Source organism: Tenrec ecaudatus, chromosome 17 (genome assembly GCF_050624435.1).
Source record: "Tenrec ecaudatus isolate mTenEca1 chromosome 17, mTenEca1.hap1, whole genome shotgun sequence".
Lineage (NCBI taxonomy): Eukaryota > Metazoa > Chordata > Mammalia > Afrosoricida > Tenrecidae > Tenrec > Tenrec ecaudatus.
In genome coordinates this window covers 78914017-78986105 of record NC_134546.1, presented here as the reverse complement: position 1 = coordinate 78986105, position 72089 = coordinate 78914017, and the positions used below count along the sequence as shown (strand labels likewise).

Genomic DNA, 72089 nt, shown 5'->3' with positions numbered 1-72089 from the left:
CAGAAAGGAGGAAAGGTAAAACTTGGATTCAAATGAAACAGACTTAAGCAGGACCATAGCCAAGATGTCCTAGGGGTCCTCTCGGCATTTGTTGCCTTCATTTCCCTCTTCGGACTCAGACGTGGCAAGGTTCAGAAACAAGCTTTACCAGAAAGAACAGCTGTGAACCCAGCCTGCTTCTAATTGAGAAAAAGCCCTTTACAAATGAGTTCCTGAGGTCAGCCCAGCCCTGTGTGCCCCCACCCCTCCCAGAGTCGTCTGCTCTCTGGCGAAGCATTAAAGCAAGTCACAATAGAGATTTGCTCAGAATAAAAAATCACTTTTCACAATAGCACGGCACATTCTGGATGGCAATCACGGCTGCACAAACCATATCCGTCCCCCAGCCATAATGTTGGCGCTTCCGTGACCACACACATACATTGTGTGTCGAGACTCAGAATCTATTCCATTTGTGATCAATTGTTTCCTCCCTTTCTATACTTTGCACTTACGAGACATGCTCTCTGGAGGTGGTTGATTCTTGTCTTGTCACCAAAAATCATCTCCAATGCCTTCCTTTCCAGACACTAATTTGATGTCTTCACTCAAAGAAATGCCAATAAGTTGAGGTTTCGGAGGAGAGCTCCTTGAGCTCCCCAGACAACAAGGAAGCCAAGTGTCACCATCATTATCCTGAGCTGGGAAGGAGCACTAGTGTTCCAGAGGCTGGGAATCCATCACTGCCTGCCCACCGCACAGACAGGGCAGGTGATGGTTATAATTGCTTCTAGACATCCTACCATGGCCAGTTGAAAGGCAAACCCTTAAACACTGCCCGACTACAATAAAACGGGAGTACACAGACATTTCTGGATCATTGCTGGGTGAAAATATACTGAGTGGAGTTGGATGAGATGGCAGCAAGTGCTTAAGGAGGGGGTGCTATGGGAATACCAACAAGATGAGTGTCAGTCTCCGTTTCCTTCTCTCGTCTGCTTTTCTTTTTCTTTTTCTTTCAGGACCAAAAGACATGACAAATATGTAAGGAAACAAATTTGTCCATTTCCAGAGGATTTTCCCACCCATCCACCCCCATCCACCCCCGGATTCCTTTGAGCAAGTCAGTAGAAGTTTTTTTTTTTTTTTTTAACCTGGCTTCTACTGTGGCAATTTCCAGAGCTGCTATGTGGCTGTGTTCAAAAATCTCCTTTGGGATCCAGAGTGCAATCCAAGTCACAGAGGCATCCGCCCAGTCCCAAATAGCATGAGACCTCATTTCAGAAGGTTGTTCTTGTTTCCATAGACGCAGAAAGGAGTTCAAGCTGTTGATCTTGACCATAGTTGTTCAGTCAGCCTCTCATGGGCACCTCATGGGCAGCGGAGAAAACTGTGGCTGTCTGTGCTACCACCAGGGCTAGGAGGGGAAGCCAACCGTGGTGGGCCATAGGTCGATGTGTGGATGGAGATGATCAGGTATTTCTTCCTTATTCTATTTCAGTCTGGAAACATCACTGAAGCCTGCTCGGTGTTGTAGCAACACACAAATCTTCACTGACAATCTGGGGCACTTAGGCTGCAAATCGAACCTGGGTCTTCCCGGTGAAAGACGATAAGAGATCTACCACTGAAGCACTGTGGCCCTCACCTCAAACCAGGGCAGTTATTTCCTACAGATCTTCCGGAGCTCAAACCAGACCACAATGCAGAATGACGGAGATTGCCACCAGAATCTGATACTGAAGCAAAAAAAAACCTAATTACCACTTTATTGACTCCAACTCATACTGACCCAATAGGACAAAGAACTGCCCCTTTGGGGTTTTGAGACTTTAAATCCTTACAGCAGCGGTTCTCTACCTGTGGGTCGCGACCCCTTTGGGGATCAAATAACCCTTTCACAGGGGTCACCCAATTCATAACAATAGCAAAATTACAGTTATGAATTAGCAATGAAAATGATTTTATGGTTGCAGGTGACTACAACATGAACTGTATTAAAGGGTGGTGGCATTCAGAAGGTTGAGAACCAGTGCCTTACAGAAATAGACAACCTCATATTTCTCCCACGGAAAGGCTAGTCAGTTCAAACGCCTGACCTTACGATTAGCAGCTGCTGCATAGTCCACAACATCACCTGGGCTCCTAATGATATAATAAGAGATACTGTTGTTAGATCTGTCGTGGGAGAGATATACCTCAGCCCTAGGCTTCGCGCGAGAAAGAATTCACTCTGAAGCCTGGATTGTGATCCAAGTGAGTTTTTTGAGACAAGTTTCAGATTTACACAGGCACCTCAGGGCCTCTCCCGCCCCACCCTAGCCTGCCTAGAAGCTCCTGGAGAGAAAGTCACTCAGTTGGCTCCGGGATCCTGCCTTTTCTTCTTTTTTTCTTTAGTCGTTTTTTTAGGGGCTCATACTACTCTTATCACAATCCATATATATATACATCAATTGTGTAAAGCACATTTGTACATTCATTGCCCTCATTATTCTCAAAACATTTGCTCTCCACTTAAGCCCCTGGCATCAAGTCCTCATTTTCTCCTCCCTCCCCGCTCCCCCATTCCACATGAACCCTTGATAATTTGTGAGTGGTGATACTGGGAGGGAAGAGGGAGGGTGGATTGGAAAGAGGGAACCAATTACAAGTATCTACATGTGACCTCCTCCCTGGGGGACAGACAACAGAAAAGTGGGTGAAGGGAGACATTGGAGAGGTCAAGATCCTGCCTTTTCAATTCCTCCATAGGGAGGCATGGTTGGCTGGATTGAATTAACCTGGCCCAGATGGGCCAATCCAGGTGTAATGCTCACCTAGGTGTACCACCCCTTCCTGGCTGGAAGTTTGAACCTGAGCATATGTAATGGATGACCCAGTCCCTATGCTAAGCTACCTAACAGTATTTGCAAGATGCCAAGCACTGTTCTAAGCTTTCTGTATATAATAATGCAATAATTCCACTCAACAAGCCTATGTGTGGAGTCTATTCTTGCCTCATTTTGCAGATGAGAAATCAGTGGCCCAGGATGATAAAGTCATGAGCCTATGACCAAACAGTGAGGAAGTGGAAAGGAGAGATTTGAACCCAGGCTGCAGAGCCCATGCCTTGAGTGCCTGCAGCTGCCACACAGGACACAGAAAAGCATGTAGCAGACTCGGCGTCAGACATTAGGGAGTTGGGAGGACGGTAGCATACATGCATGTGCTAGGACTGCATGAGAGTAGCTGCTGCTCAGATCTAGAAGAGAATACAAGCCTTTTGCAAACATTATTTTTGCCAAGAGAGGGTGGAAATCTGCATCTTGTGGGAAATCCCCCAACCTGCACATGTGCATAGCTACTTCAGAAGGTTCCAAACAATGTGTGCTGTGCGGCAAAGCAAACTGAGCTCAGGTGGAGCTGTTCTGTGGGTTATGTTAGCCAGAAGGTGAGCAGTTTGAACTCACCAGCCACCACTCCAAGGGAGAAAGAGGAGGCTTTCTGCTCCCATGGAATTACAGTGTTCAAAGTGCCAGGGAGCAGTTGCATGCGGCCTATGATTAGGATCTCGGAGGGTGTGGGTGGATGGAGTTGGTTGAGACCTGGCTTCAGGGCATTTCCCAGAAGGGCTTCCTCCAGTGGCTTTGCCTCCAGGAATGTCTGATGACCCCGAGGGCAGCAAAGTCCTAAGCATACTCGGGCAGTGGTTCTCAACCTTCCTAATACAGATTCTCTTGTGTTGACCCCCAACCATTAAATTATTTTCTTGCTACTTCATCACTGTAATTTTGCTACAGTTATGAATTGGGTGAGCCCTGTGAAAGGGTCATATGACTCCCAAAGGGATCGCAACCCACAGGTTGAGAACCACTGCACTAAGGGTTCCCCTTCCGGGAAGCTCTACCACTGTCTGGTGTGCATAGTTCTGTGAGGTGAAAGAAAAAGAGAGAAATGAACTTAGTGTCTGCTTCTGGTGACAGTTGATATGGGTGGGCTTTCTCCCTATGTCAAGTCCCTCTCAAGCCATTTGTCACCACAACAGAGAGAGTCATGCACATAAAGCAAAAAGAGGAGGCAGCACAGTAGGACAGTAAGCAAAACAAAGATTGAATATGCACAATTCACTTCAATCACGAATCAGGTCCCCTTGAGATTTGAGGAGGACCCCAGTCTAGTGACATTAGATCAGGTTTAGGGATTGAGTGAAGGGACCCTCTTGGCTCCCCTCAGCCACTCCCCAGGCCAGACTTAGCGACATACGGTAGTGTGCACATCCCAATGAAGGTTCCACTCATGCTCTCACAGGCCCTCCTGCAACTCCAGCTCCATGAATTGATCAGTCTTCAGTCACAGTTTTGTGACAAAGTTGTTTGTTTTCCATGTCGTATTTAAGCTTTCAGGAGCCCAGGTGCTAATGCTGGATAGTGTTGGACTATTAACAGCAAGGTTGAGTCAGAGTCACCAGGACAGTATGGGTGTCACCTTATTTAAGTAACTGTGGCTGTGGGTCCTTCTGACACCATTGGGGCCTCATGCGGATGCTCTCCTTCATCTAGAACATCGGTTTTTGCCTTTTTCTTGTGTAAAACTTAGCAAAGTAGGTCCTAATAAAATATAGTTGAATTGGGAGTCTTTTTCCCCTAAAAAATCAATACATAAATAGAAATGAGACAATGGTGCTAATAACCAGTTGGAGAGTTGAACTCTCAATCCTGATAGAAACCCATTGTGACTTTCAGCACCTGCTCAAGGTCATCCACAACCTATGAGGTTGAGTTGAGTCAGACACAAAAGAGACACAAATCTGGCTAGATCAGAGGATATACACTGGTACAGATAGAAACTGGAAACACAGGGAATCCAGGACTGATGACTCCTTCAGGACCAGTGGTGAGAGTGGTGATGGCTGGAGGGTAGAGAGAATGTGGGGTAGAAAGGGGGAACTGATTACAAGAATCTACGTATAGCCTCCTCCCTGGGGTATGGATAGCAGAGAAAAAGGCGGTGGGAGACATCAGACAGTGTAATATATGACAAAATAAGAATAATTTATGAATTATGAAGGGTTCATGAGGTAGGGGGCAGTGGGGAGGAAGGGGAAAAATGAGCAGCAGATATTAAGGGCTCAAATAGAAAGCAAATGTTTTGAGAATGATGATGACAACAAATGTACATATGTTCTTGACACAATGTATGTATGTATGGATGGATTGTGATAAGAATTGTATAAGCCCCTAATAAAATGATTAAATAAAAAAAGTTTTCAAAAGAAATAAAACGCTATATTTTTTGTTATCAGTCTACATATAGAAAACCCCAAAGTTCATGCAAGAAAATCATTGTATCTAATCGAAAGGTTAAGCAATTTCACAGGGTATAATGTCCATATAGAAAAATCAGTTTGGATCCTGTGTACCAACAGAGAAAGCTCTGAAAAGTAAATCAAGAAAGCAATACTATTTACCATAGCTACATATATGAGAAAATAAATTGGAATAAACTGAATCAGACAAACAAAAGTCTTGCATAAAGAAAACTATTTAAAAAAACTACTATGAGATAACAGAAGACACACATCAAAAGAAGGATAGGTCATACTGGTGAATAGGAAATTTTAAGTTTGTGAAAATATCAAACTACCCAAAGTGATCTATAATTAAAATGCAAATTCTGATCCACCTCACAGCATCTTTCTGTAATGGCAAGGGGAAAATTACTGACCAGATTTTAAAAGAAAGGAAAGAGACGGAGAATAAGAAAGACAGAAACTGCCACTCAGGAGAAGCTCTGTTGGTGTAATGGATTATACAATGGGCTACTAACTGTAAAGTCTGTAGTTCAAAATTACCAGGCACTTCTCTGGAGAAAGATGAAGCTTTCTGATCTTGGAGAACTTTACAGTCTCAGAACTCCAAAAAGATTGTTATGCTTTGTCCCAAAGGGTTTCTTTGAGTCTGAATTGACTCGACAGCAGTGAGTTGGGTGTTTGAGGTTCCAGCCCCTATAGCTGCACCTGAAATAGACCCAAGGAACAAAGACAATCACAATGAGCCATGTGTTCAAGTGAAGCATCTCCACACTTTCATGTCTCAATCCCTAAGACACTCTTTCTGGAAACATCCACCAGAAAAGAATCAGTGTGTTTCGCGTTTTCTAACTGTGAATCAACCAGTTTTTAGGGAAGAGACTGAACTGGATTTATTTATATATAAAGTCAATTGTCACACAACAGATTATGTTTCAGTGATCAAAGGCAGATGAACCACTCAAGAGAGAATTTAAAAAACAGTTCCTTTGCAAAATAATGGATTGAAACCCAAGGACACAGGCTTGTGTGACCATGAAACTATAGTGAAGGGAAGTCAATGTGAACCCCAATGGGGTTACCCCTACTTTCCGCACTGGGTCTTGCCATTTTTACACCTGACCACTTCTTTTTATCATTTATTTTGGTGAAATACATTTCTGTTTTCCTCTTGTGACAATTTTGTGTCTTAACCAAATATATCATTTCTAAATTTTTACAGCACTTTATTTTCTTCTTTTTTACATTAGAAGAAAATAGAGAAGTTCCTACTGGAAATACCTTTAAATCTGTTGCCGAACAGTTCAAACAAAATCAACTAAAAAGAGCAGTACACCTGTTGGTGCTCCCAACTGCACAGGCTCCTGGATCCTGGGCCTATGCTATTTGGGCCTGAGCTCCCTCTGCTGGTCCAAACTCTTCTCTGTCCAGCCCCTCCAGCTGTTCTGTGGGGAGGTTTGTGTGGTGACCTGTGCTGACTTCTCTTCAGAGTGTTTCTTGCACAGTAATACACAACAATGTTATCTGTACTCACAGAGCTCACCTGCAGGGAGAGCTGGTTCTTAGATGTGTCTGGGTTGATGACTAGATAATCTCTGAGAGATGGTGTATATCTGATAAACCAATCTTGACTGACCCAATCCATTCCTGGCCTCTCACTGGGTGCTGTCTGACTCAAACACATGGAGTATCTCTCTGACCTTGACCCCATGGGAAGGCAGGCACCATCAGGAGAAGGAGGAAGAGGAGGGAGGTAGCTATTGTTGTTCTAAGATCACCCTTGCACAGCAGGCTCTGGAGCTTCCTCATGGAATGGCCATATTTAAACAGGGAACTATGCCAAGAATGTTCCTTCCAGTGTCACTGGCTCATAAAGTAGCACCTTGTTAACAGAGTGCCCAAACTCCATCAGACTATTTCTTTACAATTGTTTTCAGGAGCATGTCAAATTTTTCAGGTGAACCAAGCCAGTCAGCTGGCAAGCAAGGAAAGACACAAACACACACACACACACACACAATACAACCCTAAGTCATTGATTCTATTCAGACTGAAAGCCACCCTATATTGCTCAATAGAATTGGTCCTTGGGGTTTCTGGAAATTTATGTACAAGAGAAATAATGTCATCTTTATTTTAATGACAGGTTGACCTTGTGGGTAGAAACCCAATCTTTAGCTTACACTATCCCAAGGCTCTTTATATTTCTGCCCATGGGGCCTTTATTTATTTATTTTTTTGGTTTTTAAATAATTTTTTTCTTTTTTTACATTTTATTAGGGACTCATACAACTCTTATCACAATCCATACATATACATACATCAATTGTGTAAAGCACATCCATACATTCCCTACCCCAATCATTCTCAAGGTATTTGCTATCCACTTAAGCCCCATGCATCGGGTCCTCTTTTTTTTTCCCCTCCCTCCCCTTTTCCCCCTCCCTCATGTGCCCTTGGTAATTTATACATCGTTAATTTGTCATATCTTGCCCTATCCGGAGTCTCCCTTCCCCACTTCTCTGCTGTCCCTCTCCCAGGGAAGAGGTCACATGTGGATCCTTGTAATCAGTTCCCCCTTTCCAACCCACTCATCCTCCACTCTCCCAGCATCGTCCCTCACACCCTTGGTCCTGAAGGTATCATCCACCCTGGATTCCCTGTACCTCCAGCCCTCATATGTACCAGTGTACAGCCTCTGTCCTATCCAGCCCTGCAAGGTAGAGTTCAGATCATGGTAGTTGGGGGGAGGAAGCATCCAGGATCTGGGGGAAAGTTGTGTTCTTCATCGGTACGACCTCGCACCCTAATTAACCCATCTCCTCTCCTAAACCCCTCTATGAGGGGATCTCCATTGGCCGACACTTGGGCCTTGGGTCTCCACTCTGCACTTCCCCCTTCATTTAATATGGTATATATATACATATATACATATACATATATACATATACTCACAAATACACATACATACACACACTTATATCTTTTTTTGTTGTTGCATGATGCCTTATACCTGGTACCTTGGCACCTCGTGATCGCACTGGCGGGTGTGCTTCTTCCATGTGGGCTTTGTTGCTTCTGAGCTAGATGGCCGCTTGTTTATCTTCAAGCCTTTAAGACCCCAGTCACTATCTATTTTGATAGCCGGGCACCATCAGCTTTCTTCACCACATTTACTTGTTCACCCACTTTGGCTCCAGCCGTTGTGTCGGGAGAGTGAGCATCATAGAGTTCCAATTTAATAAAAGAAGGTATTCATGCATTGAGGGAGTGTTTGAGTAGAGGCCCAAGTTCCTTCCGCCACCTTAATACTTGACCTATAAATATAGACACATAGATCTATTTCCCCATCCTCCTATATATATTTGCATGTACATGTCTTTGTCTAGACCTCCATGAATGCCCTTTGACTCCTAGCTCTTTCCTCCATCTCCCTTGACTTTCCTCCTGCCCTACTACCATGCTTCATTGCCACCTGGGCTAGAGTATACCTCTTCTCTAAGCAATCTTACCCTTGATAATTTCCCACCAGGCCGGCCACTCCCCCTTCTCTACCATTTGGGCTCCCTGTGGGGCCTTTATGACAGTTGTTGTGATGTTACATTCCTGTGGTCTTCAGCTTTGTTTATAGCACGTGCACTATATTTTCCATGTACTTTTACTTCTTCCTTGTTTTCAACAATAAAAAATTGGAGATTCCATTACACAATTTTGCAATACTACTCAAATTTTTGCAAATAGCCTTTTCAACAACATAACAGCAACCGTGGATTTTTCACATAGAATTTATAGAATATAATTGCCCGTATTCGTGGGAGGTATTGATGGAGAGGCTCATTACCAGGAACCCCCAAAAGGCAGATACTGACTATGGAATAGACCATAAATTGATCACATGCAAGTTCACATTGAAGTTGGAGAAAATTAAAACATATTCATGAGATCCAACTTATGACATTGAGAATAATTTACTTGAATTTGGAGAAAATGTCGAGAACAGATTTGACTCTTTGAACACTAATAACAGGACACCTATAGGTTGACATAAAGAATCTCATATTTTGGCAACATTGAAGCTTCAGCCCAGGGAGAGGGACATGTCTGATTGGAGCACACAGGAGCAAATGAAAGGAGAGGAAGAGAGAGTGAAACACATTCTGGCCCACCAAGCCCTGAGGACGATATTCCTGCTCAGAACAGCCAGTGCACAAAGAGGACCCTAGGGCTATCCCCACTACAAAACATGACATCTCTCACTGACCCATCCGCTGTGGGGGACAACATTGTAGACACAGTGTGGGAATTGCATCTGAATCTGGCCCCACCACACCGAGGCAAATCACTAAGGGCTTGCAAAAAAACAGCAAGGGGAGCAGAGCAAGGAAGTCCCAGGGAATATAAAAAATATATAGGCTTGTTTTTCTTTCATTTTTTGTTGTTGCTTTGTTTTCTTTGCTTTGTTTTGCTCTGTCTTATTTTTTGTGCATATTATTATCTCTGCAGATCTATGCAGATAAGGTAGGCGAGACATACAATCTGGAGGAGAAAACTACAGGACCGACAGTTCTTAGGTGGGGACATGTGAGAGGGAGAAGCATGGGAAAGGAAGTGGGTGTTAACAAACCCATGGACAAGTGAAAAACAAGTGATCCAAAATTGATGGCAAAGGAGGCTGTAGGATGCCTGGTAGGAATTGATAAAGGGCAACATAACCAAGAGGAATTACTGAAACCCAAATGAAGGCTGAACATGATAGTGGGACAAGAAGAAAGTAAAAGTATATAGAGGAAACAACTAGGAGGCGAAGGACATTTATACACCTGTAAATACAGGCATGAAATATGTAAATATATTTTTATATGATGTTGGGGAAATAGCTCTATGTGCATATATTTATAGGTCTAGTATTAAGTTAGCAGATGGACATTGGGCCCCTCCCCCAGTACTCCTTCAATGCAAGAACACTTTGTTCTATTAAACTGGCATTCCAGGATGCTCACCTTCCCGACACAATTGCTGAACACAAAGTGGGTGCATAAACAAATGTGGTGAATAAAGCTGATAGTACCCAGCTGTCAAAAGAGATAGTGTCTGGGGTTTTAAAGGCTTGAAGATAAACAAGTGGCCATATAGCTGATAAGCAACAAAGCCCACATGGAAGAAACACACCAATCTGTGTGATCATGAGGTTTTGATAGGACAAGGTATCAGGCATCAAACCCAGAACAAAAAAATCATATCATTGTGAATGAGGGGACCCAAAGTCCATCTGCAGACAACTGGGTTGGTGGGAGGAGATGAGGCAGGCAGAGTGCAGTATAGCACTGATGGAATGTACAACTTTCTTCTAGTTCTTTAATGCTTCCTCCTCACCACCCACCCCAACTATCATGATCCTAATTCTACCTTACAAATCTGACTACACCAGAGAATGTACACAGGTACAGATAAGAGCTGAAAACGCAGGGAATCCAGAACAGATAAACACCTCAGGACCAATAATGAGAGTAGCAATACCAGGAGGGGAAGGTGAAGGTGGGGTAGAATGGGGGAACCGACCACAATGATCTATTATAACCCTGACCCTGGGGGATAGACAACAGAAAATTGGGTGGAGGTAGATATAGGACCATGTAAGACATGAAAAAGAGTATAAATTAGCAAGAGTTCATGACCAAGGGAGGGTGGGGGAAGGAGGGGGAAATGAGCTGATACCATGGGCTCAAGTAGAAAGAAAATGTTTTGAGAATGATGATGACAACAAATATACAAATGTGCTTGACACACTGGATATATGTATATATTGTGATAAGAGTTGTATGAGCCCCTAATAAAATGATCAAAAATAAATCTCATATTTGTGGAAAATGTTATTAAAGAGATAGAAAAGATAGTAAATATCAAAGTGGACATTAGGAGAGACTCTAAAGTTTGCTCTTGATCATTTAATGGCAAAAGAAATTAGAGGAAATGATAATGTACAAAAGCTGAATAGAAAAAATAAGCACAAATATCAGCCAGCTAAAAAACCCCTGATGTTTTCCATCACTCTATGAGCAGAATTAAAGCTAGTAAAGATGATTTTATGGAATGAATTATAATTGGAATTCAGTCTAGAATTTTCCATTATAATGTAAAGCAAAAAAAAATCCAATAAAAGAGTGACTTTCAAGGGAATATTAAGTGAAAATTAAATTTAAGAAACACAGATCAGCTGAGAAGTTACCTTGATAGATATTCTGTAAGGATATAGAGTAATCATGGATACTTATTAGGAAGAATTTTTAAGAATATTGGAAATTACATTGTTGAGAAAAAGGCTAGAGAAGCAGGTTCTTACCCCCATTTCACTCCCTATTACAGCAACACACCTGCTCTTTCTCATAGGGTATCAAGGGCTGAATGATTAGTATTTCATTAAAAAACAAAACAAAAACAAAAAACTGTTTCCTCATATATCCTACAGCCCTGCTCTTTTTCAGAAAACACAGAGTGGGAATTGTGCCCAATATGACCCCAACACACCGAGGTGTAACACTAAGGATGTGCAAAAGAACAGAAAGGGGAGCAGAGCAACACAGGCCTAGGGAATACCAAATATAGACTTTGGGGTCAGGGCATGGCATCTCATCAGACTCCACCAAAAAACACTCCTAAAGTTCAACAGACAGACTTTGAACTATTTATGGCCTTTTCTTTCTTCTTTTTTATTCCTTTGGTTTTTGTGGTTGTTTTGTTGCCTTGTTTTCCTCTGTCTTGTTTTTGTGCATATTATTATCTCTGCAGGTCTATCTGGACAAGATCGGTGGGATAAACAATCTGGAGGAGAAAACAACAGGACGAATTGTTCCAGGGGAATATGGGAGAGGGGGATACAGGTGAAAGGAAGTGAGTGTTAACAAACCCAGGGAAAGGGAACAACAAGTGATCTAAAATCAATGGCAAGGAGGGTGTAGGAGGCCTGGTAGGGCCTGATCAAGGGCAATGTAACTGAGAGAAAGTACTGAAACCAAAATGAAGGCTGAACATGATGGTGGGACAAGAAGAAAGTAAAAGGAAATAGAAGAGAGAAGAAGGAGGTGGAGGGCATTTATAGAAGTCCAAGCACATGTATATACATATGGAAATATATTTATATATGACAATGAGGAAATAGATCTATGTACAAATATTTATAGGTTTAGTGTTAAGGTAGCTGATGGACATTAGGCCTCGAGATAGTTAAGGTTTATTCAGCCACCACTATTACTATAAACTCAATGCTCCTTTAGCAAAAACTCTTTGTCCTTCACCCAGAGGAACTATTGGTCAAATTGATTGTTTTCTTTTTAAAAGTAGTTTTTTTTATATAAAATTCACATATCATACCCTTTCATAGTTAAATCACTTTTAAAGATAGTTATATTTACGTCATCACAAATCAGTTCTAGTGCTCTCCGCCCCCTCCCTCATTCAGTTTTTACTCACCAATAACCACACATTCCCCACCCTCTGTCCCTGATAATCCATTTCATCAGCTATTGTCTGTACATGACCCCTTCTTCTAGAAACTAATAATTATATAAAGATAAACGTTAAATGTAAGAAATCCAAATCTTGCAACAATATTTTTAAAAAACAGAAAAGGATTTCCTCTCGTGGAAAATTTTAAAAAATATTTAAACCTAGAGAAAATTCAGGTTGGGTCAAGAGGGAGGTAAAGTGACCTCATATCATATTTTTCAATGATTCAATCAAGTATAGTCAAGTTTACAATAGTCTATGTGTGATACTAAAGCTGAAACTATTTCTTCAGGGATAAGAAATCAAATTAAGGAAATTTTAACATTATTCATTATTTTAATTGCCTTAAAGATAACTGATATTTAAAACAATAACAAATGTGTATACTTATCTATTATATTCAAGTGTTTTTATTTTAAAAGGGAGAGAAGATAGGGAAGGAAGTATTGGAAATATGTTATTGAAATATCCTTATGCTCAATGGAAAGAATGTATTATTGTCTAAATGTAAAATAAGATTACTAAAATTTCATGTTATAAAGCATATGATAGCTAGGTAAAAGTTCATGCAAGAAGAATTTAATGATTCAATTAATGTAAGTAATATTTCTAAAATACTAATTCAAGGCAAGAAGTAGAAGAAAAAACTAAATCCAATAAACAGAAAACTACTAGTAAAAATATAACTTCTACTAATGTATTCAGCTTTAATGCAAAAAAGTTCCATATGTTATTAATTTAAGTCTGAGTACTAATTTGAGTTGGAGACATTTCCTTTGAGGTAAATACCTGTTGCTCCCGCATGGGAACCATGTGAGATTGTCATAGGAGAGGGACACATGTGGGTAAAGTTCAATCCAGTGTGAGGGGAGAGAAAGTACATTTGACACACAGTATAAATTTTTTTTTTAAGAGATTCTCTCAATCACAGAGCTGATGAGAGCCCTCAGGTTTATCAGAGGAAAAGGTCGCATGTCATGTAGGTAAAAGGTCTAAGAACAGTCACTCTGAAACTCACTGATGGCATCCAGGCAATTCCAACTCACAGTGACCCAATAAGACAGAGTAGAACTACCCCACAGTGCTTTAGAGACAGTGAATATGTGTGGAAGCAGACAGCCTCATCACTCTCCTGCAAAGTGGCTGGTGGGTTTGAACCAACAATTTAGCCATTAGCATTGAACCACCATGGCTACTAAGAATGTTTTTAGTTAATGGAAAATTCTCATCTGTATACAGAAAATATCACTTCCTCCTTTTAAAACTGCACTAGTGATCAATGAAAGGCACAAAGAAAACACAAATTAAAAAGTGCCCTTGGGGACAACTGACAAAAAGGGGAACAGAAGAAAAATCAAGATAATATTTTTGCGCATATATCTGAATGTGCAAATTAAATAGGCAAAATTAAAAAGAAAAACAAGCTATCACTTCCTCACGTACAAGCATCAGAAAACCAAAAACTGAAACCAGATACCAAATATTACAGCAACATATTAGTGAGGATATGATAACATGTTACATGTCTTTGCCATTAGGGAATTGTAAAGTATTAACAGTGAGATACCATATTTTTGAAATGAATGAATCAAGGAAACAATAAAGGGCAACCTGATAATGCCTTATGTTGTTTAGAGTTTTGATAGTTGTATAAAATACATAAATTTATAAAGTTGTTCTCTAAAATCTGGTCAGGAATATGCATCAGCTATTCTAATTTTAGTTTTGTGTTTTAATGCACGATGGTCTTAATAAATGGTAATATTGGTTTGATGATTTCCAAAGTATCTGTTGAGGACTGTTATAGTTAGGTTTTGTGTCAACTTGGCTGGGATAGTGTTTTTAGTGGTTTGATAGTTGGCACCTAGTATTTCCTCATCATGTTAAATGAACACAATTTAGTCAATTCCATAATGGGATCTGCTGTGAGTAGCCAAGCAGTTGTATGATTAGGGTGGAGTGTAACTCCCTTACTCAAAACACAGGTCTGAAGCAACTGAAAGAAAAGACTCCGCGTGTGTTTGGCCTAATTCCTTTATAAATAGACTGGTAGGGAAACTTGTTAGTTTACTTCTGGGTTTGGATCCTGAATCTGGGCTCTTCAGACTCTAGTTATTCAAATTGACCAAGCACTTGAAATATCCCCCGCCTATTCTGAGAGTCCACACGTGATCTGACCTTGGAGTAATGTACCTCTTCAATAACAAGTATAACTTGCTGATTTTTATTCACCTGCCTTTGAAACTACCATCAAGTTACATTTTTTTAGGTTTATCAGCCCCTGAAACAAAATAAATCTGGAAAAACCTAAATGAGACTTAGGGACATAGAATTAGAATGAATGTACCCACTTCTACAACTGCATGAGCAATTCTCTTTATCTATCTATCTGAGAGAGTTAAGGTTTATTGTGCCAACCTGGCTGATAAACACATGTGGAATTAATTGAAGGGCGGAGAAATAAAAGGTTTGGTGAGCCTCACCGTTTTGGTTCTCCGGTCTCTTTTTCTCTGATGGTCGGACCAGTGTGAGGCTGCTTTATTTGGAAAGGCTCACTTCCTGCAAGACATCCCGGAGGAGAAGCCACATGGACTTACCCTGATGCAGCCCTGGGTGCTGGAGAAGCCACGTGGAGACCCTGCCAGCGCTGAGATGCTTATACCGCCACGGGATTCAAAGACTTTCTACCCACTGGCTTGTGATCCTCCTGCATTCGGCGTCATTGTGTGTGTTTTGTGATTTGAGGAGGACTTTGTAGATCGGTTTCAGAGGTATGGAATAAGTCAGAATTATGAGCTAGGACTGGACTAGGTTGAGATGCTTTCTGAATACAAACTTACACTATATATAAAACTGTCATATGTATGCATATATAAATGTGTATATATACACACATATATATGCATTTCTGTGCATTTGTTTCTCTAGTTAACTGAGACTAGCACACTATTTATCTATCTCTGGTTTTATTTTTCTAGTGCACTTATCCTTACTTAGATGTTTAATGTTATCGCATTGGATTTATCTTTCAGTTTTAGAGATGGCAAGATTTAGAATCACTGAGTTTTACAATAAATATCATGACATGCTCCTCCATTTATTTCAGTTATATTCCATTTACCTCAATAATATTTTTAATTTTTATATGGAATTTTAAATATTTATATTGTATCCTTTCTTATGCATTTCAATTTTTGAAAAATGCCATCTTGCTTTTTATTTTTTCAAAAACCATTTTTGAGGCACTAATGCAGATATAATATCATTCCATAGTTCAATCACATCAAGTGTTCATTTGCTACCACAATCAATTTCAAAACAACTTTCTTCCTTCCTAAACTCTTTGCTATCAGCTCCGCTGTACTATACCCCCACCACCACACTCCTGTACCCTTCAGGAACACTTTTTTTGTTGTTTTTAACTCTTATTATACTTGCTGTCTCTGTAGGGTTTCAATCCTGTGTTTCATATACTGACAAACAGAAAACTATATATCATGAATTCAGTAGGCTTACCACCAGTGACAAAATACATCTGAGCATACCCGATATGAAAGAGAGAGACAGACAGCGAGAGAGAGAGAGAGAGAGAGAGAGAGAGAGAGAATGTTGAAAACCAGATCAGGCCCAATCTGCATCAGCAGGGGTTAATTGAAAAAGTTTTAACCATTTAAATCAGGTTTTTCATTTTGATCTAGTAGTCATCTCTCTAATGCAATCTGAGTAGTAACCAGGTGATTCCCATTCCTCTATTATGGCCAGAGGGAAATCACCTGAGGTTTATTTCCTCTGTATTTCTCACAAATCTATCTTGCCTTTAGACATGTATCTTATATTCTTCCTAAAGTTTAGAATAATATTATTACTTATTTCCTTTGGATCATATGAACTTAGAAAGGGAAAATGCTATTTCTACTTTTTTCTTTTTTTACTTCTGTGAACACAATGATGTCCCATCAGAATAATGAGGGTTTTGTTGCTCCTTCCTCAGATATATTAATGTATTTCCTTACTACATTGAAACTTGACTTGTATTCATGCTAAAAGCTGCTATGGTCTCAGTTAAAAATGCTAAGGGAAGCTTTAAACATATGCCATGAAGTGTGATCATTTTATTTTATTGACCTTTCCTCAGATATACTATGATTTATTTCCTTAATATTCGAAAGCTGGTGTGGATTATTGCTAAAAGGTATTCTTGTCTTATTTATAATCACAAAGGTAAGCTTTAATCATTGTGTTAGTGTGAGTCAATGAGAGAAGCAAATTCATAGATGCCTACATGTGTATAAGAGAGAGATTTATATAAAGGGTAATTGTACATTAAGAATGCATCCCAACCCAATCCAGTCCAAGCCCATAAGTTTGATATTAGCCCATATGTCCAATACCAATCTATAACATCTGCATCAGACTCACAAAACACATGCAGTGACACCAAATGCAAGATGATCGGAGGCCAGTGGGTAGAAAGTCCTTGGATCCAATGCCATTGTAAACATCTCAGTGCTGCCAGAGGTCTCTGTGTGGCTTCTCCAATTCTGAGGACTGCATCAGGGTAAATCCATGTGGCTTCTCCTCAGGACTGTCTCACAGGAAGTGACCCTTGTCATTAGAGTGTCTCCAAGGAAGAAAACCCTGATTTCCCAGAATTCTCAGGAGAAACCCATGCCCACACAGAGGCCTTGTTGGCTATGATCTGATTGACAGACTTAACTCCACCCCTTCACTCTTAATCCTCTCAAGTCCCAAATTGACACCACATTATGTAACTACTACAATCATATCCCATGAATTGTGACTATTTTACTTGTATATAGTCTTTATTATTTATCTATTACACGTTTTCTGGTTATTAATAACTAGCTTTTATTTTAAAAGTGTGATTTGTGTTTATTGAATTTGTTGGGTAAGGAACTGATGAAATCCAACTTTAGTCATCAAAATGTTCTGATCCATCAGACACACACTAGGACAGTGGTTCTCAATCTTCCTAATGCTGTGACCCTTTAATACATTTCCCCAGGTTGTGGTGATCCCCAACTATAAAACTATTTTTTGTTGCTACTTCATAACTGTAATTTTGCTACTGTTATGAATTAGGTGACCCATTTGTGACCCACAGGTTGAGAACTGCTGTTCTAGCAAGTGACCCATTGAAAGGCTAGTGGCAGCTCCCAGATGTCCTTGAAGCAATGGGAGCCCAGAGATGCAAAATCTCACTGTCCTGCTGAGCAGAATCATGGACTTGGTGTCTGAGAGGAGTACTAAAGGCTGTCTGCTAAGAAATGATATCTCTGTCCACTTCCATAAGTGAATCCTCATTGCTGTTGACAGACAGCATGGAGTCTGCCATTCCCTGCTTTTGCTTAAGGATCCTCCAGATGCCCACCCAATAAATATTCCAGGTAGACTGTCAATCTCTTACTGAATCTCTTCTAGACCATGTGTTCCACGGGGTGAAAGCTCTTCTTAGTTTTTCCTTGTGATCTATTATATCAGGCACAGATAGCAAAACATCAACCCTGAAGGTGCCAATGTTAATTGGGAACAAGAAGGGGATCTATAATTAAAAAATATAAAATATTGGAAACAAGAATTGATTGTAAAACCTCATCCAGGAAGGAATAAAAAACATATCTCTCTTTATTTAAAAACAATGCAGGGAGAAAAGGTAAGCATCAGATATAACCAATAAGCGACATTGTTAAAAAGCAAGCAAAAACAGACAAGATGTATCACCAAAAAAGTCATACATATGGGGAGAAACATGTGATAAGATCCTCAGCATTACTTGTCGTTAGAGTGTAAGGTTAAACAATGAGATACCATCGCATACTGTTTGAAAATAATACACACACACACACACACACAAAACAACAACCCCATTCTAAAACAGGCAATTGAGAAGTAGATGCAAAAAAGACAGATCATAACTAATGTTACTTACTGCATTTATAGTTGTCTGAAGGCCATAAACACAATGTTGTACTTCAAATATTGTACAAAGTATATACATTAGCTATAGTTATTGTTTAATTTTAAATTTTATTTTATTGGGGGTTCTTACAGCTCTTATCACAATCCATCATAATGATCTATGTATGGCCCCATCCCAGGGGGATGGACAGCAGAAAAGTGGGTGTAATGAGACAGCAGTCAATGTAAGACATGAAAAAAAAAAGAATTTATAAATTATCAAGGGGGAAAGGGGAATGGAGGGCAGGAAATGAGGAGCTGATGCCAGGGGCTCAAGTAGAAAAAAAATGGGTTTTTTAATATGATAACATCATATATACAGATGTGTTTGCCAAAATGGATATGTATAGGGATTTTGATAAGAGATGTAAGAGCTCCCAATAAAATATTTTTTATCTAAAATCACCCCAACTAAATTGTAATATCATTCTGATTATTTCTGAAAATTTTTGTCACAAAATTGGTAATTGATTCAATTGTAACAAAAATTTAAAAGGTGAAATGTTTGCAAATATTTTTTCACTAATATCTAGAAAACAAATATGCTTATAACACTTGGATCAGTGATCTTAGCATAGTACGAATTTTGTGTCACTGTTTACTTAGTTTTTAATTTGAAAATTCAACGATATCTTACCAGGATCATAAGAGTTATATGTGTATTCCCCTAATGCAAATTCATTTGTTTTTACGTTACATGGGAATTTTTATTGGCTTCAATAAGGGATTCATTTATTATTTACCATTATTTATAGCAAACTCCCAACTCCCTGCCCTTGAGTCCATTCTGTCATCACAGTCCTGTAGGGTCCTGTGGGTTGTGAGGATTTAGTACTCTACTACCTGCTGAACCTGCAGTTAGCAACACGACCTGAAATTCACTGTGTCAACATGGCTCCTTGTTTTATTACAGTCATTATTATTTATTTCTTACACTTGTCCTCGGTTTTGTGTTATGCCTAAGGTTTTATAATAATTGGAAATAGCAGTTGTATTGAATTTTAAATCATTTTAACACTTCTAAATAAAATAAAAACAATATTCTCTAAGATAGTATATTGTTAATTTAGGAAATTACATTTACTTCCAAAGTTATTTCAGTTTTCTGCCCCTCACTCATTAGAGATGTTGGTAGGTGCTGTTGAGTCCGTGCTTACTCATGGAGACTCTGTATAAAACAGAACAATAACAATGATCCCCAGGTCCTGCACCTTCCTCACACTTCTCCCATGTGTGAGACCATTTTAGCACCACTGACTATTCACCTGATCGAGGGTGCTCCTCTTGTTGCTGACACTCCAGTGCAATGGGACATTCTTCCCTTGGGACTTGCCTCCCTGAGGACATGCTCAAACTAGAGGAGAAGTGTCATCATCTTCACTTCTAACCAGCATTCTGAGACACTCATTTGAAATGTCCTGCTCTTGTAACACACTTGCCATTTTAGAAGGATCAAATTGTCCTTCCAATGAGTGTTCCCTTCAATGAATGATCTCAGAAAGAAGTCCTCCAGTCACTCCAGGCCATTCCATTTGACCTTGTCTCACAAGTCAGGGCTCTCCCTATGTCCAGAACTCTTATTTCTGCACAGATGGAGACAATGGGGAGCATCATTATGGGCATGGCACAACGTCATGGCCAGAAGTCACAATTACTTTCTGAGACAGAGTTAATCAGTCACTCCTCACAGAGACAAGGAACAATGCAGAGAAACAGCTCAGAGGACCTGACCCTGCACTTTGAGATCAATGCACTGCCTGAGCTCAGGATATTTAAAACCATGCCCTGTACCCATGAGTGTGCACATGCCTTTTTTTCTATTTTAATATCAACAGTTTTCCAGTGACAATTAGGATGACAATGTCTATTGTGTTCTGTCTGTCAAGAAAGAAAAATATGTAATAAAAAAGATAGTAAAGTGTCATGTAATTTTTATATTTCGATTTCAAACAGAGAATATTAGATGCTCCTTTCAAGCCTGCATTGTGCTGGAGAAAATTTAGACAGAAAAAAATGAAAAGGCAAAATTGTCCTTGGTGATGCTGAGAGCTAAGAGGAAGTCTTAATTTCAACAGGACATCCTGACATTCATCTGTGCCTGTCTAGGGCTGGCTGGCTGTGCTCTGTGGGTCCTGCACAACCCTGCTGCCCACTCTTCCCTGCAGGGGAGGTTTGTGTCTGGGCTCACACTGACTTCCCCTCACTGTGCCCCTTGCACAGTAATACATGGCTGTGTCCTCAGCAGTCAGGGAGCTCAGCTGCAGGGAGAACTGATTCTTCGATGTGTATCTGGTGACAGAGAGTCGGCTTTGGAAGGACGGGTTATAATTTGTACCACCACCATTATTTATGTATCCCATCCACTGTAGCCCCTTCCCGGAAGTCTGTCGTATCCAGTTCCAATAGTATCCACTGCTTGTGATGGAGAAACCAGAGACAGTGCAGGTGAGGGCCAGCTTCTGGGAGGGTTTTACCAGTCCTGGACCTGACTCCTGAAGCTGCACCTGAGACAGGACCCCTGCAAATAAAGGTAATTGGTCTCTGTTAGTCACTCACAGTCACAACCACCCCCAGATTCCACTCTAATATCAGAGATCCTCACCTTGGGGAACTGTCACCAGGCACAGGAGAACACACAGCAATGGCATCTTTAGACCACAGCTGTGCTTTCCCAAGTGACCCACAATCCTGTCAGAAGAGAACTGATAGCCTTCAGTGCCCAAGGCTGGTATTTTAACCTAGTGCCTGAAGAATGATTTGCATAGGAGGGAGCCCTGTTCTTACAATAGAGGCTCCTTTGTTTCCTTTGAGGCCATGGTAGGGGAATTCTTCTTTTGAACTCATCTGTGTGTTAGTCTGCAGTGAGAAATCATTTTTCCTAGGATATCTGAGCCCAGTATTTTCTCCCTCCAGCTCTTATTGCTCCTGCCCTGACTGAGGCACCTGTATATCCTGTGTGTCAGAGACTGGGCAGTACAGAGTTCCTTAAAACCATCAGCTCCACCCCACAGTGTCTCCATTACCTCACACCCCCCAAAATACATTTCTTTTTTATACACTGAAGCCACTTAATCAACCTCCTCAAAGTCCTTGGTCATTTTCATTTGTGGGAAATATATGTTTTAGAAGAATTAATACCAGGCCGGTTCTAATGAGTTCGGGATTGCTGATGCCTCGAATATCCACCTCTTCCATGACGTAATTCAGTGCCCTTTTCACCCCCTCCTCCTTTGACTATATTTCCTCATGTTTCTGGGCTCTGTGAATTGTTGAATTGTCCAACAGAAACTCATGAGTGCTTGAGGAAATGGCTCACATGGTGGTGGGTGCACTTCAGACCATATTCCTCAGGTCAGACAGTGGTAAGCTGGGGCCGGAGGCTGTCCTTCAATTCTGTACCCATATTTTATTAATGCACAGATTCCCTGAGGCCTCTGGCAGGATGTCTGCAGTCGGCATTGACCTCCTACTAGTGTTCATCAACAGGTCTTTCCCCACCTTGGCCAACGTCCTCACAAACCCCACTGCTCTTACAAACAACACCATCACTGTATCCCAGTGCCTGATGGTAAGGAAAACCTCAGTGTAAGTCAAGTGATTCAAGTGCCATCGTCTTTCAGGGAAGAAGTTGCCAACTAGAAAAGTTGGGTCCCCAGACAAGGCAAGGCTTTATCTCTGTGGCCTCTAAGAAATGCAAGACTCTGAAGAGAGACCCTTTGTTTGGCAGAGAACATTCAGAAGAGTGCAGACCAGTCAGGTGTCATGACTTCACATGTAGAGATACAGTAGAACAGGGAGGGGGAAAGAGATGTTTAATAGACAGGGCAACGTAAAAGTAAGATCCCAAACAGTATTTCAGACCCTGAACCAAAATACACTCATTTGAGACACAAAGGCACTCTGGATTAAATGAGGTCCATTCAAGTCCTTAAATTTTAGGAAAGACTATAGAGTGTTTTAACTATTCTTTACCCAGAGGATTCTGGCTCACCTGGATTTTGAACATTTACAACCAAAGTCTTTCTGCCTCTCTGTTTGTGCTTTAGGTGTGACCCCTTGATAACTGCAGGGATCTCACCCTTGAATTTATTACGCAACTCACAGATTGTCCGATTTTGGAGTCCTTTGCATATTATTGACCATGAACTCAGTAGCACTATCTTTAAACATGCATTTTTAATGTTCAATTCCATTAAGATTTTTTCTCATTTATATTCATTTTCTCAAGTCTTACAGCATTTTCTCCAGTCTTGCAGTTGACACCACTCATTTACTGAATGATGAAACTCTCTGTATGTCTCTAAATTAATATTTCTTTTACCAATGTGGAAATCCAAGCACAAGGTGGTGGTCACCTGGGCTTTTCTAAGCCAGAATTTGCTGAGGAGAATAAGCAAATGCTTTGGAAAAAATTAATGTGGTTCACTAAAATTCAGGGTTTCAAGTAAATTATACGATGGTATTTTTCAGTTGAAGATTTTTGGAGTCCTTCTGTTTCCACATACAGACTAGTATGGCCTTACGTGATCCTGATCATTCCAGCACACACTCATCTCATAACATCTGTTGCGGCTGGTTGGCAGGACAAGTTAAGGATCACACTGTGATGTACCTGCACACTAGTCCAGGACACCTCCATCTCTGAATGTGAATCTCGTGATTGTGTAAGCTAATCCTATGACATGGATTAGTATGAACCTTCTTAAGTATAAATCTGATGAAATTATGTGCACATAAATTTCACACTAATTATGCTACCCATATGCTGAATGAGCTCATAAATTCTCTCTCAATCTTTACAGTATAAAACTTTGTAGCTTAAAAATTAACTACTTATTTTTGTTTTGTTTTTCTGATATTATGAGTGACAAATAGCATGAACGAGAACGTCTCATCCCTGAACCCATGTAGTTCCTGCTTGAAAAGCTTCATGGATGGATGGTGAACCTTCTTCCAAGAAGGCACTTTCATAGGTCTGACAACCTGCCTCTGGCTGGAAGTTTCGAATGCATCTAGGGCTGAGGGTCAAGCACTTGTTCCAGCACCTAGATCTCTCCTTCAACTCAGCTTCCTCCCAGCATGGTGCATAGGTGTCTCCTGAAAGCTGAAATAAAAATAAAGTTAAATTTAAATTATATTAATTATTGAAATACATTTGTATTCAAATTGAATAATTAAATTCAACTATTTAAATTAATATGCACCTATAAAATTCTGACACATGTACATTTTCAAATGTTAGTGAGGGGTGGGGACAATTTGCAATCAAAACACAAGGCAAACAGTAGACAAGAGGTTTGCTCAAGTGAAGCACCTCTCCTTACTCTACACAAGGTAGCACGATGCTCCAGGTCCTCAAATGTGTTCCTTGAAACCCATCACCTGTTTTATCCTGATTCCCAGCAGTGTCTGAGGATGTCAAAGGGATGAAGGCAATCCGGTTTTTGAGATACACAGTACAGCTCCTATGTACAACTATGGCTTGAGGACACTGTGATGTTCTTGCTGGTTCTTTCTGGACTGAGCTAACTTTAGGGAAACCCCAGCCATCCTCGCCTTCCAATACCCCTACTGAGGACAGATTTGCAATATGGCTGAGAGATATCTCATCTTTGCCTTGTCCCTCTGTGTGTATCAGACTCAATATGTGTCCTTCTGCTCTTTGGAAATGGGAGATTGTTTCCTCCCCTTACAATGCAAAGTTTCTAATTCAGTGATTGACACAAACCCTCACATCGAGAGAAGCTCCAATGGAAGCAATAAGATGGAGAGGAACCAAGACACTGACAGGAAGCCAGCTCTTAACTCCCCTCCACATTCTCTGCCAGAACTGAGCCCTGTGGCTCAGAGTCCTGAGCAATCCCTGAAGTCCATACCTCCCTTTAGCGAGGTTTGTGTACAGACTCTTACACATTCCCTTTTCCGTGTCTCCATTATTGAAATAGAAGGTTGTGTTATCAATATTGAGGCTGTCCATTTGAAGATGCAAAATGTTCTTGGTTTTATCTCTGGTGACTGTCAATCAGGTATTCAGAGTGCATAGGTAGGATATGGAATAACTATTACCCACTTCAGGCCCTTCGTGGAATTGGCTGATGACATCCATGCCATCACTGTTGATGATGGGTCCACAGGTTGATAGGAGAATCTCAGAGGTGCCCTAGTCTGCCTCAAGTCTCTCAGAACCCACCAACTGCATTGGAGGCATGCAAACACAAAGACATCCTGATCAGGTAAACCATCACACAGCTTCAATCTCTTGTTCAACATGTTTTCTTTTCCTTTGTAATATTGCCACAAGGGAATCTCAGGTCAGCAAAAATTTTACTGTGACTTATGTATAATCATACCTTTCCAGTGAATGGGGAGACCTCAGCATCCTATGGGGTGTGTCCTCTCTCCTAGAGTTGAAGGGCTGGCCTAGTCTGGTTTTCATCAGCAGAATAGCATGCCACTGTGTGTGTCATTTATTATAAAGATAGCTGAAGGGCAGATATGAGTGTCCTGGGGGAAGTAGCTGGTAACTTAAAATATAAAAAAATAATTTATTATTATGCCAGTTTACTGTATTGGTTAAACCACGTAGACACCAAGAGGAACAGAGGACACCATATGACTTTCCCCCCCGAAATATAACCCCTTTCATCCATAAGCTATAAATGCGTAGATGTATGAGCTAAAGGCTCCAAAACAGGAAGTTTTGGTCACATGTGATAAACTACAGCAACTGAGGGGCAAATGTATGAAGTAAAAAGAGAAGTTCTATCCTGTAAGGGGGTCAGGAATTTCCCCCGGTCCCATATTGCCCCTGAGGGAGAAATGCAGATGCTTGTAAGGCCACACTTCAGACCTAGGTTCACAATGTTTCCTTGGCCCACCAGGCCGTGAGGACGATGTTCCTGAGTAGAGCAGCCAGTCCACAGAGAGAACAACATGGCTGGCCCCACTATGAGAAATGATGCCCCTCAGTGACTAAGAGCGATACAGGGGACAGCACCGGAGACACAGTGTGGGAATTGCACCTGACTTGATGCCACCACACCGAGGCAAAGCACTGGGGGAGTGCAGCGGAACAGCAAGGGAATGGAGTGGCAAGGTCCCCAGGGAATGCTGAAAGTGGAGTTTAGGGCCAGGGTGTGGTGCCCCAACAGTCTGGACTGGAAAACGCTCCTAAGGGCCAGCAAACAATCCCTGAACTAACTACAAGCTTTTCTTCTGTGAAGTGTTTTTTGTTTTGTTCTTTGTCAGTGGTTTGTTTTTGTTATTTTGTTGTCTGGTTGTATACTGTTGCTTTGTTTGTCCCAGTGAACATATATGTACCACCCACCCGGGAATCCTGAGACCTGATGCTCAGGGCGACTCTGCTTGTTGTTCTGTGGACCACATGAGAGCAGAAGAGCAGTGCTTGCCCCCAAAACTAGGTATAGAAGGTAGACGGGGCAAGAATGAAGGGCAAATGGGAACAGGGCATGCAAAGAGGAAATGGAAAGATAAGGGTGAAGGTAAATCCAGAGGCCTCGCAGGACAGGCTCAGACAACTCCCAGGGTGTATGACTGCTCCATCATTGACTTGTCAACAAGAGAGAGAATGTGGACACTGGCTGGGTACTTCCATCGTATCAGTACAGATCACCGAAACTCTAGTAAGAGTGCCATAGACAAAATGGACAAACAACTGCAGTCTATGCCTCAGTTAAGGCTGTAAGCTATTGTCTAAATGTGTTGTGTTAATGAAAGGAAATCCACTGTGTACGAAGCTAGGGCTGCACTAGCTGATCTTGTCATGAAAAGCAGACCTTCCTTCAGAGACCTCTCTATGCTACTTCCTGTGCATTGCAAGAAGAGATTGAAAATGGTCTTGGTATCCAAAGCAGACTTTTACTCAATCCTGCTATCACCTGGGATTATGTATATATATTTCATTAAAGTGAGATCCTGTGAACAACAGGCACAGATGTCTCGGGTTACAAGGGATTACAGGAGAAGAATTGAAATCAAAGGATACAGTGATTGAGGAAGTAAATGAGATGAAGAGAATTCAACCTAGATGTAGGAATTATGAAAGAATATAGGAACTTTAGGAGATTAAAGATGAAAAAAATAGAAGCTAAATTCAAAATCATCCTTTCATTACAGGGAGGTTGGTCTGGGTGAAAAAATTCACCATTTCCCTGAGGGAGACTGAGATGGAGAAGAATCTCCAGACACCACAGGAAGCCAGTGGTGAAACTCCACCTGCACCTGCTCCTGGGTCTGAGTCCTGTGCTGTGTTGGGTCTGAGAGCCCCCTGAATCCCAGCCCCTCCAACTAGGGGACATTTGTGCCTGGGTTAACCTCCAGTTCCCCTCACTGTGCATCTTTTTCAGCCATACATGGCTGTGTCCTTGGTTTTCAGGTTGTCCATTTGATATCATATGTTCTTTCTGTTGTCTCTAGAGATGGTGAATTGACCCTTCACAGTCTGTGTGGGATGTCCCACCAACACTATAAATGTGTGAAACCCACTGCAGCCCCTCTCTGGATCTAGGCAGACCCAGTACATTTACAGCTACAGATAGTGAATGCAGAGACTGCAGAGGAGAGTCACAGAGAAGCCTCGGGCTGCCTCAAGTCTTCCTCAGATTCCACCAGCTACACCTCTCACTAGACACCTGCAAACAGACATCCTGGTTACCAAAACTGTAACACATATTCACTGTCTCTCACTCATGCCTACTTACACACACTTGCTATCTATCAGATCATCTTTTAAAATTCCAATAAGTAAAAGTCATCTCAATACAGACTCCACGGTGACTTAATGTGTCAAGGCTTAATGGGAACACCTCAAAATTCCAGCACCGTGGCGCCTCTGCAAGACTTTCAGAATTGGGTCTGGGTAGTTCTCATCAGCACAGAGGAGCCTTTATTTGCATACCCTCTGCCTATATATCCATAAACGAAGTTGAATGACTTCTAAGAGGGTCACTCCAAGAGGAGATAAGAATGTTCTAGGTATCTTGGAGAGCCCTGTGGGTTTGGTTCATTACTCAGTGGACTGCTAAAAGAAAGGTCTGTCAATCTAAATCATCAATTGCTCTGCAAGAAAGATATAATGCTCTCTATTCCTGTTAAGGTGTACAGACTCAGAGATCTACAAGGGCAGCCCTACTCTGTTCTAGAGGGTCCTTATGAGAAAGAATTGACTTAATGGAAATGTCAAACCCAGTTAGAGACCCTCCCTAAAAATGCAGGCCCCATCTTCATCCCTTTAAGTGTGGTCCTCGTTCTTTTATTGAACCAGTTACATAATCCTGGTAGAATTAGATATTTAATTTGACACAGCATTCCTTGTCTAATTCTGTTTTAAATTAACTTTTGGAAAAGGAAAATCCAGATGCTAAAAGGAAAACCCTCCCCACCCTTCGCAGGACCTGCCCTTAAGTGTCCCCTTGAGTTGGATATGACAGTGGCTCTCACGTTTTCCTCATGGCCTGCAGGTATATTGTGCCTTGACTCAAGTTACCTTCCCTTCACAAGGCCTCTGCACACCAAGCCTTAGAAGGTACCGAGTTAACCTTAGAAAGTCTATAGATGCTGGAGCTCTCTGCATCCTCCAGAGAAGCCAATACTCTTTGTGAATTTGCATAACACACTGGGAAGCTTCCAGGGAGTCTCCCATGTTTGAGCAGTTGATTGTGTTCTCCAAATCTAGGTACTAAGCTTTCTGATGCCCATGAGGTTCTTTGATGCTTTATTCAGAATCTCAAAACTTCAGTTTCTCCAACTTTCAAAATGATAGACAATTATCAATTATTTCAGGATTTGTGAAAACATGTTTTGTATTGTGTTGTTTACAAGAGATATTTGCGCTGGGATGTACACACATACAGTTTCAAACTACTGGCATTTGGGGGAAAATATAAGGATGGAGAGAAACGGAATGTGTCGAAAGAAGCACAGTGAGGTCAGAATTTAATGGCACAGGGAGACCACTGGTCTTTCTGGGATTGGTTTCAACTTATCCTAAGTTTGATGTGTTTCTCCCCTGTCTTCTTAGAAAGAATAACAGATTTCTATTTTCAGGATCTTCGCGGCAGGAAAATAAGAGATATTTGAACTGCTGTTCCTGAGGAGTCCCTGGAGAGGCTCTCGACTTGGGCAAATTGGGAAAGTCTAGACACAAGAGGAAACAAGCACTCAGCACCCTTGTATCTTCTCCCATGGCAATAGCTGTGCCCCGTGTACCCTGAGCTCCCTCTGATGCCCTCTTGGTCTCCTGACTATTGAGATGTTTGTCCACTTCCCCTTCTCTGTGTCTCCTGGTTCTTTCCCACATAATCCATGGCAATATCCCCAGGTTTCAGATTGTTGAGTTAAAACACACTGAGCTAGATGAGCTATGGTGGTTGCAGTGTTGATTTGTGAAGACGGGGTTGTTGCTAAAACTGTCATCACTAGGCTTCTTTGGCACACAATACAGGCTTTGTTTCCCAGAGTCTGGTAGATCCAGAAACTTGCTATCGGCAGACATGGCAGAGAAGGCTTTCCCTCGGAGTAAGCTTTCCCAAACCATGACTGGTCTGTAGCACCTATACCTGCACTATCACACCTAGGAATAAGGGAGGGGGTCTAATTAAAAATAGTTCTAAGGTGAAAAGCACTGTTTTTGACATTGAAGGTGCTCACGGGGTAGGGCATCCATGACACCAAGAAGAATCCAGAAGGGTGTCATCTCCACTGCCATCTGTGATCAACATGGGAAGAATTAAAGCCCAAGAAGCCTGACCTTCACATGTGAGTTGGAGTTCTGCTGCCATATCTTACACTGCAGGAGATTCCCGTGCGCTGTGTTTGTGGAAGCGGAAGGAAGATGGCTCTGAGTAGGAGCAGCTGCGTAATGACCCCTGGAGGGGATGTTCCTGACCCGTGTTCTGCGATTCAGTCTCTCTCCTGCATCATTTGCACTGACCGTGTACAAACAAGTCCTCCCTGAAAACCATTGGCAGTTTGGTAGAAATGCACATGGTTGGCCTGAGCTGTGAGCCACAATGAAGGAAATTCCCGAGGATGCCATTTTCCTTGGAATGTTCTACCTTCTCTCTGGGCAGCTCAGGCCTATCCTAAGGACAAGGATAGTATATGAGAAATTCAGGCTGTTGGGTTAAAGTGAGGGTAAAATGATGAACATTTCTGAGCATCCAATTCTCTTTTAATATATAAACACCACATTTTATTGACATTTTATACACATATTATACATCTCAATATTTTCTCCCCTATAATCATTATTATTTATGTAATATTTTCACATTTTGCAAAAATATACACAACAAAGCATTAACCAATTCAACAACTTTTATATGTGTGATACAGTGTTCTTGACCATTATTTTTCTGTTGTACATGCATTATTTTTATCCTTCTGTGAATTGTTCCACAACCATTAAAATGAATTCACTGCCTCCTAACCAAAACCTCTTACTCCATCACCCATAGTAAAAAGTTTGGTTTCTTTAAAAAAAATTCTTGATATACTGCTAACACTTCCATAGTTAAAACACCTCTGAAAAGCATTCCATATGCAGCATCATAATCAGATCTAATGCTCCCTCCTGCCTCCCGCACCCAATGATCACTCCCTCAATTACCCTCCCCGTCCCCTTTCAGATAAACCATTGCCTCAGTGATTGTCTCTATGCATCCACTTCTTCTGTGCTTCCTAACAGGAGAATATAAGAAACAGCAAACAAAACCAGAAATAAATAATAATAATAACAACATAAACATACAAATAAAATAAAGAATAATAAAAAAAGAGAGCACTCCTACCTCTCTTCTCAATTCCTCCTTCTCATCTGCCTCGGTGGTTGTGGAGTCTCACCCATCACTTTCCAGGTACTAGGTAGAAGAGCCCATGGTTTGTGATAAAATTTAACTGATCAGTTATCTAGGTGATCATATTCTGGGTACAGGATCTTATAACATGGCTCTACACAGTCCTCTCCTTCATGAGGAGATCACTGAAGATAAGGGCATTAGAGCAAATTGTGGTGAAGAAAGCAAATGGCGCGAGGCTATCCATTGTCTTGGGACTAAAAGTTTTGTCTTCAAACAAGCAGCCATCTCACGAGGCATCAAGTAAGTCCACACTGAAGAAGCACATCAGCCTGTGTGATCCAAAGTTAGTGACAACAAAATCCAAATATGATGAAGGGAAAAGTTTCAGAGCTCCAGTTGTTAACCTCCTAATTTGTTGAAGGCTAAGTGGACAGTGGGAACTCAAAGTCCATCTGGAGAATATCTAGTCATATTAAGCCTTTGGCAGATCCCCTTGAAAAGCTTTACTATCAGACAGAGTTAATTGTGAACTTGATCATGGTGGATCAGACCATGGCATAATATGATACTTGGGCAGTTGACCTACCTCTTGACCCAACCTGAAATTTCTCTAGGGTCAAATATTTTTCACTTGTTCCACAACATATTATTTTTCTCTGAACTTTAAAAGGGTGACCTCTTCTTTCTTACTCTTTATTTTCATTTTTATATTACTATTTTCTTCTTGCTGTTTTATTTCATTTATGTGTTTTATTGTTTCTATTGGGTTTCCAAATTTGTGAAGCACAGACGGAGTGGATGCATAGTGACAATAACTGATGCAATGGTCTGGGGCACAAGGGGAGTAGAGGACTCAGGAGGGTGAGGGCATTGGGGAATAAACAATGAATGCAGGAGGGAGAGGGAAAATAAGGATTTGTTATGATGATACATATGTGTATAAAGATATATATACTTACAACTCTTTTAAAAAGCAATTTCACTATGTAAGTGTATGATATGTGAATATTATATTAAAAACCCCTACATTAAATAAAGAAACAAAGCTTGGCCAATGGTTACCATGGGTGAAAGAGAAAGGGTTGTTGCTTAGGGGGCATTTGGTTTATATTAATGGTGTCGGGAGAATTTGGAAAAGGATATCAATAATGGTTGTAAAAGTAGTATATGCAGAGTATAATTAAAGGTACTGAATTATACATTTAATAATTGTTGAATTGGGGAATGTTTTGTTATGTATATCTTGCCCAATTAAAAATGTAATGATATGAATAACAATGAGTGCAAATAAGAAGAAACATTTTTTGAATCTGTAGTGACAATGATTGTATGCCTCTTTTTTGGCCAATAAACCTCTTTATTAATATAGTTTTTATTTGTCTTCCCTCTGTCAAACCCCGAGCCAAAAACTTTCCCCAGGCTGGCTGGGGTGGTGCAGGGAAAGGAACGTATTTGGAAGACAGACGTGGGACAGAGAACTGTTGGGGGGTGGATATGGCTCCTTCACATAGCAAAGAGGATGAGGAAGGCCACCATCAGGCAGAAAAGCCCCATGGCCTCTGAGAAGGCAAATCCCAGGATGGTGCAAGAGAAGAGCTGCTGCTTCAGAGAAGGATTCCTGGCATAACCCAGGATGAGGCTCCCAAACCCAGTCCCAGTGCCGTCTCCAGAGGCCGCCACTCCAACTGTGGCAGCCCCAGCCCCAATGAACTTGGCGGCTGTGCCAATGTCCCGTGAGATGGTGCTGGTTTAGAAAATCTGTCTAGAGGCCAGGGAAGACAGAGAACATGGGGCTGTCAAGCTGCTGAAGTGCTCATCTGTCAGTGTCTCTGGCTGGTTCTGCACCAACACAGACAATGACCCGGTCAACAACAGGGAGGTGCTCCTGACCAGGGAAAGGGTGGCGACAAACTTGTGTAGGCATACATTTTTAGGAGATGAGGATCAGTGTAAGGGGAGCTGCTCCTAGTGCAGAGAAGACAGACAGTTGTGTGCCTCTTCTTGATATGATTGATTATTGAATTGTATCATATGTGCATGAAATTCTAATAAAACGGATTTGCTTTTTAAAAAACACACAAGATCATCTGTTACTTACACAGACCTTCAGTGTAGTGCTTTGGCTAACAGGCTCATGGCCCAGTGTCTGACTTTGTTAATAAAATTCTATTAACACACACCTATGCCTTCTCTACTGTCTGATGTTTTCACACTCAATCAAGAGGGTGGAATAATTGTCTCCAAGACTATATGACCAATGGAATCATAAATTATGGTTTTTAGGACTTTTTGTAAAACTAAATTAGCTGACCCTTTATCTAGGGGAAAAGTCTGGAAGAAAAAGAGCAAGGCTTCCTGAGATACTTAATTCTAAGCCATAATGATTGTCTGACAGGATATAATATTTTTAAAATTTCATCTGGATGGATAGGATAGAACTAGGTACCCTGGTTGCACAGTGGTGACTTGCCCAGCTGTTAAAATAAAAGTCTACCACTCAGACCCACCAACTGCTCTGTGGGAGAAATTTGTGGTAGAATAATCTCATAAGGAAATACAGGCTTGGAAATATTATAGGAGCAGTTCTAGTTTGTCCTACAGGATTACTATGAGTTGGAACTGATCAGTGTCAACAGAATTTTACTCAGGGTGAAAAGCAACTTTTTTCAATATATTGTACTTGAATAAATGACACCAAGTTTCAAACCACCAACTTTACAGCCATTAGTTGAGTCGTAACAGTTAGCACCACCCAGAGACTCCACGGAGTCTACCTGTAAGATCATGTGGCAGTTGCATGATCTCCTGTCAACTTGCAAAGGAATGCAATCTAACCTGTCAATCAGGTCACAGCTTAATGACCTCATTCGAATGTGTGAAGGAGATAAATAGCTCACTGGAGGCCGGACACACTCTATCTGCTAGGCATTCCTGTTGACAAGTCACATTGAACTATGCAAATGTCAGCCAGAGCCTTGGAGCTGGGGGAGCCATGTGGAGAAGAAGCTTGCCAGTGCTAAGATGCTTCCAATGCCACTGGATCCATAAGATTTTCCACACACAAGCCTGTGAACATCCTGCACTCAGCGTTGTTGCATGTATTGCATGAGTCTGAAGAAGAATCTACAGACTGGGATCAGACATATGAGTTGATATCGGATTTATGGGCTTGATCTGGAATGGGCTGGTATTTTTCCTCAATTTTCAATTGCTCTTTATATAAAGCTCTTTCCATACACATAGGATTGTCTATGAATTTGTTTCTTTAGTCCACTAGGAATAACACACTGACCTTCCGAAAACATATGCTGATCACCTCTGGCAAAGTTATATACACTCCCTATGAAACAACATCATTTGTTTGTCTCTCCAAGAGCATGTTTTCTCTTTTTACAACTTTGCATTCAGATATTAAAGGGGGAAGCACTGAAGCATAAAAATATATAGATTCTAAGTGGGAAACTGAAATGAAGAACCCTGGATTGAAATTAGAAACAGACTTGAAACTCCCCCTCCAACTGCTCAAGAATTCTTCCTTCTTTTCAGGAACTTACAGTGCCCTGCAACACAGCTCCCTCCCTGCATGGGTGGTTCGTATCTGTACTCACATTGATTTCCCTCAGTGTGTCTTCCCCACCATAATACATGGACATGTGATTGACTTTTAGACCGTCCATTCGCTGATACAGTGTATTGTTGGCAATGTTTCTGGAGATAGTACACCAGCCAGCCTTCACGGAATCTGTTTAATATGTGATAGGAACAGTATTAATATATGAGACTCTCTGTAGGCCTGGAGCATAGCTGATACAAGTCATGGCAGTGCTACTAAAAGTGAATCCAGAGATTGTACAAGAGAATTACAAAGACATTTTTATGCTCCCTCAAGTCCCCATCAGACTCAACCAGTTGCACATTAGTTTTGACACTTGAAAACACAGTATATGGTGGTCATTAAGACTATACACATTTCCAGTCTCCTACTTCTGCCCATTCACTCACACTAGCTCTCAATAAAATTACTTGTTAAATAGATGCCCGGAAACCCCAGCTTAATACAGACTCCAAGATGACTCTGTGTTCATACAAACTACTGAATGGGGATACCTAGGGACTATGATACTGAGGCTCTTCTCCCAGAGCTGTATGGTTGGGAATGGTGTGGATTTTATTAGCAGAATGGGGGGGGGGTTCTCTTTGGATATCTTCCTATTATTGAGTGGCAATTATGGCTGGATATTTCCAGAATGCTCATGGTCCCACTGTACACGTAAATGGTATCCTAGAAGGATTCAATGGGAATAGGAATTGTTAATGATTTCTTGTTACGTGATTGTGTTACACAGAATACAGTCCTGTTCTTATTACTGCATACACAATAAGGGATTTATAAATAGATGATCTAAGACAGTATGTATGCTCATTTGCTTAGCTTATTTCACTCAATTTATTTCATTTATATGGAAATAAACCCATAAGTTTATATCTAGCTAGCATGAATTGACTTTAATGCTCAACATCTTAGAGCAGGAACACGTGTATACCGCAATTTATTTATCTCTTTCCAGACATTTAGGTTGCTTCTCTGTCGGAGCCAGCCGACGAGTTGACCAGTTCTGAAAGGGGTAGTGAGGATTAAGGAAAAAAGTGAGACAGAAAGTATTGTAAGGGCAACAGTGAATACTGAAGCTCTGAATTTATGTTACATACTCCTTTTATCCATGTATAAACAACCCGGGGTTAATTATCTCATTGGTAAGCAAGCACATTTGATACACATAGCAACTCTATCTTCTGTCAAGCCAGACATCCTTGAGAAAATTAAACAACCTGTTTACCCAGAACTTTCATACCTCCTTGTTTTTGTTTTTAACAGTCTGTTCAAAACATTAAGCCACAGAAGAAATCAGCAAACACTGACACATAGGTCATGAGAATTCTCAGCAGTTTCAATGTACGCCAACATCCCCCCCCTTTTTATTTACTGAAGACGTCTTTACACAAAATGTCGGCAGATGATTGTGCCTGTCTTAAGTTGTCAATCCTGAAAAAGCCCTTACCTATCATCAGTCACAGTCCTCCAGGCAAATATGACTTGTCTTAGGTTGGGAGACTCACACTTGATCTTACCCGTCTCTGAATAACCAGCCTCTGCCTTACACCCCTGTTTGGGGAGAGGGCACAGTGAGCAGGTGCCCTTTATGAAGCTTTGTTCCTAAGGCTAGTAATTCAACCATAACCTTGCACAGTATCATAGGGAGTATGCAGAAGATCAAATATACACACACTCCCACTGTGACTAGAGACATAAGCATGTGAGTTAGGCCTCCGAGATTTCCTAATGAAGGGAAAGCATCTCAAAAATGCTGAAGCCAATCCTCAGCAACCTTAGTGGCATCAAAATCAAGAGACTTAGCATCTTGTATGGCTATTATTCTTGATGGTGTTGTATTAAATCTAAAGACTCATTAGCACTGTGCCAAATACCTTGAGGATGATCCTTCACTTTAATCCAGCAATGCTGACTGATGTTGTACTGTTTAGGTGTCACACAGATCCATGTATATACAGCATGGCACTGTAGACTAGACCTGGCCTTAAGCCCCTGCACCTCATTTCCTAAATACAAGACCATGTCATGAGCAGCATTTACTTTTTGTTCTAACTTCCCGTCTCTTAACTTCTTGAGTACACAACACATTAGTCACATTTTTGGATAATTCATTTACAAAATGGGCAGTTTGTATGTCTTGTGAAAGTACAATTGCTGCAGTAGTCGCAGTAGCAACTAAACTTAATATAGCTAAAATAATTGCTATAAGCAAACCTACAAAGCGCTTAGGTCTGGTTAATGCTTTTTCAATCTCTTCTAATACCTGTAACCCTCTTTCTGAATACCAAGGCCCAGTAATATTCACTGGCAGCATAAAAAAGAAGGTTGATACAAAATGGTGATGAAAATACCTTCAGGGGTCCAGGTAATACAATTAGACAAATTACAATTACAAGACATGTTAAACTTAGAATCACCATGATATATAGGAATATTCCCTGCCCAAAGTACATAAGGCAATGGTATGCAGGTAGTAACGTTTCCCTGCGGTCTGGAGGAATGGCCCATAAGCTTCATGTCCCCCAAAGAAGCCCCTATTTTCCACCATTGAGTTTGTGGAAAACCCGAGTCTGACCACAAAAGTCCTTCAGACAGCCCCTTTTCCCATTTGGCAGTGTATATATATGTGTGTGTGTGTGTGTGTGTGTGTGTGTGTGTGTGTGTGTGTGTGTGTGTGTAGTTATTGTCCTGGTTGCTGGACCAATTGATGTTATATTTCTCTTTTGGGATGTTGTATCGGATGGGCTTGTCCATGACACATGATCTCCACAACATGTTTTTATTATGCTTTTGAGTCTCTAGTCTACAAGGGGAAAAAGACTGCGGAGTAGATTAGATTACATTTCCTTCACTTTGTACAGGGAGGGCGTGAATTATTGACCCACACCATGATTTCCGTACCTTCCCAGACAGCAGGATGTATGAGGGGTGGATCAAGAACATAAGCCCAGTTGTGAGATGCTCCCAGAAGCACTCTGAGGCAAATTACCATCTGCATGGTTTGCAAACCGCACCAACCGTTTTGGCAGCCACCATGCTCCATCAGCAATCTGCTGAAAAACACAAACATGCCCTCATGCCCAAATTAATACCGGGTTGGGGCCATGCCTTGAGGCAAAACAAGCCAATGATATATCTTCATAGGTTCTTTGAAGTTGGTGGAAGGAACACCAAAGGCAAATCTTTTACAATCATTTGGATCCAAGGGTATGGTATAAAAACAATCGTTTAAGTCTAAAATGATCCTATATGTATTGGCTGGAATAGTAGGGGGGAAGGGAGCCCAGACTGCAGGGCTCCCATAAGTTCCATGGTATCATTAACCCTCCTTTACTGTTTTTCCTTGCAAAGCAGCTGCTATAGCAAGCCCCTGACTAAAGGAAGGTCCAATGTCCGAACACAGTCTAATATCATTGGACAGGTTGCCCTTTTTTCTAAAATGTCTCAGCGCTGCCTGACAAGCAGTATTTGCATTTTCGAAAACCAATTGTTTCCATTATGTGGGGGAAAGCACCACAACGGAAATTGTATCTAATAAAGATTTAGTAAAAGGGGTGGTCGGGACATATTGGGCACAAGCAACCTTGAGTTCTTTTAGCTGTTTGAAAGGAATTGGAGTATGATCTCTAACCAGATTACCCTGGTAATCCTGATGCTCAATCGCAGGGAACAGCATACTGAACTCCCCTTCATCCTCTCCTTGTTCTGCTGCAGCATGTATGGCAGCACTAAGCATAGATCCTTTCCTGGAACCCTAGTCACAGACGAGGCTAGAACTGGCAAGTCTTCTAGCAAAGCATTCTTTTCGCAGAATACACTCTGAGGTCTCTAAAATAACTTGGCCCCAGTAAATTTTGACACCCATTCCTGGGACTCTATCGGAGAGTGCTTTTCTATTAACTTGAGTCACATCTCCCTCACTTTTGCTGCTAATGATGTATAAGCTTCCTCCCAGCCTACCACCTTTGTTTCATCCGGGCAGGACTCCTGAATCTTTTGCACCGGCTTATGATTCTCAGGTTGAGGCGCCTTCAAGATGGCAAAAATTCCTAAGTCCTCATCAAGATAATGTGCTGCCTCATCTTCTAACTGCTTCACATCTCCAAGATCAAGGGATTCCTTCTCCTTGCTTTAAAAGCCCTCAAGGTTAGTTTTCAGTGGCTTCAGTGATGGAAGGGGAGGAAGCAGAGGCTTAGAAGGAAGTTTACATTCACTTTTGCTTGCGCATGCAAATGGGTTGTTTTCAGGTCAGAGTCCCTCATGCCTAGGGTCCAGGCTATCCCTAACTAAATTTCATGAGCTAAACGTGTCTATGGGAACCTTACTAGGTCCATTAGTGGTATAATGATCTTTTAACTGTTTCCCTCCTTTTTGCCAAGTTTCAATATTTACAGTCCCATCCTCAGGAAACCAAGGACATACTTTAAACACAAAATCTAAAAACTTCTCTACTCTTTGATAGCTTACATTTGTTCCTCTAGCTTTTAACATATTTACGAAACTCTGTTTGCTATTTCCTTGCCCCATTTTTCTCCCAATAGCTCCTCACGGCACCACCAATCTCTTTGTGTACACCTTTGTAATCTTCGGTGTCCTTTACTTTGTCCCCCATTTTCAGTGTCCATGTTTTGGGCGCCACTCTTGTTGGAGCCAGTCAATGAGTTCAACAGTCCTGAAAATGGGAGTGAGGATTAAGGAAAAAAGAAAGACAGAAAATATTCGGAATGTAACAGTGAATAATGAAACTCCGAATATATGTTACATGGTCCTTTTATCCATGCAGAAACAACTCGGGATTAATTATTTCATTGATAAGCAAGCACATTTGATACACATAGCTACTCTATCTTCAGCCAAGCCAGATATCCTTGAAAAAAATTAAACAACCTGTTCTTTGCAGAACTTTCATACCTCCTTGTTTTTGTTCTTAACAGTATGTTTAAAACATTAAGTCACAGAAGAAACCAGCAAACACTGACTCATAGGTCATGAGAATTCTCAGACATTTCAAGGCCGAGTCTTAATGGCCTTCAACATTTCTCGTTTCTGTTTTTTATACCAAAAGCTACTATTTGGGTTGAAATGAAAAGGAGAGGAGGAAAAAAATTCCCATTCTTATTATTAGAAATCACAGTAACAATCATGATCATACGGCAAACTTTTCTTCAACACAATTATAAAATTAGTAATATTAAAAATAACAATAAATATCACATTTTTAGTGAGCGAGTTCCCATTAGGACAGAAAAAGACAAAAGGCTTAACTTTGCTAGAGTAGATGTCTTGGATAACATTTAAAGTGCATAAAGGTTTTCCTAAAATATTTAATACTCTAAAGTTTCTTGTGTAAAAGTGAGTAGGATCACCCAGAAGCACAGACTTATGAAAGTACTTGTTTTAATGCAGAACATTCCCTTAAGATGTAGATAATAAACAAAAGTCTTATCCCTTGATGGTGGCTAGGGTAGCAGGAGAGTACTAGCTGACAATATGCAACCAAACTTACCTCGCCTGACCCTTAGCCGAACAAAATCGCTGAAAGCCTAGGTATAAATTCAACTGGCAAAGGCCAGAACAAATCTGAAATTATGTCCAGAAGCAACTCTAGTCAGTTTGTTTATGTATGAAGCCTTCAATCTGAAGGGGAGGAACATAAAAATTTGTAGCTGAAAATCTTTTTCAGGAAGGGAAAAAGGAAAGGGAAGGTATAGCTTCCAGACCAGTAAAACCTTTGCAGTAGGAAAGAAACCATGAGGAATCGTATCTCAGATCCAGGTTCAGGATGCCTGCCTAGGAAAGAGGCTCAGTCAAAAGAGCGGAGAAATGCCCTGTGGCCCAAACACTGCCACAACTGTTACCATTGGCAAGTAAAAAAGCAAGTAAAAATAAAAGCAAGGGGCATCAGGGAAGTTAAAAATCAAGATACTCTCTAGGGAGGGTGCAAGTGAAGACAAAACCAAACATAAAACTAAAAAAGAGGCTGGTAGAGAAATTTGAGAACTTGAGTAGTTTTAGGAAAACATAACTTTAACATAACATTGTATATAGTTAATTAGTAATGGAGCTCTCTCTATATTTTCATAAACCACGACAATCAAAGTCTAGCAGCAGTTAGGTCATACTAATTCCACAAGGGAAAGCATCATATATACACAATATGCTGATATGGATGGTCCCATTGAACATATTCATCTATCCACAAAAAGTGATGGGTAACACAAGAGTAAGAAAATAGACATTATTGATACAACATCAACATCGGATTCATCCTTGACACAGAAATGGATACTAGAGAGTTACATATGAAACTCAAACTAAATGTAATGATTATATTAAAAGATCTAAAGGAAAATGTCAATGAATGTGTTATAAATAGTATTTCAAGAAAAGACACAAAGAAGGTGACCAATAAAAAGAAAAACATCACAAGGAATTTATTTTATTTTTTGAGACAATTCTAATAGAAAAATAAATAATATTTTTAGAAAATAATGTAAAACATGTTAAAGGAAAACAAAGAATCCACAGGAAAGAAGATAATGGAGCTCAGTGCAGCTCAGACCCCTTCATTTAACTGGACTCCTGGAATCACTCTGACTTCCCCTCACCTCGTTTCACTGTGATATGTACATGGTAATGGCCAGGGAAGCAATGGAGGTCAGCGTTAAATGGATTTGACAATGAAAGGGCTCACTGGTGACATGTACTCAAGACATCAGAGTAGGAGCATAGTCTGTGCTCTCACCACTCCATAGCATACCAACCCACGGCTGATTTCAGAGAATCTAGAGACAGAAAAGGTGAGTCACAAACCTTCATGTATCAATCCCTGAGCCACTCACTTCAGACCATTTCCCCCAAGAAAAGGAAGAAACCTAAATATTCTTGGGAACGAAATCCGTGATTCCTAGGTGTGTTTATGATCCGGATTTAGTTAGATGTAATCTAAGTAATATATTATGAGACTATCTGATGGACTATGTGGAGATTTGCATGTAATAGAAGTTTTGTAATAAAGTTAAAACGGGGTTCATCTGGAATGAGAATGTTGACTGTTTCTTCAGAGAGCACAGGTCTGTCCATGACTTCTCTGCTCACCAAGACCAAGGTCCAGTTTTTCCAGGCCACAGAAAGTGATGAGGAAGATCGTTGAGGGGGGAGACATGGTGTGGACTGAGAATGAGTTTGATAATAAAGGCAGTGATCCTCTACTCTCAAGGAGTTATATATTTATAAGACACAGAGAAAATCCTAGGACATTTAAATTGTCAGATACGTATTTTTTGCATTAGATTATGGAAATGTTGTTACATATTCAAAAATTTGAAGATCAGCTAAATCTAGCAATATCATTAAATTCAGCCCTAAGTGGCTCCCATTCAATGTGTGCTGTAAACAGGAAAGGCTTTTGTGAGTCACTACACAAGGAGAGCTTTTCATTGACAATACACTGCTAGGTCTACTCAAGAGTCATTGCAGTGTGGACAGAGAATGTGTGACCCTAAGGCAGTTTACTTTTGACACGGGAAGTTATTGTTTATCCAGAAAACCATCATTAATAATGTTATTCACACCTAATCTTCATTCTTGTATGGAATGCTGTGCTGAAATATCAGAAATTCCTGACCTAAGGTTGTGTGTCACTAGATAATATAAATGTTACTGATATCATACAGTAAACTCGTAGCGAAGCCACCAGAAATAGGGTGAGGATATTAACAGGACAGAAGTGGAACTGTGGGTGAAAGCAGAAACAGTGGCTCACATTCTGTAGGACTGAGAAGGTGAAGATACAACATGTGACATGAAGAACTGAATGATGCCATTCGGCCACAGAGATCTCCCTGAATCCTGAATTTGCACAGACAAGTTAGTGTCTGTCTTGAACATCATGGTCTAAAGGTTCTGGAGGATAGACAGATACAAAATATTAGCATCAAGGTAATAAAAGACAATTGGTGAGTTTATGATTTGCAGATGGGATTAAAGAAATAACAAAATAAATACCAGGACACCATGGTTAGGAAAACAACCATATTAAACAACAAAACCAAAAATGTGTGTCGTTTGAAAAAGCAATTCAATAAAAATAGGCTGACCGGCTAGATTTTGACCAAGTGGTTGTCCTCACAAAGCGTGATGGAAGAAGATACTGTCAAACGTTCAGCCAGTCATCCAACACTGAGTAGCTCCCTTTACCTTCACCGTGAGGCTGATCAGAGAGGGTTTACTGAGTGTCATCCGAACTCTGATGAAGTGTTCCGTGACAGAGACATTTCCTATCCTTAAGGCAAGGGTGTTTGTTACTATAGACAAACTATATTCTCCCGTTTAAATATAACTGTTGAATTCACAGAAATCAAAAGTAGGCTCAAAATTGTTATTTTTAAGTTAGAGTGATTCCCTAGGGTAACTGAGATGAGAAGAATCCGCAGATCACCACAGGAAACCAGCCTTGAAGCTTCAGGTGAACCTGCTCTTGGCTCTGAGTTCTGCTCTCTGTGGGTTCTCAGCGTCCCCTGGAGTCCAGTCTCAACCCTGCATGGGAGGTTTGTGTCTGGGCTCTCACTGACTTCCCCTCACTGTGTCTCTTGCACAGTAATATGTGGCCGAGTCCTCGGATTTCAGGCTGTCCATTTGAAGATAGAGAGTGTTTTTGGAGTTGTCTCGGGAGATGGTGAATCGGCCCTTTACGGAGTCTGTGTAGTATGTGCTACCACCAGCCTCACTAATGCTTGCGACCCACAGCAGGCCCTTCCCTGGAGCCTGGCGGATCCAACCCATGTAATAATCACTGAAGGTGAACCCAGAGGCTGCACAGGAGAGTCTCAGAGGCCCCCCAGGCTTTCTCAGACCACCCCCAGACTCCAACAGCTGCACCTCACACTGGGCACCTACAAACACAAAGGCAATGTCATTAGGCGGAACACATACAAACTAAGGCACTCAAAATTACATACATACACAGCATGGTCTACAATGATTAACATGTAAAATGGCCAAAATAAAAGCCAAGGTTGGTACAAAATTCATGACGTTTCCTTTGGACCAGCTCCTGGGCACAAATGGAAACAGCAGAGATCCCAGAGACTAGAACTGTCCTCTGAGATCTCCCATATCAGGGGCTGTGGCAGGTTTATGAGCAGGCAGAGAGCTGCATTTGCATGTCCTCTGATATTTAGAAGCAGAGGAGTAGAAAATATGGGCAGGAGTTCTCCCTCAGACTCAGAGAAATACAAGCACTCTCACAGGAAAACAGAGCTCTTAAAGAGGTTCTTTATCAAGCATTGCTTTAATTGCTATATATTGTCAACATATAAAAAAGTAGTTTTCGACTTATAAACTTTACATTACATACAACAACCTTTGTGATATTGTAGCTCATAATGCATCCCCTCTAGTCCCACTAAAGGTGTGAATACACACGACGACAGGGGACGGCTTTATTATCCATTTCTTGTTTAGGAATATTATTGGGTTTCTTGCCTTCCAAGGAATTTCCACATTTCACTGTTGTTTTAAAACTGTGGACATGCAGTTGTTCATAGAGCATGTTCAGAAAACACGCACAATGGTGTCTCCTCTGGTTTCTGGTCACGAAATTCCAGTTTTCCTTCTTTTGCTATGGTCAGGAAAACCAGATATTCATCACTTTGCTTCATCTTCTCGAACAGTTTTCCTTGAAATGACTTATTTATTGTACTCATGCTATTTTTTATTTGTCTCTATTCATGATTTTCCTCTACTGATCTATTATATGACAGACTTATGTTTTTCTAGTTTCATTAGGTAGAAACTGAGGTAATTGATTTCAGAAATAGTTGACTCTGATATAAAAAAAAGGACCCAATCCTGCTGTCACCTGGGAACAGGTTACTTGAATGACTTACACAAATGGTAGCATGTTGCTGATAATGCGTATGGGGTCACAGCAAAAGGGGTCATTAGTGTTTGTAGTTTCCATGGCCATAGTCTGTCATACTGGACATGATAGTTCTGTCAACACCGCCAGCACACACACTTCAGTTACAACAAAATAGTGGTTTAGTTGTTTCTATCCTCATTTACATTCTCTTTTTTTGCTCAAGTCAACAAATGGAGCATCAGAGGAGATACTCATGGGGTTTCCTGGCTGGTGCTCATCCATGTCATCCATATATGGGCCGTGTTCTACTTGTTAGAAAATAATTTGTGGTGAGAACACTCTACTTTCAGTTTGCTTAATACTATTACCCAATGAAGACCTAGCTGATCTCTCCAGGATCAGGATTTTGAGAGATTGTGTAGATTGGTCAAACAGGGATTAGAACTCTGTGTGTTCAGTTGTGTGAGGCACACAGGTGTGCACACACAGAGAGGATTAACTGTGGTTTACCCATGAGCTGTGCATTACATGTGTTAATTCCCAGTGTGGTCATTAGAAAAAATAAAACTGGAACACAGAGTTATCAAACAGATTATTGTAGACACAGCTTTCATTCTGAACTGTAAAAAAATTTGTAAAACACTAAGGAACTTTCTTTATTCATGTCCCCAGAGAACACATAGGATAAAATACTGATGTTAGCTGATGAGACAGTTCTGATTTCTAGAGATCCTAAATACAACAACAGAATGAAACATCGCCCAGTCTGAGACAGTCTCACAATTGTTCTTATATTTGGGGCTAAGGTTGCAACCCCTGTGCCTATCTGTCTTTTCTAGAATCTTCCTGTTTGAGTAGATAAAACACCTGTAGCAAAATACACACATATTAATGCATACATATTATAAAATACATAATCACATACATGCAAAATGGAAACACACTGGCAGGCAACACATAATGACATTTGTATTCTAACAGCCATATTAACATATATATGCATACTCTGAACAAAGAACATAAATTAGAACTAACAAACCTTCCTAAATACTCTCTCAGATAAATAAATACACATGCATTTACTTAAGAAAAAACCAAAGACACACACTAAAATATACTAGAATAACAATAATGAAATAAATGCAGACCAGACTACAAGTTCTGTCACATAATATAACATATCAAGGCAAATAGTAGTTCATGCGTAGTAGCACACACAAAAACACAGACATAAAGTGCATACAAGATCATACACACACTGAGCTACAAGAATGTGGAGGTCTGTAGCAGAGATATTTTCTGTGCAGGTGGGGGAAATAGGTACCTAATTTAACTAATCCTTCTTAGGCTCCTCTGCACTTTACCACCGAGGGGCCATGTTGTCTGTGGGCTTTGAGTGACCCCTGAGCCCAGCCCTCTCCCTGTATGGGTGTTTGTGTCTATGTTCCCACAGCCTTTCCCCCTGTGTGTGTCTGACTCAGAAAGACGCGATCATAACTACAGCAGCCATAGTGCCAATTGAGGGAAAATCAGTCCGCAGACATGTCGCTAGAAAAGGATATTCTGATCACAATAATCTGTCAAGGCATAGCCACCCACAGAACTTGCAGAGAACCTGTGGGTGTCCTGTACAGAACAGGATGTTTACAACAATTGCACAAGGGGACACAGGGAAGGAAGGGCAATGAGTTCTGTGGAGGCATATTGTGACTAAGCATAAAAGGTGTCTGTTACCCTTTTCCCAGCCTTGTATCAATACTCACAACGACTAAGTTCAACAAACAGCCTTTGGAGAAAAAAACTCTCAAATTAGTCTGTGGTGGACAAGGGCAGACAGGAACTGTGAATTAAGAAAACCTCCAATTGGATGAATGGAGATAGGTAACTTGATCTAGGATTGGACTACTGGTGATGAGTTCTTAGAGAGAGAGAGAGAGAGAGAGAGAGAGAGAGAGAGAGAGAGAGAGAGAGAGAGAGAGAGAGAGAGAGACAATGATAATAAAGTGAGATCCTCTGCACAGCAGGGACTGTTGTCTCAAGGAAGGAGGGAATACAGGAGGGGTATTGAAAGCAAGGGATAAAGTGTTTGATGAAGCAAATGATGTGAAGAGAATTCATCCTAGATGTAGGAGTTACCAATTACATGGGAAATTTGGGGCGATTCAAGGGGAAAACAGAAAAGAAACTAAGTTCAAAGTCATCCTATCATCATAGGGAGACTGAGTGAGTGTTTCAGAAAGGAGTGCAGAGATGCACTGATTCCCTGAGGGAGACTGAGATAAAGAAGAATCTCCAGACACAACTGGAATCCAGTATGAAGCTCCACCTGCACCATTTCCTGGGTCTAAGACCTGTGCTTTGTGGGTGCTGAGAGACTCCCTACAATACAACCTCTTCCACTAGGGGACGTTCATGTCTGCATTAACTCTGACTTCCTCTCATTGTGTGTGTGTCTGTGTAGACCAGAAAAACAAATCCATAGACACACGCATATTATGTATAAGAGAGATTTTTATATAAAGGGCAATTGTACATTAAGAAAGCATCTCCAAAGGGCTTAAGTGGAGAGCAAATGCTTTGAGAATGATTGGGGCAGGGGATGTATGGATGTGCTTTATACAATTGATGTATGTATATGTATGGATTGTGATAAGAGTTGTATGAGTCCCTAATAAAATATAAAAATAGAAAAGGAAAAAAAAAGAAAAGTAAATGATTAGGGCAAAGAATGTACAGATGTGCTTTATACAATTGATGTATGTATATGTATGGATTGTGATAAGAGTTGTATGAGCCCCTAATAAAACGTTTTTTAAAAAAAAAGAAAGCATCTCAATCCAGTCAGGTCCAAGCCCATAAGTCCAGTATTAGCCCATATGTCAGATACTAATCTATAAAGTTCTCTTCAGACTCATGAAATACATGCAATGATGCTGAATGCAAGATGATCACAGGCCAGTGGGTAGAAAGTCTTTGGATCCAGTGGCATTGTAAGCTTCTCAGCGCTGACAGGGATCTCTGCATGCCTTCTCCAGCACCCAGGGCTGCATCAGGGTAGGTCCATGTGACTTCTATTCAGGGATGTATGATAGGGAGTCACCCATGTCAGTAGGTTGTCTCCCAGGGATTAGAGAGAGTGTCTTCCACCTCCAAGAGGGAATACGAGATTTCCCAGAATTCGCAGGAGAAGGCATGCCCACACAGAGGCTTTATTGGCTATGATCCAATTGACGAATTAGATTCAAACCCTTCCTTCTTTATCCTCTCATGTCCCAAATTTACACCAGATTATGTAACTACCATACTCTGCATCGTTTGCACAAAAATACAAAACTGTGTCCTTGAATTTGAGGTTGTCCATTTGAAGTTATAGTATGTTCTTACCATTGTCTCTGGAGATGGTGAATTGGCTCTTCGGAGAGTCTGTATGTCTTGTCATACCAACAGTAGTAATATATGAAACCCACTGCTGCGCCTTTTAGGGGGTTAAGCAGATAAGCAGACCCTGTGCATATTATAAATACAGACAGTGAATGCAGAGACTGCAGGGGAGAGTCTCAGAGAAGCTTCAGGCTGCCTCAAGCCTCCCTCAGATTCCATAGCTCCACCTCACACTGGACACCTGCAAACACACAGACAACCTGATCATGAAAATCATAACATATTCACTGCCTCTCACTCATGTCTCCTCATACACACTTTCTCTCCATCAAAACACCTTTAGAAATTTCAAAAAGGAAAATTGAGCTCAATAGAGATTCCATGGTGACTTAATGTGTTCAATAATGAATGGGGTCACCTGGGAATTCCAGAGTTGGAGCACCTCTCCAAGAGCTTCAGAGTTGAGAATTGGATAGTTTTCATCAGCAGGGGAGGGGTCTATTTGCATACCTTCTGCCTATGTAGTCATAAGTGATGTTGAATGACTTCTAAGAGAGTTACTCCAAGAGTAGATAAGAATGTTCTAGATATATTGGAGAGCCCTGTGTGTGGGGTTAATTATGCAGTGGGCTGCTAATGCAAGATCAGTCATTCTAAGTCACCAATGACTGCAGGTCAGAGAATGCTCTCTACTCCCATGCAGGTTTATAAACTCAGAAGCCTACAAGGGCAGTCCTATTCTGTCCTATAGGGTTGTTATGAGAAAGCATTGACAGTTAGAGACACTTCCTTGAAATGTGCCCCCCTCCTCCCTACCCCTTAAGTGTGGTGCTTATTCTGTTCTTGATGCAGTTAAATATTCCCCGTAGAAATATATATTTAATCTGACACAAGCTTCCCTTGTCTAATTCTGTTTTTAATTATCCTTTGGAGAAGGAAATTCATATGCTAAAAGGAAAAGCTTCCTCAATTCCCTCTGAACCTGCCCTTAATTGTCCCCTTGAACTGGAAATGACAGTGGCTCCTGAGTCTCGCTCCTTCCCTGCAGGTATGTATTGCCTTGAATTAAGCTTGCCTTCCCTTCGCAAGGCTTTTGCATACCAAGAATTTAAAGTACTGATTTAAACTTAGAAGTTCTATAGATACTGAAGGTCTCTACATCTCCCAAAGAAGCCAATGCTGTCTGTGAATTTGTGTAACACATCGGTACATTTCCAGGGCATCTTCCAAAAACTAGAAGGAACTCTCCCGTGTTTGAGGAGTTTATTGTGCTCTCCAAATCTAGGTATTATGCTTTACAATACAAATGATTTCTTTTTTATAAAATACTTTTATTGGGGGCCGTTATAGCTTTTATCACAATCCATGCATTCATCCATTGTCAAGCTCATTTGTACATATGCTGTCACCATCATGTTCAAAGTGTTTTCTTTCTACTTGATCCCTTGATATCAGCTCCTCATTTTTCCCCTCCCTCTCCTAACCTTCCTAGCTCATGAACCTTGATAAATTATAAATTATTGTTGTCATATCTTACATTAGCTGCTGTTGTTTGTCCCACTGGGAGGGAGTTATATGCCAAACCTTGTGATCAATTTCCCTTTTCTACTCCCACCTTCCCATTACCCTCTTGGTATCTCTATTCTCATTATTGGTCCTGAGGGGTTTATCTGTCGTGGATTCCCTGTGTTGCAAGATCTTATTTGTAGCAGTGTACATGTTCTGGTCTAGTCAGATTTGTAGGTAGAATTGAGGTCATGATAGTGGGGGGAGAAGCATTAAAGGACTAAAGGAAAGTTGTTTGTTTCATCAGTGCTATAGTGCTCCCTGACTGGCTCTTCTCTTTTTTGTGACCCTTCTGTAAGGGATGTCCAATTGTATAGAGATAGGCTTTGGGTCTCCACTGCACACTCTTCTTCGTTCACATTGATATGATTTTTTTTTTTGTTCTGGGTCTTTGGACACTTGTGTGCTTCTTCCATGTGAGCTTTTTTTCTTCTCAGGTAGATGGCTGTTTGTTTTTCTTCAAGGCTTTAAGACCCCAGACACTATATCTTTTGATAGCCATACACCATTAGCTTTCTTCACCACATTTGCTTATGCACCCAATTTGTCTACCACCATTGTGTTAAGAAAGTGATCATCAGAGAATGGTAGGTTATTAGAACAAAGTGTTCCTGCGTTTGGGGAGTACTTGAGTTGAGGCCAAGTTTCCATCTTCAACCTCAATACATAACATATAAATATCAGTGCACAGTTCTATTTCCCTACCATTACATATAAATATATTTACATAGGTACATATCTGTATTTAGACCTCTATAAATGCTCTTTGCCTCCTAGTTTTTTCCTCTATTTCCTTTTACTTTCCTCTTGTCCCACTACCATGTTCAGCCTTCATTTGGGTTTCAGTAATTTCTCGCTCTTACTTTGCCCTTGATTAATCCCAACTAGGCATCCTATGCCTTCTCTCTATCAATTTTAGTTCATTTGTTGTTCACTTGTCCTTGGGCTGGTTGGCCTCCCCTTCTTTTTCCCAACCTCTCCTTCTCCCGTGTCCCCCCAGAACCACTGGTCCTGTTTTTTCCTTCTCTGAATTATTTATCCCATCTTTAATTTAGATGGATATGCAGAGACATTAATAAGCACAAAAACAAGGCAAAGCCAAATAAAACAACAAAGAAAGACAAAACCAACCAAACAAAAATAACAACAAAAAGATAGCAAATGACAAAAACAGGAAAATCCTATAAAGAGGTCCAGCTCTTTTTTTTTTTTTTTTTTACTTTTAGGAATGTTTCCAGTCTAGTTTGAAGGGGTGCTATGTCACACTCTGTCCCCAAAGTCTAATTTTGGTGTTCCCCGGAGACTTCATTGCTTTGATTCCCTTGCTGTTGCATGCCCTTAGTGTCTTGCCCCAATGTCATGGGGCAGATCAGACACAAGTCCCACACTCAGTTTTCAGTGTTGTCCCCCGTACCGATATGGTTTAATTAGGGACATCGTGCCTTCTGGTGGGACCAGCCCTGTTGTCCTCTCTGTGCATTGTCTGCTTTGAGCAGCTATATCATCCTCGGGGATTGGTGGGTCAGGATGTGTTCACTCTCCTATCCCTTTTGCCTCTCCTCTGAGCTCTAATCAGACATGCCCCTCTCCCAAAGCTTTAGCTTCAGTGCTGTCCTTTGAAGTGCCTTCTTCGGGTGGGGAGGGAGGAGGAGAGTCCATATAGTTGGGATTGTGGTCAGCCCCATTATATGATTTATAATGACTATGAGACACTTTGATGCTTTATTAAGAATCTCAAAATGTCAGTTTCTCCAAGTTTCAATATAATATACAATGGTCAATTATTTCAGAAATGGTCAAATCAGGTTTGGTTTTGTTTTCTCTTCACAGGATATATTTGGGCTGGGATTCACACACATACAGTTTCAACTTACAGTAATTTGTAAAAAAAGGATTGGGATAGAGAGAAACTGTGTTGAGAGAAGAACATGGAAGTCAGAATTTAACAGCATAGAGAGACTACCACTCCTTCTGGGATTGATTTCAACGTGTACCAAGTGTAATTTCTTTCTCCCCTGTCTTCTCAGGAATAACATGGGCTTTTAATGTTTAGGATCTTCCCTTCAAGAAAATAAGAGACATGGAGAACTGTAGTTGCTGAAGTGTCCTTGAAGAGGTTCTTCACGTGAGTGAATTGGGAAACTCCAGACACAAGTGCAAACAAACACTTGGCATCACCTGCACCTGCTCCTGTGGAAAAGACTGTGTTCCATGTACCCTGAGCTCCCTCTGATGCCCAATTAGTGTTGTGATGCTTGAGATGTTTGACGATTTAGCCTTCATTGTGTCTCCTGGTACATTTCCTACATTTTACATGTCAGTGTCCTCAGGTTTCAGATTGTTCAGTTAAAACACACGCAGCTGGCTGAGCTATCATGGTTGCAATTCATCAATATGTGAAGACCGAGTGGTTGCTACGACTCTCATCACAAGGCTTCCGTGCCACCTAACACAGGTTGTTTTTCCCAGAGTCTTTTAGATCTAGACACTTGATATTTGCATGTTAGACATAGCTCTTTGAGACATAGCACATAACTTTCCCAACTCATGACTGGTCTGTAGCAGCTCTACCTGCACGATCACACCTAGGAATATGGGGGAAATCCAATTAAAAACCATTCTAAGATGAAAAGCACTGCTTTTGACATGAAGGTGCTCACAGGGTAGGACATTTGTGTCACCAAGAAGGATCCAGAAGAGTGTCACTTTCACAGGCATCTCTGATCAACATGGTAAGGATGAAGGCCTAAGATACCTGACTTTCATGTGTGACTTGGAGCTCTGCTGCCACATTTTACTGCAGGTGGTTCACGTGTGCTGTGCTTGTGGAAGCAGAAGGAGGACGGCTCTGAGTAGGAGCAGCTGAGTAATGGCCTCTAGAGGGGATTTTCCTGACCTGTGTTCCGTGAGATCAATCTTTACCCTTCATCATTTGCACTGACTGTGGACAAACAAGTCCTTTCTGAAAACCATGTGTAGATTTGTAGAAATGCAGGCAGTTGGCCTGAGGTGTGAGCCATAATGAAGGGAAATCCTGGGGATACTATTTTCGTAGGCATGTTCCACTTTCTCTCTGGGCAGCCCAGTTCTAACCTTAGGTCAAGGGTAACCCATGAGATGTGCAGGCTGTAGGTTTAAAATGGAAGGTAAAATGATGAACATTTATGAGCATCCACTTCTCTTAAATATTAAGAAAACTTTTATTGTCACTTTCCACTTGTCATATAATTCAATACTTCAACAATATCAAGAAGAGTTGTACAATTTTTACCACAGTCAATTATAGAACAATTTCTCCCCTCCATAATCATTATTCATGTAAAATATTTCACATACTTGCAAAAATGTATGCAACAAAACTATCACCAGTTCAACAACTTCTACATCTGTAATTCAGTGCCATTTAGTATACTTTTCATGTTGTACAACCATTATTTTTATGCCCCTGCATATTGTTCCACCACCATTAAAATTAATTCACTGCCACCTAAGCAAAAAATCTTTCCCCTTCACACTTGGTAACCGTAGATCAAGTTTGGTTTCTTTCTTTCTCTTTCTTTCTTTCTTTCTTTCTTTCTTTCTTTCTTTCTTTCTTTCTTTCTTTCATAATGTTCCTGACATAGCATTCACTTTTCCATACTTAAAACACTTCTAAAAAAAGAGTTGTATATCCATCATCATAATAAGCTTAATGCTCCCTCCTGCCTCACAGATCCACTGATTACCCCCCAATTCCCCTCCTCCTTCCTTATAAACCATTATCTCAGTTATTGTCCCTATGCATCCACTTCTTTGCTTCCAAAGAGGGAGACAATAATAAAAACAATTAAAAACAAAGTTAAAATGAAACATAAAGAAAACTAATAATAACATAAAGATACAAATAAAAGTAGAGTACAAAACAAATAGAGAAGGCACCTACTTCTCTTTTCTTGTCCTCCTTTTCATCTGCCTACATGGTTGTTGTGATAGTTGCATAATCTGTTGTCACTTTGAGACTTAAGAGTGAAGGGGTGGAGTGTAGTCTGTCAATCCGGGTGCTGTTTGATGATATCATTTGGAGGCGCTGAGGAGATACATAGCTCACTGGAGGCAGGACACAGGCTCATGCCCTGTGAGACATTCCTGTGAACAAGACACATGGAGCTACACTAGAGCCCTGGAGCTGAAGGAGCCATATGGAAACCCCTGATAGCGTTGAGATGTTTCCACCTCCACTAGATCCACAAGAATTTCCACTCACTGGCATGTGGCCTTCCTGCATTCGGCATCATTGCATATGTTGCATGAGTCTGAATAGAAATTTGTAGACTGATATTAGATATATGGGCTAATATCAGACTTAGGAACTTGAATTGGACTGGGCTGGTATGCTTTCTTAATGTATAATTGCTCTTTGATATAAAGTTCTCTCTTATACACATATGAATGCCTATGAATTTGTTTCTCTAGTCCACCCAGAGTAATACATGTGGAGTTTCACATGTTCACTTACCAGGCACTAGGTAGAGGTGCCCATGGTTTATGACAAGATTTAGTTAGATCCATCCTCCAGGTGATCATATTCTGTGTACGGAATCTTAACATGGCTCTGCTCAATACTTACTTTCATTGAAAAATCAATGAAGATAAGGGCATTAAAGCAAAGTGTGGTGCAGAAAGCAGATGGTGCCAGGCTATCAGTGATGTGGGGTCTTAAAGGCTTGTCTTCAAACAAGCAGCCATCTAAGTGAGGTGTCAAGGAAGTCCACAATGAAGAAGCACACCAGCATATGTGACCCAAAGATAGTGACAATTAAATTCAAATGTGATGAAGGAAAAAGTTTCAGAGCTCAAATTATGAACATCCAATTTGTTGAAGGCTAAGTGGACAGTGAGAACTCAAAATCCATCTGAAGAATATCTAGTCATATTAAACCTCTGGCAGATCCTCTTGAAAAGCTTTACTATCAGACAGAGATGATTGTGAACTTGATCATGGTGGATCGGACTATGGCATAATATGATAATTGGTCAATTGACCTACCTTTCGATCCAACCTGAATTTGCTCTAAGGTAAAGTATTTCTCACTTGTTCCATGACAGAATTACTTTTTTGTTGAACTTTAAAATATTGATGGTAGTCTTTCCTTTCTTATTCTTTATTTTCATTTTTATCTTTATATTTTTATTTTCTTCTTGCTGTTTTTTAATAAAAATATTTTATTGGGGCTCATACTACTCTTATCACAATCCATACATACATCAATTGAGCAAAGCACCCTTATACATTCGTTGCACTCATCATTCGCAAAATTCACCTTCCACTTGGGTTCCTGGAATCAGCTCGGTTTCCCTTTTTTCCCTCTCCCCCTCCCTCCCAGCTCCCCCTTTCCCCCAGGTCCCTTAATAGTTTATAAATAATTATGATATCTTATCTTATACTGCCCGGTGTTTCCCCTCACCCATCCTCCCATTGCCCATCTCCAAGAGAGGAGGTCACACATAGATCTCCAAGATCGGTTCTCCCTTTCTACACCCCCTTCCCTCCCGGTGTCGCCACTCTTACTGCTGGTGTTGAGAGGTTCATTCGCCCTAGATTCCCTGTGTCTCCAGATCCCTACTACACCACTGTACATCCTCTGGTATAATCAGGTCCGCAAGGTAGAATTGGGGTCATGATATTGGGAGGGAGGAGGCGTTCAGGAACTAGAGGAAGGTTTTGAGTTTCATTGTTGCCACACTGAACCCTGAGTGACTCGTCTCCTCCCCACTACTCGTTTGGAAAGGATGTCCAGCTGTCTACAGATGGGCATTGGGTCCCCATCACACACTCCCCCTCATTCACGGTGATGTGATTCCCACCCCCCACCCCCGCCTTTGTTGTTTGAGTCCTGGCCTCCTCTGCCCTTCACGATTACCCATGGCTTCTTGCTGTTTTATTTTGGTTTTGTTTTTATTGTTTCTATTGGGTTTCCATGTTTGTAAAGCACAGAAGGTGTGGATTCGTAGAGACAATAACTGATGCACTGGTGTATGGGGCATTTGGGGAGTAGAGGAGTAGGAAGGGTGAGAAAATTTGGGGAGCAAATAATGAGTGTGGGAAGGAACATAAGAATTTGTTATGATATATGTGTATATATACATATATATTACAACACTTTAAAAGTTATTTAACTGTGTGAATATGTGATATGTGAATATTATATACATCTATTTTGAAAACTTCGTAAAAAAGAAACAAAAGTTGACCAATGGTTACTATGGGTGAAGGAGAAAGGGTTGTTGCTTAGGGGATATTCAGTTTATATTAATGGTGGCGGGATAATTTTGTAAAGGATATTAATAATGGTTGTAAACATGAAGAGTATAATAAAAAACACTCAATTGTACATGTAATAGTGGTTGAATTGGAGAATAACTTGCTGTGTACATTTTGCCACAATAAAAATGTAATGATATGAACATGGAGGAAGAAAACATTTTAATTGATAGTGATAATGACTGTATGCCCCCCCACTTAAAAAAAAAGAAACATCTTTATTAATACAGTATTTAGTTGTCATTCCTCTGTCAAACCCTGAGCCAATTATTTTCCCCAGGCTTCCCAGGGAGGTGCAGGGAAAGGAATATATTGGGCATACAGACGTGGGACAAAGAAATATGGAGGGTGGAGATGGCTCCCTCACATGGCAAAAAGATGAAGAAGGTCACCATCAGGCAGAAAAGCCCGAGGGCCTTCGAGGAGGCAAAGCCCAGGATGGCTTAGGAGAAGAGTCGCTGCTTCAGAGAAGGGTTCCTGGCATAACCCAGGATGAGGTTCCCAAACCCAGTCCCAATGCCGGCTCCGGAGATACCACTCCAACTGTGTCAACCGCAGTCAAAATGAACTTGGCTGCTGTGTCAATTGTCCCTTTGTGCTAGAATAATCTTATAAGGAAATACAGGTTTGGAAATCATATAGGAACAGTTCTAGTCTGCCCTCAAGGTTTACTATGAGTTGGAACTGATCAATGTCAACAAAATTTTAGTTTGGGTGAAAAGCAACTTTTTACAATATATTGTACTTGAATCAATGACAGCAAGTTTCAAACCGCCAACTTTACAGTCATTAGTTGAGCCCTTAACAGTTAGCACTACCCAGGCACTCCACTGAGTCTGCCTGAAAGATATTCTGACTGTGGCAGTTACATGATCTCCTGTGAACTTGCGAAGGGGTGGAGTTTAGCCTGTCAATCAGGTCACACCTTAATGACCTCATTTGGAGGTGTGAAGGAGATAAATAGCTCACTGAAGGCCAGAAACACTCTCTCCCTGTGAGACATTGCTGTTGACAAGCCACATGGACCTATCCTAATGGCAGCCAGAAGCTTGGAGCTGGAGGAGCCATGTGGAGACCCACGCCAGCACTAAGATGCTGCGAAGGCCACTGGATCCACAAGACTTTCCACCCACTAGCCTGTGATCTTCTTGCATTCAGCATTGCATCATGTGTTGCATTAGTCTGAAGAGGAATTTACAGAGTGGTATCAGCCGTATGGGCTAATATTGGACTTATAGGCTTGATCTGGACTGGACTGGTATGCTTTCTCAATATACCATTGCTTTTCATGTAAAGCTTTTTCCTATACACATAGGAGTGTCTATGAATTTGTTTCTCCAGTCCACCAAGAGTAACACTGACCTTCTCAAAATATATGCTGATCACCTCTGGCAAATTTCTACTCCCTATTGAACAAGTTCATTTTTGTTGGCTGTTTTTCTCTCTCTAAGGATGTTTTCTTTACGAAACAATACAACTTTGAATTCACAGATATTAAGGGTAGGCACTGAATCATAAAAAAACCCACAAATTCCTAGGGGGGAACTGTGAGATGAGGAACCCTGGATCACAATAGAAACCCAGACTAGAAACTCCTTCTCCAGATGCTCCTGAGTCAGAACCCTTTCTTCTTTTCATGCCCTCACAGAGCCTGCAACACTGCTCCCTCCCTGCATAGGAGGTTTGTGTCTGTACTCACTCTGACTTCTCTCCGTGTGTCTTCCCCACCATTATGCATGGACGTGTGATTCACTTTTAGATTGTCCTTTCACTGATACAGTGTGTTCTTGGCAATATCTCTGGAGATGGTAAACCAGCTTTCATGGAATCTGTATAATATGGGATATCAACAGTACTAATAAGACCCACTGCAGGCCTGTAACATGACTGATACAGGTCATGGAAGAGCTACGAAAAGTGAACCCAGAGTTTGCACAGTAGAATCTCAAAGATGTCTTATGCTCCCTCAAGTCTCCTTCAGACTCAACCAGTTGCTCATTACAGTTGACATTTGCAAACAGTATATGACGGGCATGAAAACCATCACACATGTCAAATCCCTGCCACTCATACCCACTCACACACATTGTTCTCAATAACATTCCTTATTAAAATAGCTGCCTGAAAAACCCAGCTTAGTACAGACTCCATGATGATTCTGTGTTCATACAAATTTCAGAATGGGGACACTTGTAGATTATGGTACTGAGGATCTTCCCCAAGAAATGTATTGTTGGGATTGGGGTGGTTTTATCAGCAGGAGGGCCTCTATTTGTATATTCTGCTCCTGGAGAGAATGAACCATGTTCACAGATAAAGCAGTCACAAAACCTCATGTTTCAATCCCTGAACGTTTCACCTCTGAGAGTTGCCCCCAAGAAGAAGAAACTGACATATTGGGAACGAGGCCTATTATTCCAGGTATATTAGTCAGAGTGAGTAAGACATAAATTTGAATAAATACATCAGGAGCCTATATGTGATGGACTATGTGGAGATTTGCATGTGAGTGGTAACTTTGTAATAAAGTTTAAAATGGGTCTATCTGGGATGAGTACGTTGGCTGCTTCCTCAGAGAACACATTCCCTTCCGTGATTTCTCCATTTTCCAAGACCAAGCTCCTGTTCTTCCAGGCCACAGAAAGTGATGAAGAAGATGGTTGAGGAAGGAGACATGACAAGATTGAGGATGACTTTAGGAATAAAGGAAGTGATCCTTTACTCTCACGGATTTACACTCTGAACAAGACCAAGAATACTTAAAATATCAGATACACATTTTCTCTTCTGCAATAGATTATGGAAAATTATTAGATATTTAAATGTTTGAAGGCCAGTTAAATCTAGTAATCTCATTGAATTCAGCCAAAAGTGGCTCCCATTCAAAAGTGTGCTGTAAGTAGGAATGGCTATTGTAAGTCACTAAGAAGGAAGAGCTATTCATTGACAACTACACTCCTACATCTACTCTAGAGTCGTTCTTGTGTGGAAAGAGTACATGTAACACTAAAAAAAATTACCTTTGACACAGGAAGACATGTATTATACACATAGTCATCATTAATAAATTTATTCACACCTAACCCTGCATTTTATACAGGATCTTATCCCAAACTATCTGAAATTCCCCACTTAAGATTGTGTGTCAATGGATACTTGGAATGTTACCGGTATCAAACAACAAATTACTAGCAAAGCCACCAGTAGGAGGATGAGCTAATTAACAGGACAAATGTGGACTCTCTGGGTGAAGCCAGAAAGAGTGGCCGCCATTCTGTGGGGCTGTGAAGGTGAAGATACAACACCTGGCATGAAGAACTGAATGATCCCATTTGGCCCTAGAGCTCTCCCCGAATCCTGAATTTTCACAAAAAGTTAGTATGTTTCCTGGACTATCATGGGCTGCAGATTCTGAAGGATAGACTGAGCTTAATGATTCCCTTTACTGTGATTCAAGGTTTGTCCTTGACTTTGAGCCTGATAATTTGAATATGGGGTAGGTTCTTGTCATTGTTTCTGGGGACTGCAATTCAGCTATGCATCAAGTGTATGTAAGATTTAGTATCAGTAACTGAGAGGCATTGCAGGCCTTTCACTGGCACTGGCGAATACAATCCATGTCATCATTGATGCTGGAGAGTGCAAAGACAGCTCAGAAGATTCTGAGAGAGGCCCTCATCTGCCTCAAGTCACCCCCAGGCTCTACCAGCTGCACTTTGCCCTGGACATCTGCAAATGCAAAGACATCCTGCCATAACACCTATCCATTGTTTATCTGTTTTGTTTATCAGCTTCTTTCATTTTTAAAATTGAAAACAGGGAATCTCAAGCCAGTAAACTCCAATGGGACTTGTGTATAATCATACCTGTTAAGTGAATGGGGAGACCTGGGCAGCCCATGGCTGTGACTTCTCTCCTAGAGTTGAAGGGTTGGTTTAGGCTGTTTTTCATCAGCAGAGCAATGTGCCCTGTTGTGTATCCTTTTATTAGAAAGATAACTAAGGGGAAGATATGGCTGTCCTGAGGGAAGTAGTAGGCAATTATAATATTTGGAAATATATATGATTTCCTATTATACAAGTTTACCCGTGAGACCTCACAGAGACTAAGAGGAACATGGGAAACCATAAGGATTTTTACCAGAATATAATCTCTCTTATCCATAGGAGAGAAATGCCTAAGTGCACAAGCAAAAGACACCAACACAGAAAGTTATGGTCACATGTGGTTAACTACTGCAGCTGGGGGTGTGTGGTGGCAACTGGGGACTGAATAACAGGGTTAAGAAAATAGAGAGAGAAAAACTATATCCTAGAAGGGAGTCATACATTTTTCCTGGGTCCATTATTATGCCTGAGGGAGAAATATGGATGCTTGCAAGACCACACCTCAGAAATAGATTCAAAAAGCCCCCTTAAGAAGGATGCCAAGTCAGAAAATTAGACTAATCATCTCTCCCTTTAACAAAGCTCCGTTCCATAAGAAACAATAATCAAATATAATAACCCCTAGATTTCATTTGAGAGCGTTGAAACATCAGGTGAAGTATTTTGTTGTGTTTTTTTTGTTTTGTTTTTTTTGCTTTGGGCCATGGCAGGTGGGTGGACTAGAGAGTCCAAAGCCAAGAAAAGCCAAGGGAGACCTTCAACACTGATAGTCACACAATTGAACCTCTAATACCATTCTCTCTGATGCTCTGAGCTTTACCATTTGAAATCCTTGGCTCATACTCTGAAGCTTGTGACTTTGGAATAGCAATCACCTGCACCTCCCATGCAGGGAGTTTCAGCTTTAAGTTCAATGGAAGAATTCAGTTCCTTTAGTATTAGCATTGTAGGAGACTCTCTTTTAAGTTGGGGTAACCCTGAGATGCTGCTGAGTGGCTGGAGCTATTCGGTCTTTCACATACCTGCTTAGTGAGAAAATGTCCCCATCTGAGGTGGAGCATCAACTAAAGAGATGGTATTTCTTTTAAGATGTACAACTGAGCAAGTGATAAATAGTATATTATCATTAACAAGTCATGTCACAACAATGCCTGGGGTATGTAATCATACTAAATGATTGCATCATCTAAGGGCAGGTGTCAGGCTCTGCCTTTGTGTCTTTGCTGATAGTGATGTCATACAATATTTGCTCTTTTGAGATTGACCACTTTCACTCAGCATGAGGTTCTCTAGGTCTCTGTCATGATGAGTTTTGTGGTTTCTCCAATGGTTTTAGGCATGTATAGAGTACACATAAATGACTGTCCTGGAGGGACTTGATGGGAATAATATTAGAAACCCTGGTGCCATGGTGGGTAGGGCATGAACTGCCTGAAATCCAGATTCTAGGAAGAATGGTTAAAGGGTCTGCCTCCTAAGGATTTACAATCCAGACCCTACAGTGCCCCTGTGAGTAGGAATTGACTCGGTGACTGTGTTTATGGCCCAGTTGTCTGATTTGAGTCAAAGAGCACGTTCCCCACATTTTGTGGAGCTGGTTTAACAGCCCCAAACTGAAAATATTTCACAGAAATGAAAGCTTCCTTTTTTCACTAAGCTTTAACCACTAATAGTAAGAATTTAAAAGGAAGGATAGCAAGCACATTGTCAAAGTTATTCCCTCTCTCGCGCCCAGCTTCCTTCTCCCTGGGTGTCTGACATTTTCAGGATGTGGGTTTTCACTGGGTTTCCCGCATAGTCATAGGTGGCAGAGTCCGCAGACTGCAGGCTGATCACCTGCAGAGATGCTGGGCTGACTGAAATTACCATGGAGAAGACGCTTCCTTCTGTATAGTCCTCTAGAGTACAGCTTGATACAGTGACTGCAGCAGCAGGCTCAAACCTAGCAGATACCGTTATGATGAGGCTGTGTAATTGTCCAGTGCCCTGTACTCAGGTCGGATTCACTGTGAGCCTGCATACAGTAGAAGTAAATAGTGACCAGGTGATGCCTTCCTCACCAAGGTTCTATTTGAGCCCATTACTTCAGTCATGTGTCAGTGCATCTCCTTGAGAGTCTCACTCAATTTGTTTTCTGAAGGATTGTGTAGGACTAGGTGATATTTGCTTCTATTGTACATATGATTGTTCTACAACAGCAATGGGAGGGTTTAGCTTGTATTGATCTACAGTGACAAAGTTAAAACACTAAAAATGTTGTAAGTTTCATGGTAGACTTTTCCATTTTCGAAGTCTTTTAGAAACATTTAATTATTTTACTCTTCTAATACTATTTGCTCTATAACTTAGAAATATGACAATTACATTTCACTATTTCTTCACCATTTTCTCCTGGTTGGTTTTATCATCTCCCTTATGGTTTTCATAGATTTTGTGTAGTCAGGTAGATTTACAATATAATATAAAATATTACTCACACTCTAACCACCCCACCACTGACTCAAACATAAAATTTGGCATGCAGACAATATATATTTATCTGATACCAAGGACTCAATAGAAATGAAATGTTTAGAAAATAATGATGACAACATATGTACAAATATATTTGATACAATTGATTATGAATTGTTATAAGAGCTGTAAGAGTCAATAAAATGATCTTTTAATAAAAAAGAAAATATTTATTTATTAAATAATTGTTTAATTTAATCCCTGGTATAACCGAAGTTGTTTTATAATGTCCTTAGTAAAATTACCTTCCAAAATAGAGTTCGTTGAAGGTGCTTTACTGAATGAAGTCTACATGAAATCATTATAACTATGCTTCAAATTTCTCCATCTTTCTTCACATGTCAACCTTTAGAACTTTGTACTTGAGAAGATGGTGAGCTTTGCAAATGATTGATTATTCTGATTACATACTTCTCGAGTATTATCCATCATCTTACAGATCTCCTTTGTTTAGCTGAAAATTTAGCCAATGAGGTGAGTTCCTTTCCACACCTGAAGGCTGACTAAGAGCTCTAATCTCTGGGGTTCCATGAGTCTATTTACAACCAGTGCACCTGTCCTTTTAATGCTTGTGTGTGTTGTTCCACATATTTTCAAAATCTGTGTAGCCCTGCACTCAAAGGTAAAGTTGTATCATTGTCTTTGTCGATTGGGTTATGCCAACAGACTCTAGTGGTATCGAGTCTATAGTCCCGACACCCCAGATTCAAGGACTCAGTCAACCAACGTCTTCGATTATAGATAAGTTTATGTAACAACATTATTTTTATTGAAGTTTCTCATTTAATCATGCAACCTCAGTATATGAAGCTCTCAAAGGCTTTGGTGCATTCATGTCATAAGACTGACTGTATTTTGAGGGTTCTTGTGTGTGTGTGTGTGTGTGTGTGTGTGTGTGCGCGCACATGCATGTATAGATTTATGAAGTTCTATCCTGCATAGGAATGCCAGATCTAACTTTTCAGCAATAGGTTGTCCTCCACAGGGGAACTAACAAGCTCCACACCCATGTCATTTGCAAGGGACTAGATATAAGGATGAGCAGGGAGATTATTGTGATGGAAATAATTCCCAGGATTATTTTTCAAAATATAAAATCACCAAGTACTTTTTTTTCTTAAAACTACTCCATAACTAGACATGAGGTTTGTGCTGCTTGCTAAGAGAAGACCTATCAGGTTTACTTCTTTGGCCTCAAAAATAACAATCTTCATAACTTCCTTAAATCTAATTATTCTGACATATCCCCTCTCCACTGTTTAGATTGGAATTTTAATTTGAAGTCACCTTAAGAGACTGAAATTAGTGTATGATTTAGATAACTTGTCTACAGCCACCCAATGATCTCAGACATATTTAAATACATCAGTTGGAATAGCACTAGACAGGTATGAACTATAGAAACCCTAGTACCCAGACTTTTCACACACTAATTCCTGCTGAGCCAGGCACTCAATGGGCTGCTAATTTCAACCTACCACTAGTTTATGGGGAGAATGATAAGTCTGTCTCCTCTGGTAAATATTCACAACCTAACAAGCCTTAGGGAGCAATTCTACCTTGCCCAACAGGGTCACTAAGATTAAGAGTTGACTTGATGGAAGTTGGGCTGAGTTTGAGAGCTAGGTCCAGAAAATGCATCTGAGAGAAAATAGGAAAATATTGGTGAGTTTATTAAGTATGAACTTTTGAGTAAACATGTGAAAATCAGTAGTCTCTGGCCTTATGAAACAGTGAATTAAAAGAACTATTGGCTGATGAATCTTGATTCAATAGCATCTCCCTTTCATACCTCTTGTTGCCATTTACAACCTAAAGCAGTCAACACTCACAGCCATTTCCAGACTCCATTCAGGAGCTCCAAGCTGCACAGCTTCGAAGGTTTGTCAGTAAGAGGGGACATAAAGGGCAAGTGAGAGAAAAGCCTCTAGGTCTAAAGTGATATTTTTGCCACTTAGTTCAATGATTCCAACTGTGTTAGGCCGGGTTCACTAGAGAAACCAATTTATAGACACCCATTTATTGTAAGAAAGAGCTTTATATCAAATAGTAATTGTAAATCGAGAAAAAAATCCCAGCCCAGTCCAGGTCAAATTCTTAAGTCTGATGTTAGCCTTTCAGTCCATAATTAGTCCATACATCTCTCTTCAGACACATGCAGCCACATGCAATGATGCAGAAATACCACATGTTGCTGGGTGAAAAGTCTTGTGGATCCCATGGCAGTGGAAGCATCACAGGGCTGGCCCAGGTCTCCACCATTGGCTCACTCAGGTCTCAGCGTGGCCCAACATGCTTTGTCAACAGGAAGGTGCAGTAGAGAGAGTGTGTGGCCCACTTATAGGGAGAAGTAGAGGAAGTGTCCGGAATCTTCCTGTGCAGGCCACACCCAGAACGAGGCATCATCAGGCTGTGACTTGAGAGGCAAGTTAGTTTCCGCCCCTACACATATTTATCAAGTTGATGCAAGATTATGTCATCATCACCCAACTAGACCCAGATTTAATCTTCTCTGTAGAAAATTCGGTAAATAAGATTGTTGGAGCCTTTTCCAGTTCCCTGAGTTTTGCTTGTGAGGAACCCATGTATTACAAATTCTCTAAATGAATATCATTGACTATATGCCTGTGTTGTTCATTTTCTTGAGGAAATCTAAAGGATCCTTTCTACCACCAAGGTTGCACTTGCCAGCTGCTGATTCTTTGCTATCGATATTTATATAGCACTCACAAGTAATTTCTAATGAAACTTAATAGCACATATATGTTAGGTTGGGTGGACTAGAGAAACGACTCCAGTGACACATATGTATAAGAAAGGCTTTATATAAAGGACTGAATTTATGTCAGCAAAACATCCACGCAAAGTCCAATACTAATCCATAAGTCCCTCCGCAGACTCATGAAGCAACATGCAATGACTCAGAATACAGGAATGTCACAGTCCTGTTGCTGCAATGACATGTGCATCCAACAGTGCAGGTGCATCTCCAGTACTCTGGTAGCAATCAATGTCTGAACGCAGGAAGCTGAAGGAAGAATGTGGGGTATGGAGAGCTTCCCCGAGCCCTACTTATGAGAATGCCGTGCCCACAAGGAGGTGCCATCATGCTGTAACCAGCCTGATGGGATAGACTCTACCCCTACACTTTTATGTATCTTCAAGTTGACATGAAACTATCCAACGACTACAACACATGATCAACTTTAGGCGCTGGCAGTTCATAGAAATCCATTATTTTCTTCATTTTTGAATTCATTGTTAGTATTTAAAGTTCAATAAAAGTCATTTTGTCTAGTCGTTCGTGGAGGTTTATGCTTACTAAAGTAACAATGACTGCATTGTGCTAAAGGATTGATCATGAAATGTTCTTTTAGATGAAAAATACAAAGCTATCTTATAAAGCTACATAAAATGATTAACTGCATTAAACTCATAACCTAAAATCCTCACACAATGAGAAATACAGAATCAGAATAAGCAGTAAATGATTTCTCAAAACATCTAGGATCATGACCACATAGTTAAGAATTAGCAGCAATACTTTTCAAATTACTCCAAAAAAGAAAAAGCATCCTAGAGAATTCTCTGATACAAATCATAGAATTAATGAACCACAAAATTAGTATCTTGCAAATACTAAAACGGAGAAACCAGAATGGGCATTACATACCCATAAACTGCTGATCATGTAGGTAGGTGCTTTCAAGTGTGTTCTGACTCGTGACCCTGCTTACCTCAGAATGAACTGCCTTGTGATCCTGCTCCATCCTCGCAAGTTCCTATGATGGAGACTGCATTACTCTGGGTACTTTAGAGAAACAAATCCACAGAAACTTATATGTATAAGAGTTTTATATAAAGGGTAAGTGCACATCAAGAAAACATCCCAAACCAGTACTGCCCAAACCAAGTCCAACATTAGCCCATTTGTCCGACACCAATCAACACAGTCCTCCTCCATCTCACAAAACACACACAATGATACTGACTGCAGGAGGAAAGCTGAATCAGTGAACATGTAAGCATCTCAGCACTGGGAGGGGCCTCCACATGGTTGTTCCAGCACCCAGGGCTGCATGAGGACAGGACCATGTGACTTCTCCTCAGTGATGTCTTGCAGGAAGTGAACCTTGCCAGCTGGAACAGGGAACAGGCTAAGGCAGCTGTACCATGGTCCAATCATCAGAAAGTAAGAGACCCAAGAACTCGAAAGGTGAGGCTCACCAAGCCATTTATCTCTCCACCCTTCAGATAACCCCACATGTGTTTATCGGCCAGGTTGGCACAATAAACATTAACTATCTCAGAGCCCATTGTTGCAGGCACTAGATCAGTCATATTGCTGAGGCCCTGCTCTTTTGTGCTCACCCTGTACTTTATCAAGCATGATGTCCTTCTCTAGGTCTGCTCTCTCTTCATAAAATGTCCATAATATGTGAGATGAGGTCTTTCCTACATCTAAGGAACATTATAGGTGTACTTCATCCAAAATAGATCTGTTTGTTATTGTAGCAGTCCATCATGCTTCCAATATTCTTCACTAGGTAAAAACTGCATCAATTTTTCTTTGATCTTCTTTATTAGATGTCCAATTTTCACATCATATACAGGGGTTCAAAATACCATGGCTTGGATGAAGCCTACCTTAGTCATCAAAATAACGTCTTGCTTTTCAACACTTCAAAACAGTCTTGTGCTATAGATTTAAGCAGTGAACTGAGTTATTAGATCTGTGCTCACATCTGCACCTGCTCCAGGATCCTGGGCCTGTGCTGTTTATGCATCCTCGCCCCCTGCTGGTCTGAACGCCCTGCATCTCCCTTCTTCCAGCTGTTGTTCAGGGAGGTTTATGTGAGGGCCCACACAAACTTTCCCTCACTGTGTCTCTTGCACAGAAAAACACAGCCGTGTCCTCTGTGGTCACAGCGCTCAGCTGCAGAGAGAATTGGTTCTTGGATGTGTCTGGGTTGATGATTAGACGACCTTTTAGAGATGGCGCATAATCTCTGTACCACTTTGATCTGTAGTAAGTCCTTCCCACCCACTCAAGGCCACTTCCAGAGTGCTGCCTGATCCAATGCCAAGTAGCACTGGTTCTGGAAACAGAATCCCCCGTGATGGTGCAGCTGAGAGTGAGGGTCTGTGAAGGCTTCACCATCTGAGGACCAGATTCCTGCAGCTGCACCTGCGCCAGGCCACCTGGAGATATAGGAAATAAACATTGAACATCCAATCTGCTGCAAATCTGCTGTAAAGGACTTCATATCCCCCAACACTGACCCGATGGGAGACCCAGCACCATGAGGATAAGAAGGAAGGAAGCCGACATTTCTGGAGCAAAGTCACCCTGATTCAGCAGTCGCATGTGCCCCCTGATGGGGAGGCAGCATTTAAACAGGAAATCACGTGAGTGATTTGCCTATGAGTGTCAGTGGCTGGATAAGGTCTGGAGACTGTGAACAGCTCATGGGCACATAGGTCCTGCCACTCCAAAAGCAGTTTTCTCTAAGACTGACTCCTGTTGCATGCTGAACCAAGGCAGCTTGCAGACATGGAGGTTATTGGATGCCTAAGCATAGGCTCAATTTAGCATCTTCCCAGATTGAAGTATTTGCTATTTAAATTAACCAGAGTCCAGGTTTATCTGTATTCTTTGATGTGAACACATCAAATTTTCATTCATTTATTCATTCCTTCTTTCATATTTTCATTGTGAGATCTGAGAGCTATTGACACACCAGGACTCTTCTCCACTGAGGACAAATCTTTGAATCAAGCAAGCAAGTCAACAGGCAAGTAAACAAATAATATTTGCTCAAAGACCAAACTGTCATTGAGTTTTTTTCTGACTCATAGAGAACCTATATGGTTAATAGCACTGTCAGGAATTTTGGTAGTCTCACATTTTATAAATACACTCTGAGTCAGATGACCTCATATTTCTGACAAGGACTAACTGGTTATTTTAAATCCTTGGACTTTCATTTAATAACTAGATACATCTCTTCCCTAGGGATATAAATCACATGGCACTATGATGACATGATGATGATTAAAGAAACCATGACAACAGCCACGGGTCAGGGTTTTTAATCACATTATATGCATGTCTGGAGAAGTTCTTGGTGGACCTTGATGATAGTGTAGGTTAAGAATATTGAAAATACCACAGGGTGTCGTAACAATAAACTGATCTGTCTTAGAGGAAGTACAACCAGAGAATTTCTTGGAAGCAAGGATGGTGATACTTCACCTCACACCCTTTGGTCATGCTATGAGGAGAGCGCAGTACCTGGTAAAAGACAAGATGCTTAGTAAAGTTGAGGATAAGTGAAGAAGAGAAAGCTCCTCAATGGCATGGATTGATACAACAGGTATAGCCATGATCAAGCATAACAAGTGTGATGGTGGCACAACATTAGACCATGCTCTGTTCTGTTGGACACAGGGTTGGTATAAATTGGAGCAGATGCAAAGATAAAAAATTTTTAAATATGTCAAAACATACAACAGTACTCCTCACAGGCCCTACCAGAATAATCGTTCGGGCAGAGGGGCGCAACAGGGAAGGGGCAGATGGAGATGAATATGTAATGTTTGAATAAACACACAGCAAGAGGAACTGTGTCCCAAGTTACCAATCCAACTCCTGCTGAGAAACAAAGATAGGGGGCTACATACAAATGAGACAGGGAAGCTCTACTTGGAACAAGCAAGGAGTGAGCCAGAAGAATCTCCAAGGCCAGCTCCTCAAGGAAAAACACAGTGGAAAAGGGAAGTTTATAGTGTTAGTCACATGCAAGATGAAGGATATGTAGGTGTTAATGGATATGCACCAATTTCACAGCAACAGTCATGAGTGTGCATCAGGGTGGGGATGTGACTTTTGACAAGAGATGGCTTTTTCATAATTCTTCCTTATAAATGTCTTCTGGTTTGATGTGGCGATGTCTTTCTAGCGCATTCTAGATCCTTGATCAAAGTCCTTCGGTTCCATGGCGACCTGAGGTTGGGAATGTCCTTTCTCTGCATGTTTGCCCAGCATATTTAGACATAGCTGATAGTAGGTTGGTTGAATGGTATACTTTTCCAGAAAGAATGTGTCAACAGAGTATCGTGAAGGAAAATACAGAATAATTATCAGCACTATATGAGGTATATATATTTCATCATCGTGTGTCAATATGCCATATTCCAGGGGAGGTCCCTTGGCAAGTGTGAAATTTACAGTGTTACAGGGTTAAGCAGGTTGGACAGTGGTCTCACACAGAATGTCCATTAACTTCATTGTTCTTATTCTGGAATCTGATTCCTCTTGGCTAATTTATTTGTGGTAAATACATCCTTGTCACCAGTGATTAGCTACTAGATTAATAAAAATAAAATTTCCTTAAGATGGAAACTCTATTTCCATTAATTTTTGCTTCTTTATTACTCTCTCACTCCCATCTATCATTCTTCAACCTTCTTTCTTTCCTTTCTTTCAGGATGTAGCAGTTCTTGATAGACAGTCATGAGAAAAAATATTCATACCAATTTATCTTCCATCATTCCTATCAAAGAGCATACTGGGGTTTCTGTTAAAAATTAAAGAATTTATTTGAGTACCAAAACAACCCAGGGGTTGGCAGTAGTACCTCTAAGGATTCACAAAGTACTAACATGAAAATAAATTTTCAGAGAGTATAAATACAGAGGAATCCAGGAACTTACAAGAGCATTCTGATTGCTTAGCTATTTATAAAATTTGAGTAACTGCACAATCATGTATATATATATATATATATAAAGCATACTGTTCCTGGTACTGTGTTGTGAGAGGAAGTAAATAATTTTCTTGAAGGCTTCTTGAACTATGATTAGTTTCGAAGGTCAGTTAAAAAAACACACTAAATATCAACAATAACTGAGGTCAGGACTTCATTTTGGCAGAAAGCCTCTTCATATGCCGAACATGTAGTTCTTTTGACCTTTAAAGAATTAAAAAAAAAACAGATAACAATAGGCAGATCAATTAAACACAATCAAATGTGGGTCTCCAGGAGCAGGGAAAGGAACGGACCCTGACTGGGAGAGATGCACTGCTGTCAAATGGAGAAGCATACAAAATTGGGTCAGAACCCTCTGATGTCCAAGTATCTTCTTAATTGAAAGGCTGTCTCTCCCTGCATTGGCTAGGGGACTGTCAGCAACCTTACTCTGTCTGACACTCCTTACATTGCTTTACACTGCAAGTCAGTAATCAGAAATAACTCAGTAGAGGCTAACTCTATGTGGAGATAGAAGCTGAGTTTAGCTAAGTATTTTTTAAAATATTTTTATACATGACTCTTACATCACTTATCACAATCCATACATTCATCCATGTGTCAAGCACTTTTACACATATGTTGCCATCATCATTTTCAAAGCATTCTCTTTGATATCAGTTCCCCATTTCTTCCCCCTTCCTCCCCTGCCCACCCTCCCACACGAACACTTCATAAGTTATGAATTATTATTATTATATCTAACATCTTCCTCCATATCCCCTCACTCACTTTTCTGTTCGTCCTCCTGAGAGGGGGTTCTAAGTTGATCCTTGTGATCAATTCCCCCTTTTTCCTCCCTAATCCGCCTGGTATTTCTAATCTCATTGTTGGCCCTGAGGGGTTTATCTATCCTGGATTCCCTGTGTTGCAGGCTCTTATCTGTAGTAGTGTGCATGCTCTGATCTAATCTGATTTCTAAGGTAGTACTGAGGTCATGATAGTGGGGTGAAAGGAGCACCAAAGAAATAGAGGAAAGTTGTGTGGTTCATCAGAGCTTTACTGCACCCTGACTGGCTCATCTCTTCCCTGTGAGCCTTCTGTGAGGGTTGTCCAATTGTCTACAGATGTTCATTGGGTCTCCACTCCATGCCCCCCACCCCCATTCCCATTGGGTATGATTTTGTTATCGGTCTTGGCTGAGTCTTAACTTCACTGAAAGCCCCATGTGAGGCTCTTTGCTGGTCAAGGATGCTGAAAGTACCATGAACTCTATAGAGAGGATCTTGAAGAATATATCTACTGTTGTTTTGGTAGAAATATAAACTAGTTAGGAGAATGTTATACTCTGTTTAGCTTTAATTTAGCAATAAATTCAATTCTCCATAACTCCAACCCCAAGCTAACCCCCTCTACCTTGCCTCACTGATTCTCCTGGCTGTGTACAGGAACGAGTTATTATGGGTACTAGCTAAGTCAAAAACTTATCTCAGTGCATAAAGCTTTCTCTATCCTCTTGCCATTATCTGGGGCCCGTATACCCGGTCTGTCTCATTGGCATTTAGGGCCTTAAGAATGGAAGCTCTGAAACAAGAACTTACTTAAAAGAAAATAATTTTCACAGTGTGTACCTATCATTCCAAGATTTTCATCTGTCTGAAAAATTGTTTCACTCAGTGTGTGTGTGTGTGTGTGTGTGAGTGTGTGTGTGTGTGTGTGTTAGGCCAGGGTGACCATAGAATTAAACCTAGTGACACTCATATATTTCTAAGAAAGGGCTATATATCAAGGAGTGATAATATATCAAACAAAAATTTCAACCCAGTCCAGATCAAGTCCATAAGTCCAATATTTTTTTAGTCCACAAATCCCTCTTGAGACTCACACAGCCAGAAGCAATGATGCAGAGTGCAGGAAGCACAGCCTGGAAACTACAGATTTCTGTTGATCCAATGCTGGTAGATGCATTTCTAGGGCTTTGGCAGGACGCCTAGTGGCTCCTCAACAGGAAGGTGAAAATAGAGAGAGGACGTTCCCAGGATCATCCTTGCTAAACTCTACCTCTTCATTTCTATATCTTCAAGTTGACAAGACATTGTGTGTGTGTGTAATCACTTTTAGTCAGTTGGACACTAAACTGTGTTAAATATTACGTGGCATGGATGAGTACGTGCTTCCAGTGCCTCATCTGCTTGTTGAAGCAATTCACTTCGCATTCCACAGTTCCCTGGGCCTACTTTTTTTTTTAATTTTAACAATTTATTAGGGGCTCATACAATTCTTATCACAGTTCATACATATACATACATCAATTGTATAAAGCACATCTGTACAGTCTTTGCCCTAATCATTTTTTTCTCCTCTTTTCTTTTTTTACATTTTATTAGGGACCCATACAACTCTTATCACCATCCATACATATACATACATCAATTGTATAAAGCACATCCATACATTCCCTGCCCCAATCATTCTCAAGGCATTTGCTCTCCACTTAAGCCCCTTGCATCAGGTCCTCTTTTTTTTCCCCTCCCTCCCATTTCCCCCCTCCCTCATGTGCCCTTGGTAATTTATACATCGTTATTTTGTCATATCTTGCCCTATCCGGAGTCTCCCTTCTCCCCTTCTCTGCTGTCCCTCTCCC

General features: G+C 40.8%; 1 pseudogene; it reads right to left on the bottom strand.

Moving 5' to 3' along the window:
• Positions 1-32070: 32070 nt before the first annotated feature.
• Positions 32071-43842, bottom strand: LOC142430530 (ATP synthase F(0) complex subunit C2, mitochondrial pseudogene; annotated as a pseudogene).
• Positions 43843-72089: the final 28247 nt, after the last annotated feature.